General features: G+C 35.6%; 3 protein-coding genes across 3 annotated transcripts in view; 2 read left to right on the plus strand and 1 right to left on the minus strand.

Moving 5' to 3' along the window:
* LOC149423179 (RWD domain-containing protein 1) overlaps positions 1–4,318 on the minus strand; it is a 10,137-nt gene extending 5,819 nt beyond the window's left edge. Inside the window, exons 1-3 of the mRNA XM_089632903.1 lie at positions 4,186–4,318; positions 3,683–3,885; positions 2,362–2,505 (exon numbers count right to left, since the gene is read on the minus strand). Coding sequence (XP_089489029.1) covers positions 2,362–2,505; positions 3,683–3,885; positions 4,186–4,255 — 417 coding nt within the window. The 5' untranslated portion in view covers positions 4,256–4,318. The remainder of the gene's footprint in view (positions 1–2,361; positions 2,506–3,682; positions 3,886–4,185) is intronic.
* Positions 4,319–4,910: 592 nt separating this feature from the next.
* Positions 4,911–6,175, plus strand: LOC149423180 (BRISC and BRCA1-A complex member 1-like). Its single transcript, XM_089632904.1, has 2 exons — positions 4,911–5,163; positions 5,278–6,175. The coding sequence occupies exons 1-2, from the start codon at positions 5,060–5,062 to the stop codon at positions 6,062–6,064; spliced, it is 891 nt and encodes a 296-aa protein (XP_089489030.1). The 5' UTR covers positions 4,911–5,059; the 3' UTR covers positions 6,065–6,175.
* An 18,746-nt stretch (positions 6,176–24,921) lies between these two features.
* On the plus strand, positions 24,922–52,827 carry LOC149423181 (uncharacterized). Its single transcript, XM_089633061.1, has 11 exons — positions 24,922–25,092; positions 25,203–25,358; positions 25,920–26,064; positions 30,081–30,334; positions 30,956–31,344; positions 33,954–34,242; positions 36,235–36,316; positions 38,193–39,280; positions 39,373–43,497; positions 45,043–45,203; positions 52,810–52,827. The coding sequence occupies exons 1-11, from the start codon at positions 25,050–25,052 to the stop codon at positions 52,825–52,827; spliced, it is 6,750 nt and encodes a 2,249-aa protein (XP_089489187.1). The 5' UTR covers positions 24,922–25,049.
* The last annotated feature ends 19,262 nt before the right edge of the window (positions 52,828–72,089 follow it).

The following is a 72,089-nucleotide window of genomic DNA, read 5'->3' on the forward strand; positions in this document are numbered from 1 at the left end:
TGTCTGTGGAGATGAAATTGCGAAGAAGCTGGAAATGGTGCCAATTTCAAACGATACTGTGAAAAAGAGAATAGATTTAATGTCATCAGATATTTTAGAACAATTAATAACGGATCTCAAAAAAGCCATCAAATTTTCAATTCAAATCGACGAATCAGTTGATATTGAAGATTTCCCACAGCTGTTGGTGTACGTAAGATACAGAACTCCACAAAATTTCAATGAAGAGTTCCTGCTTTGTGAAAAGCTCTCTGAAACTACAACTGGGGCTGATATATTTCTTTTAATAGACAAGTTCTTTGTGGAACACCAATTACTGTGGGACAATTGTCTCGCAGTCTGTACAGATGGAGCACCGGCAATGATAGGGAGTCGCATCGGGTTTTGTGCCAAAGTCAAGGAACGAAATCCAGAGGTTGTTTTAATACACTGCTTTTTACATCGAGAAAACTTGGCTACACGTGATATGCAGCCAGATCTACATCAGGTGTTACAGGACGTAATACAAATTATAAATTTCATAAAGGCACGCGCTATGAACTCTCGGATATTTCGACTGATGTGCGAAGAAATGGGTTCAGAACACCAGAATTTATTATACCATTCGGATATTCGCTGGCTATCCCGCGGAAAGATTCTAGCTAGAGTTCTTTCTCTTAAAACAGAAATAGAAATATTTTTGACAGATAAAAGACACGAATGTGCTGATCGCTTCAGTGACAACAAATGGATGGCTAAATTGGCATATTTGGGTGATATTTTCCACCACTTGAATCAGTTGAACACAGAAATGCAAGGTCAAAATCGCACTGTAGTAGACATTTATGAAAAAATTACTGTTTTTAAAAACAAAACAAAACTTTGGCAAAATAAAATTGCTCAATGTCAATTGGCAGCGTTTCCAACATTAAACTTGTTTTTGGAAGATCTTAATCTTAATGGCAACCGTATTTTCGTGGAGACCATGCCTATTTTTTTAGAACATTTGAGAAGACTTGAAAATGAAATGGAAAGATATATTCCACAAAATGTCCATATCGTGAAATACAGTTGGGTAAGAAATCCATTTGAAGTAGATGTAATGGGCGTTGAAAACGATTCAGCTGGATTACAAGAAGAATTGCTCGAAATGCAAGGTGATGCACTTTTAAAAGAGAGATTTGCCAGAACGAGTCTCACAAAATTTTGGGCACAATTATCTGGGAAGCCTGTTCTGAGCAATGAAGCTGAAAAAGCCCTGCTACCTTTCCCAACTACTTATTTATGTGAAGCAGGATTTTCATGCCTTGCTGTTATGAAGAATAAGTACAGGAATAGGTTGGATCCTCAGCATGACATGCGGTGTGCACTTTCTATAAACATAACTCCACGTATACATGATCTTTGTTCAAAAATACAACACCAGGGTAGTCACTGATTATTTTGCTGTAAATTTTTTAACTGTTTTAATGCTGGTCTGATTTTAATACAGAACATTTAAATAAATTTGTTTATTTCTAATTTTACCAATACATCGTATAAATTTTATAGTATAAAATTACATAACCTGTCAATGGAAAAAAAATAAAAAATTAGATTAGGGTCGCGTACTTCAAATATATTCGTACCTTGGGTCGCCAGCCAAAAAGGTTAAGAACCACTGCCTTAGAGTAATCAGTGTAGATTACATCTACTTTGTTTCTATTGTCCATATTGCATGTTAAATATTCCGTAAAATTTACCAAGTTTGTAAGTACTGATCTTTTTTGAAGAAATCCGTGTTGTTGGTTTTGTATATTACGAACAATTGTTGTGTAAATTTGATCGTAGACAATTCTCTCAAAAAGTTTACTAAATACCGTGAGTATTGAGATTGGGCGGTCATTTTCAATGTTAATTTTTTACCCTGTTTTATGAATAGGGATTATAATAGCTTCTTTAAACTTTGTGGGAAATTTACCTTCTTTTAGTGACATTATAAATATGTTAGTTAAAGGGTAAGAAAGATTTGTGGCACATTTTTTGATGAAATATGGCGAGATACCGTCACTACCAGCACCCTTACTAACATCTAAATTTTTCAGGTATTTATTAATCATTAGATTGTCAATATTTATGTAACCAATCGAAGAATCATTATTTACATAAGTAGAACTATCGATTGTGCTGATATTGTTCGTACCCATATCGCTTACGTAGGCGGACTGAAAGTGTTTAGAGAATAATTGACATACTTGATGAGCGCCGATGCCTGATTCGTCTTTAAGGTGCATGATTTGTGGGATGCCAGTTGTTTTACTTTTGTTTTTAGCGTAATTCGAGTAGTAATGACGAGCCACAAAGTTATTGCTTTTTACAAATACGTAAAAATTGAGTAGTTACCATTTCAGCTTCATCTTCTGCCTTCTTTTTCCTAAGATCACCTTCTTCCTTTTCTTTTTTGCGAAGATCGGATCTGATATTCAACCATTCCTGGCCAGCTGATACTAAAGTGAAGATCATCACCATTCCTAGATTCTCGTTAGCCTAAGGAAAAGAAACAATTAAAACTATTTGTGCATATTAACCTCTAAAGGTGCCGCGAGCCCAACTGCCCAGCTGAACCATGACTTATGGTTCATCAATGTTCGTCCCTTATTTCGTGGCTCGGCTCGTGCATTTTTTTGTATATATGAAGCATTAGAGAGTGAGTTTTTGAGAGAAAAAAGTATTCAAAAGAGTGAGATTTTTAACTCATAAATTTTTTAAATTGCACTTATAGTAAGTATTATAAAATTGCATTTATAGTAAATATTATAAAATTTCACTTATAGTAAGTATTATAAAATTACACTTATAGTAAGTATTGTAAAATTTCACTTATAGTAAGTATTCTAAAAATTTTACTTTGTTTAAAAAAATAACCTATATAATATCAAAATAACCGAATTAATCAGATGTAAATAACAAAAAATATATTTAATTTTATTAATAGGATTTCTACCAACACCGCTGTTCGGTGTAAGTCTATACTTCTTTACAGACGTATGCAATACGGCCATACTCTCCTAAAGGTTAAGGATGTCCAGCATATGTGGATATTTACACAGAAATTACCATATTAAACATATGTTTTGATATTGAATCATCTTTACTAGGTCAAATCGAGCTGTTTACTATGATCGTTCTTTTAGTGTAACAGGCCCTCTCATCTGGAATAGACTTCCCTCAGCTCTTACTAATCTCCAGAATTTGGCTGAATTTAAACGAGCTTTAAAAACAAAATTATTTAAAAAATCTTACCATTTATAAATTTTAACTTCTTTTCAATATTTTATAATAAGCCATATTCTAAAACTTCCGGTAATTGTTTGGTTTCGGTTGTCTCCTTATTGTACCTTTTTAAAGTGTCTGCTCAGAAAATTCTCATTTCTGAGCACAAACTGCCTCCTGTTTTATGTTATGTTTTAGTTTTAATATTCGTGTTTTGTCCTGTCCTACTGTTATTGTTATTCTAAGTTTTATCATCACTTTGTATAAACAGTGTATTTAGTGTTATAATATTAGATCTGTATTGGGTAAGGCACACTGTAGGAATAATTTTAAGAACCATTAATACTGAATTACCTTTTTTTAAAGTTTGTTATACGAGTAGTTAAGCGCACTTGAAGTGAAATGACACTAAACTGCGCTATATAAATTCCATGTTATTATTATTATTTACCTGTTCAATTACATGACTGATGAGGTCTTCCTTATTCGTGTCTTCCAAGTTCTCCTCATCTTCAACGTCAACTTCTGGAGGGTCATCGGGGTACTTTTTTGTGTAGGTGAAAATCAGAGAACAAGACATCCCATGTTCATTTTCCTGGTCAAAATCTTCAGACTTTATGGTGATTCGGAACTTGCAAGGACTGGTCTCCAATACTGAAAATATTAAATTAGTATAAATATGGTTTCACTGACCGACAGAAATAATGACTGCTTACATATGTGCAGTAAAAATATATATTACAAACTGTTAAAATATGCAAACAGATTTTATATTAACAAATACGATAAATATATCAATTCTATAGCAGATAAGTAAAACAAAATTGAATATTTATTGATTTTAGAGCCGGTTTTTTGTATGTCAAGTCAAAAGTGTGATAGGTTATGTCTCATACTCGTGAATTTTAATTATTGTGTTAGATTATATAGCCGCCAGTATGAATAATGATATACCTTCCATATCTTCTCCATAAATGGAGTCCAACGCCTCTAGTTCATTAGTTTGCTCTTCTTTATAATCCATGATTGTTTCAGTTAGTAACTCAATATAATCTTACTGAATCTTTCGAACACACAATCCACACAATCACCAAACGTCAAAATCGTGACATTTTGTTCATAGAAATTATGGAAACTAGAAACCATAAATAAACCACTCACCTAGAAACATTTGATAATCATAATGCAGCGAATCGAATGTAGCGATTGCGGTGTTGGTCCATGTTGGCCGTACGGCGCTTAATACTGACTAGAGATGGTTTTAAATTTAAAAATAATTTAAATTTAAAAATTGTTTATAACTATTATGTTCTGCTATACTATTTTTATAGCTTTATTGACCTTTGAAAATATTTTCAAAGAATCACAAGTAATTACAGCGGTTTATTTTTGGGGTATTATGCCGTGTTGCGCTACCTTCTTTATAAAACGTTTCGGACAGCATTACAGTGTCCAAAACGTTAACTAAACAAGGGGATAGCGCAACACGGCATAATACCCCAAAAATAAACTACTTTAATTCTTTTTGCTGTAAAAATCTCATATCAATCACAAATAAGTAAAATAATAAAAATCTCAGTCAAATTGGGTTTGTGCAATCTTGAGTTACTTTTTATTAAAAAAATAATAATGTGTAAAACATTTTTGTTCATAGCAATATTTACTTAAACTGTCAGCTTATTGCTTATTCTGTCAGCGTCAGAAAACTTGCTTGGCATTTGGCATGTAAGCAATTGAATGTTGAAATACCGTGGAAATTTTATAATAAATGTCTTCATGATTGCGCTAAACCGTCTCTCTGTTCGTTCGTTATATTTTATCAATCATCATGACAGCTGAGTATAGCCCGAGTCCAAGCACCGATGATGAATATTCCGAAGTCAAAGGGGAGGGAAGGCAACTTCAAATACATGAAATCAGCGACAGCGACCCGTAAGAACTTTTATTAGTTAATCTACATATTGTAAAACCGTCATATCTTATCATTATAATGTTAATCTACTTTCTTGTCTATCTTTGTAGGCTCATGTATGCATATTTTTACAGGGAAGATAGCGGCGGCAAACCGAACAAATCATCACTGAAGACTGAAAATGATATTGAGGTTTTAAACCACTTACCGAAAAGAACAGTACCAAATTCAAATGTACCTGAAAGAATAATTTTTTGCATTGACACATGCCAAGTCACAGATTCATCGCTATTTGTTTTAGATCACGGGACTTCATTTACACCTATAAATATGCTCAAGCGAATCACAGAGTTCTTTCTCTATTCCAAACAGAGTATTAATCACAACACTGAATTTGCTCTCGTTTTGCTAAAAGAATCTGAAGTTGTTTGGCAACATCACTTTACTAAGAATATTGTGGAGATCATCATGCACTTGGATAAATTTGAAGGCGAGGAGTGTAACGCGGAGCAGTTTGATCTCACAAAGCTGTTTGATTTGATCAATACAAAAGTAAGTTTACCAGAGATTTGTCTAGACTACAAGATTGTTCCCCCATCAAATGTTGTTCGCTTGATACTTCTCTACAACCGTTCAAATTGCCTTCCTAAACTGCTATCAGGAACACGTTCCTTCGATATGATGAAGGAACATCCTTATTTCACCATCGATATCCTTTACTCTCATGAAGATAAATGCTCTGGACACAAGTGCTTAGAAATCTATGATGCTCTTCAAAGCTTAGACAACGGATACTCGTACATCTTCGAAGTTGTCAAATGTGCAGCAAAGATGCACGAATGCGCGGCCAAACTACTCGCACACCCCCTGCAACGACCTCTCCAGAAAAATTCATCTTATTCATTTACAAGTGATAAGTAAACAAAATATTGTGTTCAAAAATCATTATACTGACTCGTTTCATATTAAAATTTGTTATTATGAGTTACATTAATTAAAACCTATTTTTAGATTAATATGTAAAATAAAAAATCATAAGAATAAAAATTGTTATAACAAATTTGTTTTTTTTTTTTTTTAATTATTTTGCAGTAGCTGTAAGTAGGTAATCTACTATGTTACTTAGTTCCGGCGCACATTAGCAACTTTAGTTACGGCGACTATTTCAAAATCCAAAAAGTCCTTCGTAGTGTCTCATGACCTCGTGTGTGCACCTCCATGTATCGCAATGGATTTTAATGCAGCAACGCAACTGTTGCCTATAACTAAATTTGCTTCCATGCACCTGGGCTGATCTATAATATTATACTATGTAATAGTCATTGTGAACGAGGGCCTCAATATTAATTTTGATTTATTCTAATAGCAGCAGAGTGAGTAGGTTCTTGAGTCAGGAAATCTTTAAAATAAAAGCCCTTTTAGGCGTATAGATAAATACCAATGTCATTACAATACAGTAAAAAATATATATATATTTGTATACTAAGTAATATCACGAGCTTACTGCAGAATTCATCAACCAAACTCGGTATATAGCTCGGTGGCTTGTGTGGCAAAGATATAAGTGTTTCGAACAAAATAACAATTCAAATTTATTTAGCAAATTTTCTCTCTTACTTTAAAAGCCTTTTAAAAATTTTTACCTGCAGGTTATTTTTATGTTTGAAAACAAAAAAAAAATGTCATGAATAACACAAGATGGACAATACAACACGTCTTTAAAAGGTGATATAAAGTCGTGGACCTAAAAACCCCTGGACTTGTATTTCCTTTTCCGTGTTCAAGAGGAGGCAGTACTAGTGTTTAGAAAGAGAATTAGCGTAACAAACCTGTGCGTGTTTCAAGGCAGTACTGATGTACTGCCTCCTATTGAACACGGAAAAGGAAATACGTGCCTTGGACAGAGCATTAGTGCGATTTTGTATGAATGGCATTGAAGCCAAACTAGGGTGAGAGAGGATTATCTGGCAGCCATCTTGTATGACAAACTTTTAAAATGATTTGTATGCAAAGTAGTATATGCATAACGAACTATTTTTATTTATTTTTGTATTGTTAATGCAATTATAACAGTTATGAATTTTATTCAGGTAGTTGATGAGAGCAACTTGACAGAAGTAAATATCTCTCATAGATAGGGACTGACGGATATATGGGGCCTATATCACTTATTAAAGGTGTGTTGAATTATCATAGAACTCAGGGTTTGCCTGAGCCAAACGGCGCTTGGCGCAAGTAAAATTTGGCGCCCTTTTCAAAAACAGCGCCTTGGTAAATGATCACTGTAATCAATCATATTCGGATGATTTGTATTTTTGTCCAGCTCCGGGGGATATGTTAGGACTGTTTAGCAGTTAGATATTATCAGCTCTTCAATTTAGCACCCGGATCCAGGGTCGTTCCTGATGGAACAACAAAAATACAGAGGAAATCATTCGGAAAACTCATTCACGATTTTTTAATTTATTTGGGTATGTTATAAATTTTAGGGATATTGTATTTTAAGGTTCTTTGACCATATGTATTTAGATATCTGGGAATTGCAAGTCCATCGTTTGCAGTAAGGTGCGTGTAACCGTATTTTGTTATATACAGATTGAGATGCATGCAATCTCCCAATTACGTAACGTTTGTTATAAGTTAGAATCTACGCATTCATAGATAGCTTAAAATAAATAATTTTATGAATATACACTTTTTGCATGTTTGTTCCACCGTTTTAGGGTCATATATGACCGGGCGTCCATATTTCACAAAACTATTTTTATCATGCGGTAATATTCATCATATTCATTCAATCATTTTTTGACGTTAGAAAAAGAAATAATAATTATTTCCAGTTTGCCTCAAATTTTTATACTGAATGCCATTATACAATTCTAAAAATAGCCCTAATTAATAATTCATATTTCGCGTCGCTATCGTAAAAATCGGTTTAACTTTAAAAATTATTTCTTATTTTTTATTGTATACACGAGATAAAAGTGAAGGCACAGTTTTTTCTTACTAATTTCCCAAAAAAACGAATGTGTTTTGGATAATAATAATAATAATATTTGGCTTATTTATATAGCGCCGTTTTCGTGAGAAATCCCCTCAAGGGCGCAGTACACATATATTTCTTGAATAGTTAACACTAGAACTACTGACAAAGCTAGTGACTTACGCCTGAAACTTATATCTAGAGACTTACGACTAAGGCCTATAACTACTATCTTAATAAAATATATATTTACATATTATGTAGAAACTTACAACTAAAATTAACATATCGAGTTCTCTCAATTTTTCTACGATTGGAATAAAAAAAAATTAAGTATGAATGTAGTTAGCGTTTTTGACAACATTTTTCACGTTTGATATTAAAATTTTACTATTTGGAAATAGTTTTGTTTATTTTAAATACGTATGCCGGAAAGATCATTTTATCTAGTTTCTAAACCAGTATTTGTTTTAACGGAAAATTAAAAAAAAATTATATGGCGCATTTGAAATACACAGAAAACATTGCAAACTGAACAAAAGTGTTGAAAGTACTGAAGTTTTACGTACGCACGTAATATGAATATGAATAAATAGTTTTGTCCAAATAAAAACCTAATTATTTCAAGAAAGGCATACAAAATCTAATATAGGATTGAATCACCTATACAATATTCTATTTGTATGCATTTCTTAAAAGAATTGCATTTTTATACAGATAAAACTATTTATTCTAATTCATATTACGTATGAACGCGCGCAAAAAATAATTCGTCTTAATATTTTAAAACATAACTTGCCAGAAATGTATTTTCATGTATTTTAATTCAATTAATTATGTTTACGCATACCACAATAAGGCACGAACAGCCGGTAATAAATTAATAAAAGTAACTAATAAGTAGTTAGGTATACGAAGAGTAGACCTAACATGTAATAAGTATGTTTCTATTTTTTCTCTTAATTAATCAAAACGTGAATTTCTCTGAAATCATAAAATTTGTAAGTAGGTACCATGATCCTAAAAAGCCCCAGGACAGAGAACTTGTGCGATTTTAAATGAATGACATGGGGAAATTGCCTGGCAGTCACCTTTTACGACAAACTTTTGAAATGATTTGTGTGCATAGTGATGCAAAAATTAACTATTTGTATTGTTAGTGCGTGTAATGGATTATGAAATAATTCTTTGGGTATTTTATGAGACAGGAAATGGGACATGTCATAATAAAAATTAAGAAGGTAATGACATTTTTTTCATACATCTTCCCCCTCACCCCGCCATTTCAAATTGTTCTAGAATAGATCAGGGCATAAATAAACCGATCAGGGCAGGACCTTTTAGGTTCATGACAGGTACCTAAATAAATACCTACTTTATAAAACACAAATATTTTACGCAACATTTTTTTAAATTTCAAATGACATTAGGGGAGAGTGGATTATTTTTGCAGTAGGCCCAAACAGAGTGGTTTATTTATGCCCAAACACAAATACACGCGCCGCCAAAGTTAGTATATATAACAGTCCTGTCAGTAGGGGTTTATGGTGATTGGTTTATTTATGAGTTTATGCCTTGCAAAAGGTGGTCTCCATAAATATACCACTCTCGTGGTCTCAAAGATATTTTGATTTTATATTGAAGGTTATTAGGTTATTATTAAGGTTACCTTGAAAAAAAATTAATTTTTCGACCTTGGGTGACCTCCGCTAAGGTTGCCATTTTAACCCTTTTTATAAGTGAAAATATTTGTAAATGTTTTCTGCTGTTTAAGTTAATTCGTGAGAAATAGTTTGGATGCAGGTGAATTCTCTAGTTGATGTTTCGTATATATTTTTGTCAATTGATATCTGTATCTGTTTTTTCTCCTTAATAAAAAATAAATGAAAGGTGTCAAAAATTGTATTTTTCAAATTAATTCCACTAAGGTTGATGTAAAAACAAAGTTGTCAAACAAAAAATAAAAGAAGATAAATTTTCTCATATTTTAGAACTAATATTTTCTAAGTATAATACATAATGAGTTACAGTGGCGGAAAGAAAACTTTTTTCAAAATATCGTGAAAATCCCCATTTTTGTAATCTTATTTTGTTATTTCTGGCTATTCATTCTATAATTTTGATTATTTTGTGAACTCATTTCCACACCAACATGAGATAGAATAAAAACCGTGTTTTTTTTTAAACTGTGATTTTCATAGTAGATCTAATCCACATAATATGTTTTAGTATCGCAAACAGGCCAGAGACACGCGGAGGGTGTTAGGCTGTGTCCAGTAATATATGTACAAGTTCATTTATTAATTTCAGCAATATTGTATAAATTATTATAATATTGTATAAATTAGTATAATATTGTATAAATTATTATAATATTGCATAAATTATTATAATTTTGTATAGATTATTCATATCACTTTGCAAAAAGCAGATTATCCACTGATAATAAAATACTTAGAAAGTGCAGAATGGTATTTTTTAGACAATAACACAAATGTCAATCATAATCTAGATTCTTTTTACTCCATCATCAAAAAACACGTACCCTCAACTCAAATCAAGACATCAAAATTTCCTAAATGGTTTAATAATGACTTAAAACCATTGATGTATTTTCTATGCTTAAAACACTTAAAAAAAAAAACAAAAAAATCTGGCACAAAAATTTCAAAGAGAGCAACTCAATCTTTGACTACAAAATATTTCATAAATACAGAACTGACTGTAAAATACTCGCCAGTAAATTATATCAAACATACATTCTTAATACAGAAAAGTCTATTCCTGCAGATACCAAAAAAAAAATTAAACACCTAAACTCACCAAGAAAAAACAAACCCAGCCTACCCACTTACGTGTATTTCGAGAGGAAAAGTAGTAGTGATACTTTTTTAAATATATTTTTTTTATATTAACTCCACACAGAAGGCCCTAAAGAAAATAATTTCCCTCAGGGCCTATTTCATCTTTGGGGATGCTGTGTGGAGGGTCGTTTTGTGGAGAGGAAGGAGTGAACATGGGTCTTGAAGAGTCCCATGTTGTAGGAGGGAGGAAACACAGAGGCCGGCAGTTCGTTCCACAGCCGAGCTGTTGAACTTAAGAACGAATCGTAGAAACGACCCGTTCTCATGTGACAAATGTCAACCGTGTACAAATGATGGGCGCGCGTTTGGCGTGTATCCCGACTACGCACCGGTGCCGAAGGGATCAATGACGCTAGTTCCTCAGAGCATCTTCCATTGTAATACCGATAGAACAAGGACAGCATACCTACCTGACGCCTGTGCTCTAAAGATTGCAGTCCGTTTGTTAAGATTGGGGAATCTATCAAACGGACCGCCCGTTTTTGCACAGAGTCAAGGGTTTTTTCAGGTATTTAGGGGCTCCGGACCAGAGATGGCTGCCAAATTCGACAGTAGGGCGCACTTACGATTTGTACAGGGTCAGCAGTCGTGTACTATTAAAGTATCTGCGGGCCCTGTACAGTACGCCCAGCTTCTGAGAGGCCAACTTTACTCTAGCTTCGATGGAGCCCCCGTACCTGAGCTGGTCACTTATAGTTACACCAAGCATATCAATGGAAGGCCTGTTCGGAAGATTGCTTCCGTTGAAGGAGACTAGATTATCATTTGGATCCCTTTTAGACGTAATCAGACAGGATTGGGTCTTTGAAACATTAAATTCGACGAGATTATTTTTACCCCAGGAGGAAATACTCTCGAGATAACCGTCCATTCTCTGCTTCAAAGCCCTCCGAGCCGTTGGAGTTTGTGTGCCCTTTGGGGGCTTGTCAAACAAAAAGCTATCATGAACTGTACTGTCATCCGCGTAGCAATGAATCGGTGCACATGTCAAAAGGTCATTGATGTGCAACAAAAACAAAGTCGGAGAAAGAACTGATCCCTGTGGGACGCCAGCATTTATAGAGTGCGGGGAAGAGGTGAAACCGTCAGCAACCGCCTGAATCGACCTATCCTAAAAAGTCAGCAATCCACGTACACAGGGATGCAGGAAGTCCGTAAAGAGGCAATTTGTTGACAAGTCCTCGGTCCCAGACCCGGTAAAAGGCCTTGGATATGTCTAATGCAACCGTTTGGGTGACGTGACGTGACGTTCCAGGCACCACCCCCAAACATGCGTCACGCATACGCGAGAAGATCACCGCACGAGCGGTTCCGCAAACAAAGACATTGTTAATTTATTTGCCGATTTCTTTAAGTGTATACGATACAGACATCCCAAATGATCAAATTCCACCCTTTCATCCAAATGTATCGATCCACATTCCCGCTTTAGATATTAATGTTCCTGATATTATACACAAAATAAAATCATTCGATATAAAGAAAAAAGGGTCTAATTAACTGTGTATCAATACTTGCCAAGCCACTATGTCAATTATTTAACCAATCACTAAACTTTGGCTGCTTCCCTGATCTATGGAAAAAAAATTACCTAACACCTGAATTCAAAAAAGGAGATACCTATTCATGATGTCACAAACTATCGACCTATTTGCATGCTCTCAACTATCCCCAAATTATTTAAAAAACTTATCCTTGATAAAATCTCCGTACATATCAATAAAATCATAGTACCAAATCAACATGGCTTCATGCCGGGCAGATCCACTATATCAAATATCTCTTTGTATGAACAATTTATAGCTAGTTCGCTTGTAAATAAAACCCAAGTCGAATATATGCAGACTTCGTAAAAGCTTTTGACAAAGTTAAGCAAAAAATTCTCCTCAATAAACTTAGAAAAATTGGAATAGAGGATAAACTATTGTAATGGATAAAGAACTACTTAACTAATAGAATTTTACAAGTAAAAAAAACTCTAACTTATCACAGAAATTCATGGCTACTAGCGGTGTACCCCAAGGGTCGCATTTAGGCCCAATACTGTTTTTTTTTTACTTTTTACAAACGATATTGTCACTGTTTTCGATAATCATGTTAGAGTGTTGTTTTTCTTCGATGATTTAAAATTATTTTAAAATATAAAAACAATAAGTGACTGTATTCACATTTAAATAATTTTAAACACATAACAAGATTGATGCAAACTTAATAAACTTTTTCTTAACATTAATAAATGCGACATAATAAGATTTTTTAGAAAAAAACAACCTTTTTACTACCAATATAAAATCAATAATGTTCCCCTCACCTCTGTCAGTGAAATTAATGATCTTGGCATGATTTTTGATTCAAAATTTAACTTTCTTTCTCACATAAATTCAGTTACCAACAAAGGATTAAAAATACTTGGTTTCATTCTTCGAAATGGCAGAGACTTCGTAATATTTCAACATTAAAAATCTTATATATTCTTCTTTAATTCGTAGTCAAGTGGAATATAATTCTTCTATCTGGTCCCCTCACTTCAAAATCCAGTGTGACTGCATTGAAAAAATTCAGCATAAATTTGTTAGATTCATTAACTATAAACTCGGTCTACCAATTAAAACAGTAAACTACAATTACTTGATGAAAGAACTAAACTTATTAAAACTCTCAGATAGAAGACTTGTTTCCGAATTGATTTTTATTTATAAAATTGTTAATGGTATTATAGACAGCCCTGTACCTTCCATATACCTATAAGAACTAGACGATCCAAAACTCTTTTTAATTGCAATACAAATATCAGGACTGAGTCATTTAGATACTCGCTTTTACCTAGATTGCATACAGTTGGCAATGTTTTATCAGAAATTTTAGATGTTTTCAACTGCACGGAATATAGTTACAAGAAGGCCATAATAACATACCTCAGTAATAATAACAATTAACTTTAGCAGAATACCATTCTTCTCTGGGTTCTGTGTAATATAATATATAGATTAGGTACTGAATTGTTATGTTCATATTATCAAATGTTTGTAAAAGCTCTTATGGGCGTAAAATAAAAAAAAAAAAAAAAAATTATATTGAAGACAACCCTGAGGCAGTAGCGATTATTCGAGCGAAAAAATGCCTTTCTTCTCAATAACACTGTAAAATTATTCAATGAGATCATGAGTTCACCGCAAATATTAGTTAGCCGAACGATATATTCGTAAACTACAAACCTTTACCTAAATTATAGATTTTTTTCATTCAGGTAGCTGATAGGCAGCGGCGTAGCTACCTAGGGGCTACGCGGGGCAGTGCCCCGGGGTCCTTAAGCTCAGGGGGCCCTCGAATCCTTACCAGAAATCTCGATCGAACTGAACTTTTGGAAATTTCTCCCATTTTCAAAATAAATATGACAGGTTGCAACTTGCAACCCCACTTTAATCATGACAACTCTGTTGAGAGAAATTCAGAAGTTATGCATAGGGAATTCCCCTAAATTCAGGAAAAAGCATCAAACGTTGATCAATCCGACTAGATACTAGATGGTCCAGTAGCATCCAGTAGGGTCAATACGATATCTGCTATAAAACTTCGTTATTTTGATATTATCAAAGCATTATCAGAAGTAGTTCTAAAGAGTCCTAATAAAGATGAGCGTAGTGAAGCAGAGAGTATTAAAACAAAAATGCTAAATTTCGAGTTCATCTTGCTTTGCGAATTCATGTACCCGTCGCGTGTTCTTTAACGCCGTGTTGTCCGCGCCCTCTACGCGAGGGCGGGCCTCTGTCGTTCGGAGGATTAAAAACCCTCCGACGGTGGTGCAGCTCCCTGGTTGATCCTGCCAGTAATGTACAGTGTATTGAACGACATCAATTATGCATCCAAAACTTTACAAAATGCGAGATCAATTTGGGCGAGGCGAGTAAAGTAGCAAGTAAAGTGAGCAGAGACCAAAGCAAAGTTGCAAATTTATAGAAATGATTTCGAATTATTCAAGCGCAAAGCCAGTGAAACTGCAAGAAAATATGGTATTGATACCCATTTTCAAGAAAAAAGGCAACGAAAAGTTAAAAAAACATTTTGATGAATTAGCTGCTGATCACCGATTTCCAAACCGAGAAAAAATATTTAAAATTGAGATTTTCAATAATGTACTAGAGACAGTAATATCTCAATTAGAAACACGTTTTATTGGTATGAGTTCAGTCTGTCATATATTCGATTTTCTAACACCAACATTTTTATTACATGTTGATGAAGCAACTTTATTACAAAAGTGTGACGAATTCATATTCAGATATAATAGGCCCTAGTTTTTCAATTCAATTTATTAATATTTACCATCAAGTTTTACCTCAACTAACTCAAGCATGGACTGTTCACAAATTATGTAAGGAAATAATGAGCAAATATGGAGTGCTAGAATGCGACCTAACGGAAGTATTTACAGCAATGTTATTATTCTTTACAATTCCTGTCACTTCTGCAGCAGCTGAAAGGTCATTTAGCAAATTAAAAATAATAAAAAATTATTTAAGAAATAAGATGGGCCAAACTCGACTCCGACATTTATACAAATAATAGCAATTGAAAACAAAACCGCATCAAGCCTGGATTTAAACGAAGTCATTGATACTTTTGCGAAAACTAAAGCTACGAAAAAATTGTAAATATAATTGTTATTTAGTCAGTTGGTAGGCCCGACCTTTATATAATAAACCCTTGAATCTTCTCTATTTCGTTTTATTAGCCAAACCTACACCAAGTATTGATTGTAATTTATGTTGTTACTGTTTAATATTTTTATTACCTGCCCTGCAGTCTGCAGTGCACAAAAAAGAGCTTAAGTAGCTTAGCATTTTTAAAGTGTTTGTATATTTCATATTTTTATTTGATAAAACCTTATCAGTTTACATAGCAGTGGGGCCCCATTTTTTTAATTTGCCCCAGGGCCCTTGGTTACCTAGCTACGCCACTGCTGATAGGATGATGCCAGGTGATCTTTTAGATCCGCCACGCACTTGTTACTTCCAATAATAAAATATCTCATCCGCCACTCGAATGAAATCGATTCCCAAATGTAGGTATGAGTTCCCTCTTTACGAATATATCGTTCTACAGACATAATACTGAAGAGAACCCTGTGGCAGACAAAGAAAAATGCCTCTATTCTGACCGTTAATTTTGAATATACCCAAATATTAGGTCGTCCGAACGATATATTCGAAAAGAGGGAACCTTTTAATAATTTTTTGTTACAGGTTCGAGCGTATTTTTCTTACACCGATATAAGAGGAGTAACAAAACCACGCCAATGCCAACTCTATGAACACATATCTGCCATTTTGTTGATTAATCTCGTGCGGTCTTTTGTATAGGTGTATTTTTTTTGGGTGATTTGTTTTTTCAATGATAGATACCCGGATGATTTTTATTGTTAGTGTTTATGACCAATGTTGTTTGTTAGGTTTTTTGTAAATAACTAAAAAATATATCTAATATTGAGATGAAACATGTGGCAGACGCGATTATTCGAGCAAAAAATACATTTCTTCTAGTGACAAAGCCTATAAGTATCGAGAAAATAATTCAATGTGCCATCATCCGCCACCTGAATGAAACATGTGCCCGAATTCAGATAATGGTTCCCTCTTTACGAATATATGGTTCTGCCCACGTAATATTGTGGTAAACAAGGTTGCAGACGTGATTATTCAAGCAAAAATACGTTTCTTTTGTTGCCACTGTTAAATTATCTATTAATATGTCGATTAAAGTGACAATTTTTTAAACATACAGTGTTTATATTTATCACTTAATGATTATTTTTTTTTCAATAAAATTTTAAAAAATGTTATTTTAGCACCGATCACATTTAGGAACCGTACTAAACTTACGAAAATATATTTTTGACACATAAATAAATGTTGAAATATTTTTTCAGTTATTTAGAAGTCAAAATCTTTTGCTTGGAAATACTCATTTCCCACTGTAAATTGTCTCTTTTGCGCTCTCCGAGCTCACCGACTCGCTCTGTCGAGCCAATACAGTCCCTCAAATACTGTACAGTCCAACCATCCTGGCGACACACACCACTGACCACCTGCGCTCCCTGACCACGTTCTCCATCCTACTCTGCCCTACGACCTACCCGTGCCCCGCCCTAACCTGCCGAAACCTTCCTGACCTGCATCACTACCCACTGACATCGACATGGAAACATACCTCCTGGAACTGGAGAAGCTGGATCCTCCAATTGAGGCTCTCTAGACATTCATCAATAACATGTCAAGAACGGTCACAAAAACCCCCCAACGAAAGGTGACCTTCTACCCAGATGGGGTAAACCCCTCGGCCACCACCTACCTCTCAGGCACCCCACGAAAAACCCCGCCCATCGCCACCCAACCACCCACCACCTCAGCCTCCACCTCCACCGCCTCCACCTCCGCCGACCACAGCCTGGCAAGCCGCACTGCATTACCTTCATCACCATCCAAGGACTTCCCGCCCCTTTGGACCACACCGAATAATCCAATTAAAACAAAACCGCCCACGCCTCCTCAGACCCTCGCTACCACCAACCGCTTCCAGACCCTGGCCCCGCCCTCCTCCGATGACACCAACTCTGACACAATCACCACTGACGGAGCAGACACAGACCTAACAACCACCACCACCACCCCGACTCCCGCCCGACGCCCTATTAAAATCCCGCCCATCATCATAAAGTCAGATTCAAACTGGAACACACTGAGAAAGAAGCTGGAGAACGCCGGTGTGCGTATATCCCACGCCAAAGCTATCCCGACGGGCGTGGTGGTCCACACCGCCGACTCCTCCAGCTTCAGACTATCCACAAAAATACTAGACGAAACAAAAACTGACTTCCACACCTTCGAGCTGCACGAGGACAAGACCACTAAGGCAGTTCTGAGGGGAATCCCTACCCAGATCTCAGAGGAGGAGATTCTCCTCGAACTCCAGGACCTTGGTCTCCCGGCCATCACCGTCTCCAGGATGAGGTCGGGACCCGACCGCACTAACGTCCCGATGGTCCTCGTGCAGCTGACTCACGGCGAAGAGGGCAAGAAAATCTTCAATCTCACACACATCTTTCATCTACGCATAAAATGTGAATTCCTCGACCACAAAACAGCCCCTACTCAATGCCATCGCTGTCAACTGTTCGGCCACTCCGCCAAAGGCTGCCATCTCCCCCCCCGCTGCGTCAAATGCGCGGGGCCACACTTCACCGCCACCTGTGCCAAGCAGAGAACCGACGGCCCGGCCACCTGTGCAAACTGCGCCGGCCCCCACCCGGCCAACTACAAAGAATGCCCCAAACGCCCAGCACCCTCCATAGCCACGCCCCGTCAAACTGAGGTACCTCCCCAAGTCACATTCACCTCCCACCCAGTCCAACCATCCACCTCCTATGCCCAGGCATTAAACCCCCCCCCCAATTCACCATCCCTTCCCCCTCCCGCTCTCCCCTTCCCCCCACCATCCCCACCCCCTCTCCGTCAAACTCTCCCCCCACCCCCCAGCCCTCAGCTACCCCCTTTAATTTCTCAGATCTTTTCAAAAATAACTTCTTTTCAAAGATCGGCGAACTTATCGCTGATCTAGTCCCAAAATTCCAATCTGCCACCTCGCCTGCAGACTACCTCTCGATTCTTTTCACAGCAGCCCCTCAAATCATTTCTCTCTTTACCAATTAAATGGCTAATTCTACCAAGCCCTCCGCGCTACGTTTGGCATTCTGGAATGCCAATGGTCTTGACAAAAACATGCACGAACTACGAATTTTCACCAACACACATAATTTAGACATAGTACTCATAAATGAAACACACCTAAATCCTTCACACACACCAAAAATCGCTAACTACACACTGTACCGAAACGACCGTTTACACTCACGGGGTGGTGGCACAGCCATCTTCGTGAAAACTAAAATCGCCCACCAACATAACATCACCCCCCCCCCCCTGACTACCATTGAAAGCACCTCCATTACCATATTCACAAAACACTCAGGTCCATTGAGAATTAATTCAATGTACAACCCACATGTTCAGACTTTACAAAAGTCGGATCTTGAATTACTTCTCGATGGACAAACGCCTACTATTCAAGCGGGGGATTTTAACTCAAAACACCCCGATTGGAATAGTAGGCTCACCAACAAAAACGGACGTATCTTACATGACTGCCAATTCTCGCCCCGACATAAACATTGCAGGACCCATAGAGCCAACATTTTTCTCTAACATCGGACACAGACCTGACGTACTAGACATCGCCATTTTTCACAAATCATCCTGGGCATACAGTATCGAAACCATCTGCGACCTTTCCTCCGACCATAACCCCGTGTTGCTAACTCTCAACGAATTTTCTTACCCCCCCCCCCCTGCAAAAATTAACAAAAAAACTGATTGGACCTACTTTTCGCACAGAGTCGGGGAAAAATTATCCATAAATCCCCACATTAAAAATCCCTCAGATTTAGATACAGCGGTTGACGACTTCGCGAAGACAATAATGTCCGCAATAGATGAGGCTTCAAAACCTCTCCCCTCACCCTCCCCAATAAATTTCAAGGAAAACCTCCCAAATTCAGTAAAAAACCTAATTAAAACAAAAAAATATCTTACGCCGCCACTGGCAAAAATATCAAAATCCCACCTTGAAAACTTCTATAAATCGAATCCAAGCCCTCATCAGAAAAAAACTTCAAGAGCACGTAAATTTCACCTGGAATTTGAAAATTCAAGAGATAAATCCACAGGACGGCTCTCTGTGGAAATTATCCAAAACTCTCAAAGCCACCCCCACCCTAACCACCCCATTCACGCCGAAAACGGTCTCGTCTTCGACGATCAAGACAAAGCGGAGGCGTTCGCTGACAGTCTTGAAAATCAATTCAGCCCCAGCTTCAAACACGCCGATCTAGATCACATTGCAAATGTCAACCGCAAAATCAATAATGTTTTAAATAATCTCCCCAATACAAACATTCATTTTACTACCCCGGCCGAGGTTATCCGCGCTATAAAAAGCCGGAAAAATAAAAAAGCCCCCGGTCCCGACGGCGTCACAAATTTCGCTCTTAAAGCCCTCCCCCAAAAAGGAATACTAGCGATAGTAAATCTCATTAACACTGCCCTCAGACTGCGCTATTTCCCGAAAAACTGGAAACACGCGCACGTCATTCTCATCCCAAAACCGGGAAAAGACCCCCTCTTCTGCGAAAATCACCGTCCAATCAGCCTTCTTTCAAATATTGGTAAAATCTACGAACAGATCCTTTTGACACGGCTCCTCAAGCACATTGACGAGGTTTCAACATTACCTGAAGAGCAACACGGCTTTAGATCAAATCACTCCACCCTCCATCAACTCCTCAGAGTCTCCGAAATCATTATCGGAGGCTTCAATACCAAGCGATCAACTGGCGCCATTTTCCTGGACATAGCCAAAGCTTTCGATAAAGTATGGATAAACGGCCTGCTTCTCAAACTCCACGAAACAGGCATCGATCCCCAACTACTCGGTGCCTTCAAATCATTTCTACGCCAACGTACTTTTCAAGTAAAATACGGTGGCGCTCTTTCAATAAAACGTTTCATGACAGCAGGGGTCCCGCAGGGCTCTCTGCTTTCTCCAATCCTCTTCAATGTCTACACTCACGACATTCCCCTCTCTGAAAATTCAAATTCTCACAAAGCTCTGTACGCAGATGATACCACAGTTATGGTTAGATACTGTTCACCCAGAATGATTACATACCGACTCCAAAAAAACATAGACTCACTCCAAGATTGGTACGATAAATGGCGTATAGACGTGAATACCTCAAAGAGCGTGGCCGTCTTTTTCTCTCGTAGAAAGGGCGGCCGGGCTCCGCGAGAGGAAATAACGATGTACGGCCAAACTATACCATGGCAAAAATCGGCCAAATATCTTGGAGTTACACTTGAGAGACGACTCACATGGACAAAACACATAAATAACACTCTCACAAAAGCTAAAAAAACATCCAACGCCCTTTACCCGTTGCTTCACTCAAACTCAAAAACTTCCATACAAAACAAACTACTCATCTACAAAACACAAATACGCCCTATCATGTCATACGCCTCACCCATTTGGGGCACTGGAAACACAAAACGTCTTGCCTCATTCCAGAATGTCACACTTAGAAGATATACCAAAAGCCCTTGGTTTGTCCGAAATAGCATTATTAATTCAGGCACGAAAATCCCCCCATTTAAAACACATGAGTGGTAGAATTAGCCAAATCATTCTATGCGAAACTTCCTATGCACACGAACCCAAGCATAGCATGTCTCGGGCGCTCAAGTCCCGACGACAAACCCACCTATCCATTCCCAGTCTCTATTACCTTCCCCCCTTGATGAGTGGACTCAAATAAAAAATTAAATTGCAACCAGATATACAAAAAATATAGTATAAATTTTACAAACACATTAATTTAAAATAATATATAAAAATAATAATAAAAAAATCTTTTACAAAAAAAATATAAATAAAATAAAAAAATTAAAAATACCTACAGACAAAAAAAAATAAAAATACAAAAAAAAATAGTATTACAGTCCTATAAGTTGCTATAGGCAGCCCACTCATCGGGTAGAAAAAAACCATCCCTCAGGTACTTTACACCCTCAGTTCACGAGACATGGAGAAAATATTCCCCGAACCTCGAAAATGCACAATAGATACCAAAAAGTTATTTAGATTGGTAAAAACACTAACAATAAAATCATCCGGTTATGGTTGTATTTCTTAAATCTGTCATTGAAAAAAAAACAAATCACACAAACGTAATATATACCTATACACCTTTACAAAAGACACCACGAGAATAATCAACAAAATGACTGATGCGTGTGTTAAGTGGAAGCTACAAGCCAAAAATGTGTATATTCTTGGTATACCTTATATCGTAGGTAATAAGCATTAAAATCACTTGACAAACGGAGTCTAGAAACGTTCGATTTCAAGCAAAAACTGGTTTTTTATTTATTTTGTAAATAATTTTATAAGAAAGCAAAAAAGTTGATCAAGTGAAACTGTCACAGATAATCTAAGCTATAATAATGTATTTTTTAAAGTTGTTTCCTTTATGTGTTTATACATTTCTATTGAAAAAATTTTTTTTTTGTAGTTTGCATTTATATTTTTTTTTGAATAATTTATATATTTATTTGTATTCTACTCAAGCGAAGCGATAGGAAAACCTTCAATTTATCTAAAGCATATTTTTTTGTATTCATAATGTACACCAATTCGTTATAAAGATTAATCAAAATAGTGATTTGGCATTAAGCTTCGCCTTAACCTTTATAGAGTTGATTTGGTGACTTCTCTTACAAAGGTGTATAAAAAATAAGCTCGGACGTGTAAAAAAAAGATTTTTGCTTAGGTTTGATTGCTTTTTACGTTCTCGTACCACTCGTGTTGATGCATAAATACATCTACATTACGGATTTTATGAATTTAAGATTCAAATTTCATATGATTCATTACCTATTCAACAGGTAATTTATCAGTGTCAGTGAGAAGAAAGCCATCTTTTAGCTCGAATAATCGCGTCCGCCACAGATATATTCCGCACACTCGAATATTGTGTGAGCGGAACGATTCGTAAAGAGAGAACTCATACCTAAATTCTGGCATCGGCTTCATTCGGGTGGCGGATGAGATATTTTACTGTCTCTGGAGGTAACAAGTACCTGGCAGATGACATAAAAGATCACCTGGTAATGCGATATCTCATCCGCTACCTTAATGAAACTAATTTCTAAATTTAGGTAAAGGTTCCTTTTTGACGAATCGTTCCGCACACATAATATTGAGAAAAACCCTGTACCGTTCTGATGACCTAATATTTGCGGTGAACCCGATAATTCTTTGGTTAATTTAACAGTATTAGTGAGAAGAAAGGCATTGTTTCGCTCGAATAATCGTGTATGCCACAGGGTTTTAGTCAATATTTTGTTGGCAGAACGATATATTCATAAAGAGGGAACTAATACCTAAATACCGGCATCAGTTTGATTCGAGTGTCCGATTATATATTTTACTTCATCTGGAGGTTACTACTCAGGTGCTTCTCCTCATACAAATATTGGCTGTACGCATTTTTTTACATAATGAGCGGTCAAATTTTGCCACTAGTTGCACGTCGGATATTTTCCCCCAAAAATTACACCGGAGGTGGTCCCTTTTCATGACTCCCCGAGTAGAAATCTGGCTGAATGCGTTTTTTTTAATGATCTTATTTGGAGTTAACGCCCAGCACTCATTTGGTTGAAGTGGCTATCGGATATAATCTTTAAGGTCATCGCTTGGACTACATACCTACTCGTATATTCTCTCACCTTTCTTAGAAGGAGCAATGCGCAAATGCACGGAATCATCGTCGTGTGTTATTTTCGAACAACTTCCAGAAGGAATGAACCTTGGTGATAAGAATATTAATGTTGTGGATGGGGGATATCTTTTGCACAAATTGGTATGGCATCGAAAGGATCACTGTTGGTTATTTCTGGTAATTTGCGAAAAGTATGTTCAATAATAAATAAAGCCGATGTAACGAAGAAAGGGGTGTAAGGAGAATGCATGTCGTAGAAGTGAATGGTAGAAGACGTAGAGGATGCCCGAAGAAGAATAGCGTGAACAAGTGACACAAATACTTAAAAAATATTCAAATCTAGAGAGTAATACTATATATATTTCTACCATATAAACTACATCCAGTTTTCAGGTACGCAAGAATTCAAAACATCAAAATTTTAAATTATTATAACCAATAATTACTTGCCTGAAATATCCATACAAATTGAAAATATCTCCCGAGTAAAAATAAATTCCGCTGACCGGAATTTAACCCCCACCTTCTGATGTCTGGTCAGGTGTTCTGGATTACTGAGCAACGTCGGCTTATTTCCAACCCGCCAAATAATTCAATATGTGCTAGTACTTCAATCAACAATTACTGCTTATTATATTTATTCACCCGTAAACAGCCATCTTTATTGATTATTAATTAATAAAGCAATGCGTAATTATTGCTTAAAATAAATTGTTATCATTTCTTCTATAAACATTAGTTTATCATTAAAAAAAACTCAAAAAAGTCAACGGATGCTGTCCATGTTCTACTGGTATTTCAATGGAAGGTGATCCGAGGAACTAGTGTCATTTATCCCTTCGGTACCGGAGCATAGTCGGGAAACATAATAAACGCGCACTTAACATTTAAGCTTTGTCAACATTATTTATCTTATGAGAACGGGTCGTTTCTACGACTCGTTCTTGAGTTCAACAGTTAGGCTGTGGAAAGATTTTCATTTTTCCTCCCTCCGACAACACCGGTATATTCAAGACCGATGTTCACAACCTCATCTTCTTAAAAAGACCCTTCACACAGCATCGCCAAAGATGACCTAGGCCATAAGGAATTTATTTTCAACGGGGCCTTCTGTGTAGAGTTGATGTTTAAAAAAATGCTTGTTGAAATCCATGTTTAAATTTGGCTTTTTTCAGTATAATTATGCTGTATTGTAAATAAATTGAATTATTCACTAATAATACTAATTAAAACACTGCAAAAATTCCTGGAATTGTTACCTTTTATACAGAACAGTAGTTTTAATATAATGATTAGTATTATATTACTAACGCATTATAAATCATTGCAAATGCATTCTGAGTCGCATGACGCCACTTGTATTGCAGTAAATTCGAACTCCCCGTGGAAAATGGGCTTCTTACTACGTCACGACTCTCTAAACAATCGCCGCCCTACCCCCTGGATGAGTCTACGAATCTTGACGTATAATCTGTGCGTCTATTATCTTTATGTGGATATCTAAGGTTTTTTGTCTATGGTTCAAAAAGTATGTGTTGAGTTGAGTGGTTTATTTATGTATGTGTACCTCAAAATGTTGGTGTTGTGGTTTTTAGAATTAATGATTAAAACATTATATTGTTATCTCCATTGATGGACACATAACCATTTTCGTGTGATATAGTGAAAATGGGTGCCTTTTTACCTTCAGAAGTTGCGAGATTGGTTTTAGGTGAGACCGTTAACTTGGATTAGGCGTCATTAGTTTTTGTTTGGCGGGAAAGTCTTTCTTTGTTTTTATGCCCCTTTCTCAACGATTTTTTCAATTTTTATGATTTTCAGGTTATTTAGAGGAACAAGGATGTATGAGAGCTTATGATGAATTCCTAAATGGATGTCGCCACTTGGAAGAATGTAGAGGAAGAGGTTTCTTTACTAGGATAATGGGGTTGTCTTTGCTCGACATTCTGGATGAATATTGTGCCATTCACTCTCACAGTAAGTTCTCAGTATTTCTTACTACTTATTATTTCTTACGAACCTTATGAACCCAACCATCACCCCACACGCCATACTAAACAAACTGTTTTTCGTTGAAAACTATGAAAACATCCCACCCATGCTTATATGTGAATCTTTTTTTGCTAAATATTATTGGTTTCTTGCTGCTGCAATAATATACTCCCCTTACAATATACTTGGTATGGAATGGAATCTATCTCTTGAACTCAGCAGATCTATTTGAAAGACAATTCCAATGTTTTGATGTCTATAATTTTCTGCGTCCAATGTCATCAAAATGTTTCTTGATGTTTTCCAATGGTATTTGTAGGAATTAACTTGATCGCTTTATAATAAATACGATTCAGTTCAGTTAATTTTTGTCTGATTAGTGTTATTTTACTGCATGACCTATATTTATCATTATGTCACTTAACTGTTTTAAACCCACAATACACACACACACATTTTTTATAATGTTCTTTCGTTTATTACGATTTATATGCAATCATTTAATGATTCTTACTTATTATTTTATTCAACTTTGTCCATACAAAGTAAATTTTTCAGTTCTCAATTGCGATGAGGATTTTAAGAAGAAAGTATTAAGATGTCAAAGTCTTTTGGAGAAGGTCAAATTGTTTGTCGATGACAATGGAAATGATGGCAATTCCAAAATTAAGACTGAAAAACTGTCTCAAAGGTTTGTAGTTTTTACCTTAATTATTTTGTTAATGGTTATTTTTCAACCAGTATTATTAAATCTATAATTTTATTTTGGCATGGTTTTTATCATTTTGTTGTTAGTTTAACTATCCTGTAAAAAGATATTTATGCATTCTTTTGAAACTAAAAAAATGCACCCTAGTGTGGGCTACATTATTAACAAACCATATATCAATGAGTCACTATTGGTTTAATGTTACAATTTATAATATTATGAATATAGAAAATGTTTATAACCTCAATTATTTTGTCCATTTGATTTTGTTTACATATTGATCATTATTTCAATCAATTTAGTGTTAATTAAATGCATATTGTTGTATTGGTTATTACCAGAGATGTTCAAAATGGGTACCCAAAACCATTTGAAATGCCAAATGGAAATGGGTCAAAACTTTTCCATTTGAAAATGCAAAATGCAAAATGGTTTTTAGAAAAGCATTTCAAATGCAAAATACCTATTTAAAAAAGAATTGAAAATGCAAAATGGTTTCTGAGGTCAAACAATTAAAATAATTATAGAATTTTTAAACAATTTTGTCATTTAATGATGGACATCAATGTAGAACAAACATATTACATGATGGTAAATCCAAAAACACCACGACTACAGATTATGAGACAACAAAAAATTTGCGCCGGACTAATGCTGCCAACGTAAAAACATAGAAACTTAGCAGTTAATATTATAGCGTCATGGCCCCATGTTCAGTATTTGAATCAGTATTTTTTGTAATGGTATCACTCAATTTCCAGGGCTCCTACCAGGGAGCAACTTGACAAATGTAAATTATCTCTCATAGCGAGGTTGAGGACCGACTGATATTTGGGGCTTATGAAAAAAAGATGAGTGGAGATAGTACGAAGAATGTTGCAAAAAAGCATTTAAAATGGAAAATGTATTGAGAAAAGCATTTAAAATGCAAAATGGAAAATACCCATTTTGCATTTTGCATTTCCATTTGAAATGGATTTATTTGAAATAAAGCACATCTCTGGTTATTACATAATCTCATTTTTATTCATACACCATATTTGAAGTTTTGTTGTGACTAAGCTATTGAGTGATCTATCATTCATTTGTGTGTAATCTAGATAAGAAATGGTTTAATAATACGTCAATTGTTGTATTTAGTCATTTCAATCTTAATAAGTATTTTCAAAACTGAACTGTACTTTCAAATTTATTTTCCTTGTAGGTATTTGGACGATGCAATGTTTTCTATTAATGGTGATAATTATTTTAGATAAAATAGTACACTTATTTTTATAAACAATAATTATTAGCCTGAAACACTCATCCACATTGAAAAATCTCCTGATAAAAGATACATGACGCCAACGGGCCAACGTGTTGTTTCAGGTGAAAAAATGTAACAAGCAGTAATTGTTGAATGAAACGCTAGTATATAGGGTGTATCAGCACGTACCCGACAAACTTTAACCAGCTATTCCTTAGCACATTTGGAGTAAAAAATGTTATGGGCACTTTGTGTCCGGTAACATTTTTTTTAATAAAAAATTTACTATTCATATTTTCACCACATGTCACCAATGTTTTATCCTTTGTCAAAGTTTGAAAACCCATCTGGCAATATTTTGTTCGAGTTTCGTTGAATAATATCCGTACGTACCTACGTTGGCGCGCTTTTACAATCACAACGAAATGGCACGGCACCATTCGCGTCATTTTTAACTATTATTATTTAGTGTGTACGAAAGAGCGAGGACACTTTTTGACACACTTGCCAATAACCACTGAAACACGAGAAACGATGCAAATGACAGTGACCAGAGGCGGATTTGCAGTCTTGGCCGCCCTAGGCCATGTAGCCGCCCCTTTCTCAGTACCCATCATATTGACCAGGAGTATCCAAACTTTTCAGTAAGTTCCTAGGGTCAAAACCGTTTTAATTTTCCTGCCATTATCATTCATGGTTCATGGGGTGAGATTTGTCCAGGTCTTGGCGGCGGATACGTCTACCCACCTGCTGCGTGGCGGGCCGGATCGAGAGAGACTGGGTGAGGGAGGCCTTTTGACCGCTCTTGCATATCGCTATTTCGTACGTAGAATATTTAGGTACTTAGGAAGTAATTTCTTGTTATCATCTGTGACTTTTTTGTCATGATTGGCCGCCCCTAATATCTGGCCGCCCTAGGCTCGGGCCTACATAGGCCTAAGGGCAAATCCGCCTCTGACAGTGACGGAGTGTGGATTTTTTATTTATTTTTGTTTTTAATTGGAAAAAAAATGTTACCGGACAGCAAAGCGCCCATAACATTTTTTACTCCAAATGTGCTGAGGAATAGCTGGTTAAAGTTTGTTGGGTACTTGCCGATACACCCTGTATATAAATAAGAAATATGAGAGTTTTAATCAACATCTCCACATCAACAACTGAACACTGATTTACGGATTAGGAAGTACTGTAAATCGGGAGGTTATATTCCAACCTCTCTGATGACAATAAACCTTTCTACATTGGTGACCCCGACATGATTCTGACAATGAATTTTTTGCGAGAATAATGTTTTACAGAGAATTCGTACGGAGCCTACTGTGTAACGACGGGGGCAGTAGTCAACCGCAGGGTTAAGACGCTAGATGCAGAATTAATTATGCTAGTCACGGTTGTCTGCTACTGGTCTAGCAGTGATACCAGTGGGATAAAATATTGTCAAATTAAAGCAGTCCTTCTACAATGCTGACCATGTTTTGCTTTGACTCAAACGTCATCACAAATATTTGTAATAATGATGCCAGACATAATAATGTATAATAAAACATACAAGGCAAATGTATATAGTGTTATTGGTCTCCTGTGTGTAGTTGATGTACAACGATGTGTGTACAACCCTATTGCAAATAAAGAGTGCCAGGCTGATGTGAGCATGATTTTTTTTTAATTATTTTTTTGTTTAAAATAATTTTATATTTTTTATATGACATCTCACAAAAGCGCCCATGTCTGTACAGTGTAAGGGGAACTATGTTGCCACCTGGTTGGCCAGCTTTGTTGTGAGACTAGGGCTGTAGGAAGGGATTTATTAATGTGGGTTTTGAAGAGGCCCGGATTATATGAAGGAGGAAAAATAGAAAATTGTAGTTTGGTCTACATTCGAGCTGGTTTACACGAAAGTGAATCGAAGAAACAACCCGTTGAAGCCAACATCAACTGTGAATGGTTGTTTCACTCGTGTCAATGGGATGCTGCTAGCTCCGTTGAGCAGGCTCCGTTAAAATACCTGTAGAATGGACTTAGCATACCTACATTGCGTCTGTGCATTAGAGATGACAATCGGTCTGTTAATAACGGATTGTCAATCAGATGGACCGCTCTCCTTTGCACAGAATCCAGTATGTTTATCAAGTGTTGTGGGGCTCTAGCCTAGAGGTGGCTCCCAAATTCAATTGTTAGCAGCTGGTCACTGTTGAAGGATCTACTAGCTCTATACAAGACGCACAGTTTCTAGGAAGCTCTGTACTTGAGCCGGTCTAATACAGCCGGCTCTCGAGGTCGCACAGCCTACTCCAAACTCTGGATTCTGGGTCCTACCAGTCACAAACAGGCACAGAATCAGCGGCAGGGCATCCCTGCCACCATCCAAGTCACCAAACGTTGTGAACCACTTCAGGCGACCTGTGGCAGTGGTGTTGGTAACCCAGAGTATGGTTCCTGGGACGGCAGTACCCAAATTCCTCCATATTACCTCCCAAATTATTAATCAATTAATGAACAAGATTAAGATGGAAGCTTACATAGTTTGGACAAGTGAGCGTGCAAACGGAATAAAACACTCCAAAGTCACAACATCAAGAGTGAAAATAACCAAGTTCATGTTTGAAATGATGTATGGAAGTGAATAAAGCAAGGGGTGTCTGTCCCTTAATAGCTCGGAACTTGAAATAATATTGATCTTTTTTTATTTCCATAGTGCCAGGTAAATTGAGGAAGAATTAAAATTAATGATTTTTGATGTTGTACTTTACAGTCTCCACTCTGTTCGAGATACACCAGCCAGGGGGTACAAGTCAAGGCATGTCCGCAGCAACAGTTGTGACAGTGTCATCACTATCAAGACAGAGAAGTCTTTTAGCACTATTTACCGAGCCGCTTCAAATGAGCGAATTCACGTGGAACCACAGCGCCGTGGAAATCAGGGACGATGCCACATCCATCACATTACCAGGTCCAATGAGAGCCTGGCTGAAGCTACAAATTCGGCAGATTTGCCAGGGAATAAGAGTGAGTTAACAGTAATGATAATAATAATAATTTATATTGGTCCGATTCATTCTAAAACTTTCCACTTGACAGATCTCGATTAATGGGCTGAATTTATTAAGTTGGCTGTTACCTAGTTTCCTTGGTTGTACACGGTATAGATGGGGAAGCTTTTGTGAGGTGTTGCATAAAAATAAAACAGTGTGAACATTAACCTACATGCAACTAAATGCAGCGTTAGCCATAATTATTATAGTCTCTTCAAATAGTAATTCTTCATAGATCCCTTAATCACATACAAATTTTCGTGCACGGACAAAAATATTTTTTTTTTTTGGCAAAAATTTTGAATAACACGTTTTGAATCTTCTGGTGTGGATAAAACCTTAAATTTTAGTCAAAACTATGTAAATTTTTGCAGTTTCTAACATAAAATTTTGAAAGATATTCCCTATCACATAAAATGTATCAAAGAAAAATGTAAAAACTGCTCTGGAAAACCTAGAATTATCAGGCAATTTTGAGCCCCAGGATTATCAAGGATGTTCCTTGTGTCAACAATATACCCAGGGTATATCAGCATTCTTCCTCTAATTAAAATATAATAAATGTCAAATAAATATAAGATATTTTTGTTTGCAGGATTTTCAAGATGCAACTGCGACCCTGTCGGAATATCATCAGCTCCCAGAGGCGGGTGGAACCCTCCATCCACTTCCACTTCCTACCGAAACAGTTTGGCAAACTCTAAACCCTCATGTAGCAAAACCCACCACAACGTCACACAGACTTACAAGGAGAACCCCAACAAGACCCTGGAGAGTAGTAAATCTAGGAATAAGTACAAATCGATGGATCATGAAGAATTAGAGTTCAGGAAGGCACTAGGACTTGTAAAAATGCCCGATGGTTCTGATAAAAATCTCTACAAAACCCCTGCTAAAAAGATTGTCTCCAAGATAAAAGATTGCTCTACCATCAAAAAGGCAAACATGACAGATTGTTTTCCTAGCGATTCTTTTAATGTCACTGTAAGTATTCATTTATTTTTCAATTAATTATTTTATTTTCTTGTTAATATCTTGGCAATATTTTGAGGGAATAAGAAATTCCACTATCGATTCCTAATATGCATATATTTTGACTCTCAGAATTATTAAAAATGATTTAAAAGCTATACTGTTTAAACACTACATGGTTGGTGAAACGAAATCTGATGTCAAATGTACTCAGTTTTGAGTTATGTAGTAATGTAATTACTAAACATCTTTGTGCATCCTTTTCTCTTTTTTTTTTTTTTTTAATTGCCGGCAACCCGGGCGTTTAGTGAAATGATATTATCATATACAAACAAGTAAGTAACCCGCCTCACTAGAAGATTACTGTTCTGAGGCGGGTACATATATATGCTTACACATTCACATACATACGCATATATTTATGTATCCGTAAATATACCTTGCATGCATACTTTGCGAGTAAGAGGGAGAGGTAGCCATACAGTTTTGTGTTTTGCAGTTTTGTACGGTGATCTGAGGTTCTGAGATGATTTCTGGTTGTCTTTTTAGTTTTATTGAATGTTACTTAAATTAGGTGACTGTGATCTTAACATTTCTCTTCATTAGCACACAAAACTATTTTAAACAATGTGAATATTATATCATGTTCATATATGTCAGAAAAAGGATTGCTTATCGCATCAACATCGCACCTTCCATTTTTTACATAAAAATGTCTCAGAACTGCGATAAATATTGCTTTGTAACACTTCTATTTTTTCCACATCTGTATGATACAATAATAATTTGCATTATCTCCTGACATTTTAAAAGGTTTTGTGTTTTGGGAATTCAAAGCGGTAAAATATAAGCCAATAAGAGCTAATGCAACTAAAATTACAGGACACCAAGCTCGACCGCGACCTGAATTTCTTAGATCTGAAATGTTTTCGTAAAAATGAATAAGTAGGAACTCATTTCAAATTTATGTTAACACATTGTAATCGGATCACGTATTAATACGTTTTTAGCAAATTAATGCTAGAGAGCGGATCACGTATTTATACGTTTTTGATAGATTGTTAGTGGAGCGCGGGTCACGTTAAAATACGGGTTCCAATATACTTGAGTTTTCGCTATATAGCGTCTGTAGGGTTGTAGCCATGCGATAATAATTTTTATTTTACATTTAGAAATAATTTTTGTGTATAATTTGTAAAATAAAGGATGTTATGTAAAAAAAATATTATTTTTTTCAAAACTTTCCTACTTTATGTGAAATTCTGCACTAGTTAAACGATGAAGAATACATTTCTAAATATAATAAGATAAAATGAAATAAAATAAATAATTTGCAAAAAGAATTATTGAAATCAAACAAATATTTTTGAAGTTATATCAATTTTTCTAGAGGTCTACGTTAGCGCGAAATTACGCGAAAAATCACCCGTTACCAGCACTAGTACGCGGCCGAAAACTGCCCGATCAAAATGTGTTAATATTTATTTAACCCCGCTTTCGAGTACAATCAGTATATACCGTGTAGGGGACTTAACGGGATAAACAAATTCTAATTAATTATAATCTAAATAAATTTATTTATAAAAATACAAAAATCAGTATTTTAAATACATGTAGGATTACGAAAGATTTTTTTAAATATTTATATTTAGGGATCAGTAGGATTTATAGGTCCAATTAGAAGTTCTACCGGGCCGAGCCCTCTGATTTCAAAATATCTGGAGTCAGTGAATTATTTTCCCATTTGATCTATGGTGATTTGACGTGTTGTTCTTGTATTATTTTGTATTTATTATGCTTATATAATGCACTTGCATAATGTGGATTGACTAGATGATCATTTGTGGAAAAGTGTGTGAAAGGGTTTAGTTTTTCCTGTGGGGAAGATTTAACCCGGACATAAAGTCGGAAAGTAATAAAAAAAAATAATCTAAATAATTCCATGAAATCTTGGTATTGTTAAAAAAAATCTCCTTAATTTTATCATTGATAAAAATATGTATTGGAATTTCTTATTGAAGAATAAAAAAATTCTCCATTCCAAATGCCCTACTGACTAGCGAACGATATCATTCATATATGATTTAAGATTTTCACGGCCAAAAGTATTTTTGTTATTTGTTTTTGGGGTATTATGCCGTGTTGCGCTAACTCCTTCTTTAGCCAACGTTTCGGACAGCATTGCAGTGTCCATCATCAGGGCAGATGTCTTATTTGGATCATAATAAGACATCTGCCCTGATGATGGACACTGCAATGCTGTCCGAAACGTTGGCTAAAGAAGGAGTTAGCGCAACACGGCATAATACCCCAAAAACAAATAACAAAAAAGATATCATTCATAGTTCAGATGATGGCCATGCGCCCCCGGCCTCTTTCAGCTCAGATTACAGTCATTTTGGCAGGTTTTAAAAAATTCAAACTTTGAGAATTAATTTAACTATGAAAACGAACTTAAAAAAGTAAGATATTTAAGTTCGGTGTGAATATTATTAGTATTGAATATTGATTAAAAAATGGACTCAAATACCTTATTGTAGAGTTTCAGACGATATCTGTTTGTATAAGTACGGAATGATGATTGAGTATATTTTATTTTAATTTTGCTTGTCTCATTTCAGACCATAACCAATGCGCTTCTAGACTGCACAGAACTCCATGAGAAGTTAGCTGAAAACATAAACAAGTTATACAATTCTAACACAAGTAAAATGGTTGATGACTCCACCATTGTCAACACAACCCAATATGAGAGAGATCAATCTCTGGTGCGAGATGTGAATAAGGACCCCAATAACCATGTGATAACCATTGAAGACGATATTCCACAATTCGATACGGTTATAAAGTCCATTGTAGACAAAACTGAGGAGGACCCAATATTTGATCAACTTCTGAATGAGGTTTTAGGTTAGTACCATTTTTCAAAAACATATCTATGAACAGCTCTGCAGAGTTAATAATAATATTTGGCTGATTTGTGTAGCGCATTTTTTGTAAAAATTACCTCAAGGGCGCTGTACAAATAAATATATAATAAAATGAATAACAAATTATTATAAGCAATAATATCCATACAAATTGAAAATATCTCCTGAGTAAAAATAAATGCTGCCGACGGAAAATGAACCCGAAACCTTCTGATGTCCGGTCAGTGCTCGGGACCACATTTCCAGGAGGAGGTAGGAGAAAACGTTTCCAGGAGGTAGGAGAAAAAAATATAATGAGCAGTAATTGTTGATTGAAGTACTAATACATATTGAATTATTTGGCGTGTTGGAAATAAGCCGATGTAGTTCAGTGGTCCAGAGGACCTGGACCTGTATAATAGTCTCAATAATACATACTAGAGGACCTTGATCTAATGGTAAGTACATGAAATTGAATCAACATTAATATATCAGGGCTATCCAACTGATAATATATAATTTTGTATAAAAATATAGGATCAAAAATTTTTCTTCTATCACTTAGCAATTTCGATGAATGTAATAAAAAAATCATAATCTATTGTTTCTAAAGGAATTCCAAGCCTAAAATTAATACACCTCAAAAATTTGCGTTGGACTCTTTCAATGCTATTAATGTGGTTATTAAAGACAGGTGACCAAATTGTACAGTTGTATTCTAGAATACTTCTAACGAGAGATGTGAACAGAATTTTTAATGTGTTGATATTTTTAAAATCCTTGGAAATTCTTACATATAAAACCTAACATTTTCATAGCCCTGTTAGCTATAGAAGTTATATGAGATACAAAACATAGTTTCTGATCAAACATGCCTAGGTCAAGTATTTAGATTACAGAGATTAAGTCAACATTACACAATGAATAATTATACATTATTGGGTGTTTGATTTTGTGGAACCTCTTAACTTGGCATTTGTTAATATTTAGTTGCAGTTTATTACTAGAACACCATTTGAAAGTTGTTAAGGTTAAACGCAACGCTCATTGTATTCTACGTGTTCACAGATGGCGTTAATTAATTAATTTTGTTTAAATACGCTTTTGCAAGGTATTGCTTTACAATATTAAGACAAATCATTTGTTTGCGCCCGTATATACGCAATATGAATATGAATCAATAGTTTTGTTCGTTTAAAGAATTAATTCTTTCGAGAAAGGCACACAAATACAATATTTTACAGATGATTCAATCCAATATTGTATTTGTATGCCTTTCTCGATAGAATTGAGTTTTTATATGGACAAAACTATTTATTCATATTCATATTGCTTATATGAGGGCGCAAACAAATAATTTGTCTTAATACTGTAAAGCAATACCTTGCAAAAGCGTATTTAAACAAAATTAATTAATTAACGCCATCTGTGAACACGTAGAATACAACGAGCGTTGCGTTTAACCTTAAGGTTCTCTTGCAAGATTATGCAGTCGTAAGCATCATTAATGACCTAAAACAACTTCATATCGTCGGCAAAAAGTAAATCTTTGATATTGTAGAAAATGCTGGTAACGTCATTGATGAATAGGATAAATAATAAAGGTCCCAGGTGTGAACCTTGTGGGACTCCGCTGGTAGCAATAAATTCATAGGATAGACAGTCATTAATCTTAACAAAAAGTGATCTATCACATAAGTAACTGATCAACCATGCCAATAAATTGCCCCTTATCCCCAATTTTACAAATTTATTAATTAGTATTTTGTGGCAGACCTTATGGAATGCCTTGGAAAAATCAGTATACAGGGTGTATCGGCACGTACCCGACAAACTTTAACAAGCTATTCCTTAGCACATTTGGAGTAAAAAATGTTATGGGCGCTTTGCTGTCCGGTAACATTTTTTTTCCATTAAAAACAAAAAATAAATAAAAAATCCACACTCCCATTGCCATTCTCAGTGAGTTAACATTTTTGATTTATGTTTTCAGCCGCTTCCGTTGAGAGTTCTTCAGATTCAGATGTACTCAGTCGGCCCGGTACCAGCACTCCTGAAAAATCTTGCCATTCTCAGTGAGTTAACATTTTTGATTTATTTTATTATGGTGCATTCACACAAACTCCTACAAAATGCTTCCCAGCTTTGAATCCAGATTGAATCTTTTCTTTCCTTAACCTTTTGAACGCGTTAATTTGCTCCGTTTTATCTATACCCGTACGCGGTACATATTTTCAAATACCTATGCACGCAATTAAATGTCAAATTATAGCATTCTGGCATTATTTATTGGACTATATAGACAGAACAGATTATTCTCCACAATATGAAAACAAATCCTCGTGTGTCAACACTCTTAGATGTTTATAAAAACAAAAACATAAAATTTCATACAAAGACGTACCGTATCTTTTGAATGTGGTCCCGCCATTCACTCGCCGTGTGTGTAATTAGGCCACTGCGTTGATAGACATAAGTGGGACACCATGATCACTTATCATTTTTAGTTCTGAAAACTTTTTCTCAAACTCTTTTCTAAACTCAACACTTAAAAATAACACATAAATTTTATATCACTTAATAAATATTGTTTTTTAAGCACTTTAGAGGAATCTCTGTCTGTCACATTTTTTTGGAACTATGGTAAACTTTAAAACAGGGTTCGATACATAAAGACACACCACATTCTTTACATACGTATCTCGTTAACTGCATTTTTTTATTTTTCAATCGGCATACACGACATCGTCTACGCGGTTTTTTTATTTTGCCAGTTGATGGAATCAATTCGGCCATATACTTAGCGGCATATTTAGGCAAAACCCGAAACGGGTTGAGGTGGGCTGATGTATTAGGCTCTGGTATTTGAGAAATCTCTTGTTTATATTTCTCAACTAGTTGCATAATAACCGCCATTGTTGAATTTTCTTTAAGTTGTACAGAAACGCCGGATTGAAAATCATCAAATTCGTGTACTATTGGAATATGAGGTCCAGACACCCAGGAGTGTAGCACTTCTTCACTTACAGACTCATTCGCTTGAGTTTCTGTATCTGAAAGTTCCGAAGGTTCAAATTCATCTTCGGACATTTCATAATCAGAATCCAAAACGTTCAATATATTTTCAATTTCATCATCTTCCAAACTATGGGCCATTTTTTATCCGAAAAATCAAATGAATTAAAAAAACTAAAAACTTGTGAACGTTTCCTAATAAATTTTGAAATAGTATATAAAACACGAAAATAACACGCACTTTAGTAATATATAACTAATATATATATATAACAAAATATATTTAAATTAATAAAGTATATAGTAAAGTCAATAACTCAGTTTTGTAACACAGTAAAATGTTAAAAAATACGCGCAATCGGCACAATATGGTCACTCGTGGATACAGTAAAATTGAATTTGCTAGACGAAACACAAGAAATCAAAAAAAAAATTGATTTCTGAAGTGAACAAATTAATTTGAATTTTTCGTAATAATTCAATATTACAGCAGAACACAGAATGTTATCGGCGCAGATTCCACAAATCAACTCGGCGCGCGCAAGCGCAGATAACATACTAGTACTAACGCCATCCGGTGACAAAATTGTGAACTAAAGCACTCAAAGGCGCGAAGAGGCGCACTTGATTATGGATCTTTTTTTATGAAATACAATTTTATTTTTGAGAAATACTTGTAGATGTCAGCATCGTGATAGTTCTACGAATGTCCAAGCGAGCAAGAAATACATTTATGACGAAAGAGCGCTGGAATATCGGCCGTCAAAGTTTCCGTATCAACTGTTGATACGGCCGCGTGTGAGTATAGACTTTTTGCCGTAACAACAGTTGATACGGCCGCGTGCAAAAGATTAAAGTGACCCCTTCACAGAGCATTCCCAAAGATGGGGGTGGTCAAGACGTCCCGAGGTTAGTAATATTTTGAACTTTTTTCAGATTAAATGAGTCATCTGCACAGTCTTGGACTTCTGACAAAAACAAAACAACTTTAGAGGATAAGCTCGCTAAGCAGAGGATCAACGCACTGAAGGCACAACCAAAGTCCATCAACATGTTGAATGTCTCTCCGCATAAATCCTTCAGCAGGAATCGGAGGTACCCGAGAGGGGGGAAAAGGATGGATGTCTTGAGGGAGAATTACAGAAGCAACATGGAATATGAAAACAAAGAAGAAAATTCCAGCATCACCTCGTCTAAGAGTAATTCTCCAACCATAGAAGTCCACAGGGATCCTATACTAAAATCAAACCAAAATGTTATTATTTTATCCAATGAAGTTATACAAACACACTTGATGCCTAACAATGGACCTCCGGTCACTCAGAAGTCTGAGGAGTGCAGTCTACCACAAACGAATCAAACAGGCAAATCTGTAGAAGTTCTTCAGTCACACCCGGATAAAGCGCAGAACAATGGCAGTATCCCACCCGGCCAAGAGTTCCATCCCGGTACAAGTCAATCAACTAGCCAACACTCAACTGCCTCGGTAGGATCTTCAGGGTCACAACAACCCGCCTCTCCAGGTTTGGCTAATCAGCCACCTGTCAGACCTCAAAGAGATGTCCAGTCTCATAGCAAAACTAACGTAATTCCTTTTGACCAAGGGCAAATAGGAAAAAATAACTTGCTTTCCACACATGGTAAAGTTCCGTTTGTTCCGGGAATGGTGCGTTATTTGAGTTACCTTCCCATTGCTCCGAAACCACATCCACCTTCAACTGAAATGCTTCCTCCTGTTTCCAGTACTAAAACCTATTCTGAAGTCACATTCAGCTCATCGACAAGTCATCAACAAGTGTCCAATACGGATATGGGCCGTAGTGGTGGCTCCTCACTTCGCAACTTTAGGAGAAACATAGTGACTGGTAAACCCCCCGACATTGTCATTAGTAACAGCAAAGTTTCTGGCACATCTTCCTGTGCACAGAATAATACCTTGATAACCAACTGTTATTCTGAAGAGGAAATTATGAAAATGCCAACTATCATCGTACTGCCTGATGGTCACCCTGAAAATAAATCGGGTAATTTTTATGCACAGCTATTTAATGTTATCTTGATGTGTAATTTTGTAATTAAAGGTTTTCAAGTTTTTAACATACATGTTTTCTTTCAGATTGTGAAAATATAAGACCAGACACTATCTCTGCGGATCTGAAGATGCCACCTGGAAACACGGCTCAATTGCTGCCTAAAACCCTTCCTGCCACAATTCCTCGCGCTGATGCTAATAAGTCTGAGAAGAAACAGAAGAGCACACCTGGAGTTAAGGATACAGCAGATTACATACAGCCATTTAACATTATATGGGCCACAAATGCATCTTCAATTAGCACACCCACTCCTGCTGAGGTGTCATCATTGGGCATCAGTAAATCAGAAAAGATTAATGTTGGTGTCGGTTCTCACCTTTTAAGTCAACCCAAAACTTGTCCAATGAATAGTTCAATGCCTGTTGCTACCGCTTCCGCTTCCAACTTACCTGCAAATTACTTGCAAGGAATGTTCAAGCCTAGAGATATTTCCAGTATTCAAAGTAACGCATCTTCAGAAGATGACCGTTTCATCATAGATGAAGGACACAAAAGTATTGAAGTTCAAACAGCTCCCGTTTTTAAAAAGGAATTTTTAACTGAAAACAGTAAACAACAACAAGAATCAAACACACTAACGACCAACTCTGTGGGAAGTCAAGAAACCAAAGTATTGGATCAATTGGAATCCAAAAGACCCAGTACTCCGGATTTGATAATAGGCAAACGAACTAGTGCTTCTACCCCGAGACGGAGCTTCACACATGTTAGAGTTTTGGATTTCAACACGCCTCCTCGAAATTCTGAAGATGGATCTAGACAAACTCAGAGTTCTCCGAAGCAATCTCTACGAACCCATGGTACTACAAAAAAAGTTCATAATCTCAGACCAAAGGCTCACAATGTTAAATCTCAACTATTCCCAACTATCGCTGAGCTCCCGGCCCAAGGTAAAGTGGAGAAACCACAACGCTCACGCACTAAAAGTAAGGAAAATGTAGTCTTACCAGAACCGGTGCAGTCTACTCAATGCAAAGTGATGAAGCCCAGGAGATCACGCACCAAAAGTAAGGAGAATGCAGTCTTACCATTACCGGAGAAGTCTACTCAATGCAAAGTGATGAAGCCCAGGAGATCAAGCACCAAGAATAAGGAAATTCCAGCCACAGAAGAATCGGTCAGTAAAGTATGGGATGATGTTCAAGGAATGGGGCAGATTCTCAAAGATGATTCTTCTGGTTTTAAGAAATCAAAAAAAAAAAAACCGAAATTGAAAAAAAAGGATATTGTTTCCGAAAGCAGTGGAAGTGATTTTGAAGAAGATGAAGACGGCAAATTAGTTGAAGCAGATTCTAAGGTTGTGGAAGATCCGGAGACAGAGAAAAAAAGGATAGCTGAAGAAGCTGCTGTAGAATGGGCCCGCATCCGTAATATTGATAAGAAATGTTGGGATCAAGAAATGAGATCTTTAGTATCAATTTCATTCAATCATCCAAAGGAAGAAAAACCAAAGACTGTGAAGAAAGTAAGAAGAAAAATCACCAAAACTACCATTCCTACTTCTAAAGTAGTTAATGAACTTTTGAATGATGAACTTTCCAAGAGCACTGAAGACGAGGGGAAGTTACTGGAACATGCTCTTAATAAAACTCAGGACTCGGAATATGCTGAAACACCCTTAAAGGATACTTCAGCCACTGTTGTTATTCCCAATGTCCTACCCCCAACTGAATTGAAATGTGAAACCTATGCTGTTGATGTTGGCAATGAAGAAGAAAATACTGGTGTAAGTGACAGTAAAAATCCCAACACCATCATATTTGAAGGCGGTAGCTTGCCGGTGATGGAAGACGGTAACAACCTCCCGGAAAGTGATAACATGAGCAATACAGATTATCTTCTACATATCAAACTGTTAAGGGAATCGATGGCTAAAAATGGAACTAAAGTTGAAACCGACCGAAATGGTAAAAAATCTATACCTGATACTATAACCAGACCAATATCGCCTAAGAAAAGTAAATCTACTATTAAAGTAAAAGTGAACTGTAAAAATAGTTCAGATGACCGATCTAAAAAGGAACCAAATATCGAAGCCATCAATAAAAAGGGTAAAACCAAACAGAAAGGAAAAGAGTCTTCCAAGGATATCCAACCGGAGTACCTTGTTATTAAAGCCGAAGGAGAACATCCTGCCATGGAAGCTCCTACTACTGTCGAGGTAAATCAGACGATAGACCAAAAACCCAAACTAGCAAAGAACTTGGAACCACCCATTCCACAAGTTAAAATTACACCAGATATGCCTAGAGAGTTGGACCCTTATTCTATCAATGCCAAATATAATCTAGCTTCTTTATTAGAGACCCCTTTAAAATGTGGAATTCTGGACTTGCACTTGGAAACACCGAAATTCAAAATCAGTCCAGGTTTCTTTAATGAAATTGGGCTATCATCTGCTTTGAAATTATTGGATATGCCTACACCTAATTTTCCTACTCCTTTGCTAGCCGGTTTGACACCCCGAACTACTGCTAAGGATTGTACTCCCGGTTCTTATTCTTCCCGTCCAACGGATTATTCTGGTAGCAGTTCATATTATAAACCGGATGAAATAGAATTTGATCCGGAACATGCGGCACTTGTTATCAAGACAGCTGCTATGGCAAAAACTACATCAAATCAACTAGAATCTGGAGAAGCAGAGAAAATTGAAAAAAAAGAAAATTCTCCTACTATTCCTCAAAGAGTGCTTAGGCCGAGACACACACCCAAAGTGTATTATCCACCGCAGATCATTTCAGCCACACCCAGAAACAAAAGTTTATCTAGAAATACCTCCTCTGATAAACCTGGAACTGGTGAAGTGATATGTAAGAAAAAGACACCTGCTAAAGTCGATCTTTCTCTGGAAATGTATGTCTCGTCAGAAAGTAGTTCCTCCTGCTCAACGTGTTCTTCTTCAGATGATGAACCAATTATTAAGATTCCACCAACAGAAATCAAAACGGGGAAATATTCAACCTCCACACCTATTTCAAGAACTGATAAAATCAAACAGAATAGTAGACAGCAATTGAACAACAGTCCTTCCAAAGTATTGAAGACGCTACAACAAATGGAAGAGAAGCGTAAGAGAGTTATAGGAAAGCTAAATTCTTTTAAAGGGGAATCATCTAAAAAAGAAATCAAAACCCATTTGCCCAAAAAACCTGTGCAAAATTCACAACTCTCTTTGAAGAAGACTACAAAACCAAATATTATTCAGACAAATGTAGTTAAAATTCCTTCCACAGTTGTTGAACAAAAAGGAACTACAACTCAGCCTACGCCTTCTGCACACAAGTCATGCGAAGAATTAATCGATCTTGTTAATTGTCCCTCCAATGTGCTAGCCAATAAATCCAGAAGGAAGTCTACTGCTCCAACTACAACTCAGTCTACGCCTTCTGCAGATAAGTCATGTGAAGAATTAATAAATCTTGCTAATTGTCCCTCCGCCGTCCTAGCCAGTAAATCCAGAAGGAAGTCTACAACTACAACCCAACCTACGCTTTCTGCAGATAAGTCATGTGAAGAATTAATAAATCTTGTTAATTGTCCCTCTGCCGTCCTAGCCAATAAATCCAGAAGGAAGTCTACAACTACAACTCAGCCTACGCCTTCTGCAGATAAGTCACGTGAAGAATTAATCAATCTTGTTAATTGCCCCTCTAATGTGCTAGCCAATAAATCCAGAAGAAAGTCTACCACTCCACGTAAATTATCTACAGATAAAGAAAGTTCTTCAAATTCGAACTTTATGACAGCTGAAGTTCAAGTTATAAAAGGAATTGTCTCAGCTCAGGCCATAAATACAACTGTCAAAGGATCCAAAAACACAGATGATTCCAAAGAGAAAATTCTAAATACACAAGATCATAAGCAAGATGTCATACAAGAAAAAGAAGCTTTGTTAGAGGATAAAAGTTCTTGTGATTTGAAATTGCACGCACCTAGTGTGGCTGGTGATCATGCTGCTGGTGATCATGCTGCTGGTGATAAGATAATTCTTGTAGAGAATCCCACAGCTTTAACCGTTCCAAGTATTTTATTACATTCACCCAAAACTTCTGAAGGGGTTACTACTGAGGAAGATTTAGATTTGATGACATTACACCTAAGCTCAGATGATGCTGATCTAGAATCTATTGATGCCAAGTCCCAAAGTAACCTGGGTGATATTACTCAAATAAAAAATTTTATAGCGAATTCTAGCAGTGACAGTTGTAAAACTCCCTTTCAAAAAAATTTGGAGAAGGAAGGATTTGATGAGATTAGTGCTAAAAAGATTGAGAAAGATCTCACTGATTCTGTTGAGTTTGATGAAGTATTTACAGGAAATTGTTCCAATAAATTAGTCATATCAACCAACCAATCTTATAACAATGACGGCAACATTTCCAAAACCAATGGCAAAGCATCCACTCAAGATGAGAAAAGTGTCCACGACTCAAATAGTTCATCAAAACTGGATGAAAAATCAACTTTGAGAATTTCTAAACCTAAAAACCTAGAGGAAAAAGTAAAGGGAAAAGATCTTAAACATAAAGAAATACATAAAGCAATTGCACAAGATGGAAAATGTTCTGAAATATATACCTGCGAGACGAGTAGGGATCTCATTGATAATGAGGCAGAGAAACAGGAGAATAATGTTTTATATGCCTTAGAGATCTGTAAAAAATATAACAGTCAATGCACTGTTACAAGTGAGGTCATAGAATCAACAGAATGTGCTGCATCAGAAATCAAACATCACAATTATACTAATAAACCATGTTTCAGTAACGCTAGTAATAAAGATAGGTCTGAAATTTCAACAAAATCCTGTTCCACTAAAAGTCATCACAAACCTAAGGAACAAAGTAGTTCCCTAAATAAAAGTTTACAAAAAATCAGGAATTCCGGTATAGAAAAAAATAAATACAAAAGTACAAATAAAACATCTAAATCTAAAAGCCGAGATAATGCAGAGAATTTAATAATGTCTAGTAAAACGTGTAGTAAGAATACCTCAACAAACAGTGAATCTTCGGCACAATTGTTGCCAGAAGCAACCAATCAAATTAATTATGATGAGAATGAATTACTTTCAGAGTCTGCAAAATCTACACCTACTGCAATGAAACCAACTATACCACTTGAAAATCCTGCCACAATCCTGCCAAATCTTCCGGAAAACCCCGATGTAGATGCTCCACACACCGTTACTTGGGAAAGATATAATTGTAATTCAACCTCTAAAAACTTTCTACAGATTGTTTGTCAAGAATCGACTTTAAAAAAGAAAAATAAAAAGTTGCCGACTATTGATTCCAGGTGTATTGATACCTATACAGTAAGTGCGGAAATTTACAATTCCGCAATTGACACAGAACAAGTGCGAGTGTTCAAGATTGGAGAGTTTAAGCAGGTGTTATCTATGCAACCAGACCTCGCAGCAAAAAGACGTGTGATACGGCGAGAATCCGTAGCTTTGAGAAAACAAAAATTCAATTCAAAGGGTAGTGCCATGAGGCAACCATCGAAAATTGAAAAAATGTCTAAATCTACACATGATTCACAGACCAATAGTAATCCAAACATTTCTGAAAAATATGAAAATATACTCAAAGAGAGCGAACATGATGTTTCATTTGAAACTGAAACAGCAAACGCCATTAATTCTATTTTGTTTGAACCTGACATTAATGTTTTTGTTTATACTCCAGTCAAATTCCCCCATTGTATAGATAATGTTGAAGCTACTTGTGAAACTTTAACAAAGGCTATTATCGAGGATGACTTTGTTGAGCAATCCTATGAGGATAAAACATCAGAACAAGAGATGGAAAGTCCGCAAAAGAGTGATGAGGAGGACTTGCAAAACACTGTTAGATCGGAACGTAGTTCTACAAACACCATATTTGAAGAGACAAGTAAAAAGAGAAAAGAGGAGTCTGAGAAATTTAATGAGGCTATATGTATGAGGACACAGGAATATACTGAGACATGCCAAATGAGAAAATCCGAAGATTCTGTGGAAACAAAACACATGTTTGAGAATTTAAATCAGCACAGTGAAACAAGAAAAAAAGAATGTAATGACTTATATAGTGAACCAAGTCAAAAGATTGACACATATTTTGATCAGTCAAAAGAAACGACAAATAAAAAAGAATTTTCTGTTAAATCTGGCGAGCCAAGTGAATATAGGAACACTCATTTTGAAGAGAAAGCTGATGAGTTAAGGGAAACAGATTGCGAATTTACTGAGAAATCTGGTGAGTCGAGCGAAAAAAGGTATCCAATTATAATTATTGTCGGAGAGAAAGATGATGGTTTAAATAAGGAATTTGCTGAAAAATCTGGTGAACCCAGTGAAAACACAAACGAAAATGTAAAAGGGAATGAGTGGAAGGAAAAAATAAATGAAAAAAGAAAAAGACAAGGTTCTGCCAGTGAAACAGATGAAGAAAATGCCAAAAAAATCAAAATAGATGCCAAACAACTCTTCAAACAATTAGATATAGAATCAATACTAGAGAAATTGCATGGCCATTCCTAGCGATATAAAATAATAAATATCAGTGAGAACTCCCTTATTACACAGAAGTATATTATTTTTAGGATGTATTTTGACATTTTTAACTGTCTATGTTTATTTATTTATGACATTCTGTCGAGTGCCGCATTAGATCATAATCCATCTTATGATACTATTGAGTTTTGTTATTTTTATTTCTTTAAAAAACTTTATATTAATAATGAATATCATTGTGAATAGACCAAAAACAAAAATATGTCGAAATTAATACTTCGGATATTTTTTTTATGGTACATAATTTAGCGAGCGGTGGTAATTTTGTAAGAGTTTATTGTAAATATAATTTTTGTAACTGTTTAAATTATTGTACATATTGTTGTTAAGACTATGCTATTGAACTAGTGATGTTGATTTATTTTGTCTTTAGGTTACACAGGTTTTTGATAAACTCTAATAAACAATAATATAGTGTTATGAGAATTATTTGATTACATATCTACTCATTTTAAATACCCTTTATCACTACACTTTCCCCCCCAGGGCCTAGTGTCATCTTTGGGGATGCTGTGTGGAGTTTTTTTTTTTGAGGAGAGAAAGGAGTGAACACAGGTTGGCAAATCTTTCCACAGCTGAGCTGTTGAACTAAAGAATGAGTCGTAGAGATGACCCATTCTCAAGTGGTAAATGTCAACTGTGTACAAATGTTGGTCTCGCGTTTGACGTGTCTCCTGACTACACACCGGTGCCGAAGAGATCAATGACGCTAGTCCCTCAGAGCATCTTAAGATAGGGGAATCTATCAAACAGACCGCCTGTTTCTGCAGAGTCGAGGGTTTTCAAGTATTTTGGGGCTCCAGACCAACAAATTATTGATGCCAAATTCAACAGAGGGGAGCGCTTGTGATTTGTACAGGGTCAGCAGTTGTGAACTATTAAAGTATCTGTGGACCCTGAACAGTACGCCCAGCTTCTGATAGTCTAACTTGACTCGGGCTTCGATGGAGCCGAATTTGAGGTGGTCAGTGCAGAAGTGGCATGACAAAAATGTCGAGCCGAGATAAATGCGTTTAAAGTTTTAAAATGGTCGTTCAAGAAAACGTTGCAACAGAAAATGTGGAATTTTGGTTGATCTATCCACTTCCATTTGATGAAACAAATCATTTAAAGTCCTTTCCGATTATTAACTTAATTTTGGAATTTTTGTGGGTTATGTCACTTCTGTGCTGACTACCTCATACCATTGGCACAAGGATCTCGATGGAAAATTAGTTTAATTAGTCCCTACATAGAAGGCGGTCTGTGGCAGGACAACGTCTTATAAAATGCATTCCAAATGGTTGAGTTAAATTCTAACTGGTTTCTAATCTTCTCTAAATAATATAAAATAAAGTTGCTATCTGCTGACTAAACGTTATGAGGTACAAAAAAATAATTTACTACAAAATTGTATGTCTTAAAAAGGCCACAGTAGTGAATGGTGGAAGAAGTTAGAGGCGCCCGAGAAAGACATTAGCAATAGCAAAGCATGTCTTATAAATGAAAATTATACGTATAGCAATAACGAATCATTTCTTATAAATTAATGTTATACCTCACATGATTCCCGTCCGTCCGGAGCCAGTGAAACTATACCATACCTATTTTAGAGAAATGTGAGGCTGAAAGAATTAAGTAGCGGAAGGGGTCGTGGAAGAAAAAAGGTTTGAACGCAGCTATTCAGGGTTCTTCAGATCTGCTCAAATAATAAAATAGATAAGATAATAACTCATGCCTGGCAGAAGCTTTATCTATCTATCTCCAATACCTTTATCTGCTGTGTAATCACACCTGCCGATTTTACACGAAAGAAAGTTTTTCACGCAAGAGTTTGAACGCTAGTTACAAGTGATTCTTGTATCCATTTTTTGATTCGATTTTTGAGCTTCTGTGCATGATCCATTACAATCCATCATTTTGAAAATGTCAAGTGATAGTGATTAAAGTATAATATACGCCCTTAATCTTTAACCCTTCGGGTTTAAAAATATTTTTACCTAAAAGTCCCAACGATACGGTGAAATTTTTGGAATTTCGGAAGGCTCCCGAGGTATATAAAATGTGCTACATATTACTTATTTTTGAAGTTGTGTAAAAAGAAATACAATTTTAGAAACTAGTTAAATATTTGAAATGATTGTATTTGAAAAAACATTGATATTTATAAAATATATTTTTTTAATATCAAACATGAGAATGTTAACAAAAAAACTTACCGGTACATTTTGACCCGAAACGACCATAATTTTGAAAGAATAGTGAGGAAACTGACACTTCACCTTTTATGCCGTTTGTACAATAAAATAATTTAAATTTTTTTTAACATTCAACTGTCAATGAAAAAATCAATGGTGTTTGTGGCTAGTAAAATGTCCTTTCGAGGCTTAACGGGTTAATTTTATACCCTCCGGTGAACTCTTTTTTTTGTATTGGCGAATTTTTTGAAGTGAAACTTCTTTACGCGCGTCATGTAATTTCGAGGACAGGAGTAAAACCGACTCATGACCGTCACGAAAAACCGTGATCATTTCGCTATAGGAGCCTAGCTAATATTATATACTTAGTTTAGGTCACTCTCCAAACTCAGCTTCGCGGTCTAGAGGCAGAGCGCCCGACTGTCGTCGTGAAGAACCGAGGTTCGATCCCCGCTTTAACTATTTTTTTTTTCTTTTTGTGATTTTTTTAATACGAGGAAAAGTGATAAAATGCTCTCGTGCTGCGACTTTTAGATATTTTGACTATATGATATTTTGGTCGAATACGTAATAACCACGGTCTAGAGGCAGAGCGTTCGACACTCGTTATGCAGGACCCGGGTTCGAATCCCATATTTTTATAACTTTTAATTTTTTTTTATCAACGATTTGTAATAATGTACCTAGTAAAAAAATACATAAATTTGTTAATTTACCTTTACTTTACTTTACGGTACCTATATGATATTTTGGTCGAAATATAGCTTACAAATCGAGCCGGTAGAGTCGCTCGGTATTTTGATTAATTATTTTTATTTATCAACGATTTGTTATAATGTAGTAAAAAATTACATAAATTTGTTAATTTACCTTTACTTTAATTTACGGTACCTATATGATATTTTGGTCGAAATATAGCTTACAAATCGAGCCGGTAGAGTCGCTCGGTATTTTGATAAATTATTTTTATTTTGAATCATTAAAATTACTAATCAAGGCCGATAACGCCGCGTCGCGCGAGATACCTCTCCTCGCGGTCTAGAGGCAGAGCGTTCGACACTCGTCATGCAGGACCCGGGTTCGAATCCCATATTTTTATAACTTTTATTTTTTTTATCAACGATTTGTAATAATGTAGTAAAAAATTACATAAATTTGTTAATTTTAACCGAGAGTCTCCCGAAATGTCTAAATCCATTTAGTGAGACTCTAGACCGGCAGGTGTTCACTCGAGTAATTGGCTAGAAGTAACGGTCGGTACCTATATGATATTTTGGTCGAAATATAGCTTACAAATCGAGCCGGTAGAATCGCTCGGTATTTTGATTAATTATTTTTATTTTACATGCTACTTATAAATATGTCAATAGACAGAAAAAAAGAGAGAATGAAATGAAAACAGAGAGAGAAGAATACTAAAAGTTTCACTTCCGTCGTGCGTAGGCTTGCCACACACTGTATTTTTTTTTGATACATGAATGTATATATAACTCTTCAAATATATTCTCCATAAAAATACAATTTTACTAACTGAGTAAATTGTAAAAATAGCCATAAAAAGCCCATCTATCATTGCTTAAATTTATGAATCCTCGAAATATTCTAACTTTCAGTGAGTGATGAATGTTCAGGTGATGATTATGATATTTTGAAAAATAATATTAAATTTAAGTGGTAGAACAAACCTCGTTCAATTACAGCTATTGAATCATTCCTGTTCGACTTTTACATACTTACAGCCTTACTAAAAAACCTTATGTAAATATAATCCGGCGCGTAAAGTCAGAACAGTGAAAACTTGACTAATTACCATGGCGTTTGTTTGGTTAAAATGTCTTAAACTAGGCTCAAGGTCGGCTTTACCACGCCAACGTTGAACGGGTGTGTAAGAATTTAAGAATCTATTTATAGTAAGACGGTTACTATTTAAATAAACCCATTATTTTTAGTAAAATTAATTCATCTCATTTAAAAAAAATTGTAAAGTTTACGAAGTAATGCAAAAATCGTGGGTTTTTTGTTTGAAAATTTGATCGCTTAGAAATATTTAGATGATTTAATTAAATACTGTGATTAGAACACATCTTGGTATTATACACATTGTTGGAGTCTTTATAAGGCTAGGAAAAAATAAAGTATCAGGCCTATAAAAACTGCTTTAAAGCTAAAAAATCTCCTACTTACGGACCTTTTTAATGTGAATTTATAATGAGACAAACTAAGTGTCTTCCAAAAATTAAAACCTTTAAACATTCGTGCCTGAACTATGCAAAATAAAATAAAGCACTTTTTAATCATGTTTTTTTCTTCCATAAATCAAAATAGGCGGCTGGTATCAAGTAGGAATTTAAACCTTATCTCAATCTATGTAAGGAGTGTTATTGTTTGACACGGTGCACCGCCTTAATAATTATTTTTCCTAAACCAATTTACTTTATATTCAACTAGCTGAAGTCCCGGCGTTGCCCGGGTTTTACGCACAGTTTTTGAAATCAGATGTAACCTTTCTCTAATTATTATTCTAATGAATAAAGCTGTAGATTTGGATACAAATCAAATCCACGAAGCCCGCCCGCTGTCCGCCGCCCGCCCGGCACACACACGCAGACACTCTCCTTTGTGTAAATAGACTAGCTGAAGTCCCCAGCGTTGCCAGGACGCAGAGTTTTTAAAAAATCAGATGTAGACAGTGACCTTCCTCTTGTTTTGAAAGTCGAGTATGCAAAATTTCATCAGTCGGAATAAAACTATAGATTTGTATATACATTGAGTCCGCCACGCGGCCGCCCGCCACAGGTAAAATACACTGTTCTTTATATAAATAGAAAGAGACTAGCTGTCCCCCCAAAATTTTCCCAGAGTTTTCGCAGATCCCAGGGAATAAAACTCGATTTGCATGGAAGAAAAGCCGGGCCACATACACTATTCACATATATAGAAAAATTCTTTACTCTTTACATTTGTTAAAAGTCGTAAAAAAAACATATCCTAAAAAACGGTATTTTGTACTTTTCATGCCTACATCCTTTCGGAGGAAATTCTCTAAATAATAGTGAAAACCCTATCAAAATCCGTTGCGTAGTTTAGATGAACTGTTCACAGAAACAGACGGACACTAATAGCGACATTGTTTCATACTATTTAGAGATCTGAAGAACCTAAACACAACACCAAGGATTTATGATTGAAAATTTCGCATTACTTTTCGGCGAAATTCACGTAATTTTTGAAATTCTTGTTATTATTTATTTGTGCAACAAGAGTTATGTTGTGTCATAAAATAAATTAAAGGTGCCCCGGGGTAAAGTGCACTATCCTCGAAGGTGATTCTAAACAATATAATTAAAAAATATACATATTCATATCTTTTCAAAGTTTTATGGTAGTTTTCAAGTAAAAAGTTGAATCTTCTGTGGAAAAAAAATTGTGTGCGAAAAAAACAATGGACTTTTCAAAAAAATTATTTACCGTTATAGTTGACAAGAGCAGGTAGGTTTTTACTTTTACGTTTACAAAAACTAAAATGATAGTGAACGGCGGTTTGGATGTGAAATTTAATTTAATGGCTTCCCATTCCGTCTCATCAAATAGCAAAAAAATCAAAAGCCGTCATAATTGCATTAACAATACAAACATAAAATTGTTCATTATATACCACTTTGCATACAAATTACTTCAAAAGTTTGTCATATAAGATGACTGCTAGGCAATTTCCCCTCACCTTTAGCTTCAATGCTGCTCAAACAAAATTGCACCGATGCTCTGTCCAGGGCTTTTTAGGTTCATGCTTCAAGCTTGTCAAAATCATAGACAAAGAAATATTTTGTGAGTATAATAAGTTTTTTTTTTTAAATATCACGTGGAAATATTATAATTCGCGTTATATACTCGAATATTGCAAATGAGAAATAACGAACGAACGAAAATGAGCAATTCGCGTACAAATCACATTATCGCAAATGTGGATTTTTCAGGTATCTAGTCATTGCTAAAAGCTTGATCGCCCGTCCTCTCCCCCTTTGCTTTGTCCCGATTCGATTGATGTGGCACTGAGTGACACCTCATTGAGCGCTCACACCTTATTAAACTCGGATTTCACAACCACGAGGGCTTCGTGTATCCAGATGTATTATGATGTAGTGCAGCTTGAGGCCTTTGGGAATGCTTTGTAACGAAGTATTAGGCCTTTGGTGGCGGTTTTAAAATTTATACAGGCATTGAATCGTCGCGGTTGGTCGACAGGGTGATTTTCCGAATTTGGTGTTGGATAGATTTTGAAAAGCCGTCGCGTGACGGATATACGGGTATAAATAGCATATCGTAAGTTTTTCGAACAAGTTTGGAGTTTCACCAGAGAATATTTATTTCAATGAATTGGAAAATAGTTTTGGAAGGAAAATGTATGGAACACTATATTTGTATTAAACCACGATGAAACAAATTTTCTATACGACCCGAGAAAAAGCAAACTTATTCAAAACAACTATTTTTTAAGCTTTAATTTTTTAATATCTGTCCCTAGTCCCTGGCATTGATCGGGCTTTACGCAGAGGTTTTCGGAATGTCACGTAGACAGTGATCTCCCTCATGTTTTGTGTGCAAAATTTCATCAATCTCTGATCGCAACAGATACTACTATTTTTATAAATAGATTTTTAATTTTGGTCCTATCCTTTCTTTGTACAAAATATAAATTTTTATTTTTGTTATTCTCCCAATAGCCGTTCGGATTCACCTAGCTTCAAGTGGGGAATAGGGACAATTCGAAAATTTAAAAGTACAAAAACAGGTACCATACTTTGTTATATATATGATAATGGGTATTTCACAAGGTTAAATTATATAAATATTTTTTTTCAAATTTTTTTATGGACCCTGAACCACGGAAGCTTAAAAAAATAAAAGAAAAATGTCCGGCTTCACCCCGTTCGACGGAATGCGTCCAATAGAAAGTCCACAAACAGAAAATATGTAGGTAGTTCCATTAAACAACTTAAAATTAAAAATAGAATTTACTTTTGACGACCTCCGTGGTAGAGGGGTTCTAATCCCGGCGTGAGCGAGTAAATTTTTTTTTCATTAATAAGTGCTTTAATTTATTTAACACGACACAATTAGTGTAAAAAATTATTTCAATAAAAATAATATTAGCGGCACGTTCCAGATTGGCAGATACGCTTAGTATAGCAGAACCTCCTAGATCACAAGGCCGGTACACTGAATCAAATCAGCCTCCTAAATTGTATGCGAACATGCAAATAATGTATTTATATTAAAATCCTATACAAGTTAGGAGGCTGCTTTGAATGAGTGTCCTGGCCTTGGGATCTAGGAGGTTATGGTGAAAAATCATAATTCAGAATTGAAACGTTACTTGGAATGGCATTTGACGTGTTTGGTGACCAGTTTTGAATAGTTCTTACCCATCTCCTATCCCCATAACCATAAACCTCACAATACAGGTAACCCAAATGCCTCACTGGCTTCAATGCAGCGATTGGGACTCGTGTGCGGTAATCACATAAAAATAACTTGTTAAAACCTAACAACTATACGAAAGAGAAATAAAATGTAAATAGGTAATTAATACGAACAAATTGTATCTTGCCCCTGCGTTGAGTATTTAACGTTTAGCTTGTAGGACATTTTTGATGATGATCTGTTGATAAATATTTGAAAGTTAAAAAAACATATTTTACTAGTACTTAATTGTTACAGGATATGAATCTCTTAATCGAGTGAAGCCTTAGACACATCATGCTATATTATGCGCTCATAATTTAAGCGCGGCATATAGGTATTATATGTTGGGGTGACACACTACGTTATAATCTTCCTCAGGAGATGGGGTCAGATCAATTTGGGGAACTGCCGCGGAATATCATTTCTTTGTATGGGATCTGTCATTTAGATAGATGACGGCGCGTAATTATGGCGTTTCGTAAATTGTTCGCATAATTTAAAATATCTCCTGGCTAGCAGATCACAGTGCATATCATCGCATAGCTAACACATAACACATCATATTTTTAGGTGTGACAGGTCCGTATGGGATTGTATGGCGAGTAATGTGGAATTATGTAAAACGCTTTGAAATTATGGCGTAATCTATGAGCCCCTTGACTGTGGCCAAATACCCAAGAATATTAATAATAACCCAGGCCTCCGGAGGCATTAGCGTAGCTTTGCTTAGTCATGCATAAAATCCATTAAAATATGTATGAAAGAAAACCAAGTTTTACAACTCGTGCCGCTACGCCGCGTTAGTGTAGCATACTGCCATCAGAATGTATGGGAAATGTCAATAGTTGGAGGTATTATTATAACGATTCTACAGTATTTGCTGTGTACAGTAGGAAGCAGGGTCTCGCGTCTCGCACAGGTCGGCGGTGTGATTTAGCCACTGGTGTTGTTTATTCGCAGCAGTGGGAATATTAATGCTTCCTTGTATCTGATTGGGCACATCACGTGTTCCCGTGGCAGCGACCGCTGTCCCTATTAATAGTTGAATGTACGAGTTTGTCCGGCAAAACGCGACATGACACCGCAGAGCGAAATATCTGTCATCTGGGAAGTGAATACTAAATTACGACAAAAATGGGCCGGCTCGGGGTTTTTGGGTATTTTGTTGTTGGAATAATTGGAAAGAATCAGTCACATACAGATATACTTGATTACGTAGCTGTTTTGATTTATAAAAAAAATAAGAAGGTATCCCAATGCAGGCCTTGACTAACATATATAAGCCTCATCCACTTATTTATTAATGTGTGTTTATTAAACGTTGCTAGTTGAAATGGCTTACGCCGTGTTTGGTGACCAGACCTGAATAGCCAGATTCTTCCCCAACTTCCTCTTTCTCATCTTCTTCCCCTCTTCATTACCTTCAGCCCCACAATATACCCCAATTGGGGATGCCATAGTCTCATTGGCTCCCGACGGTTGGGAGCAGTTGGGACTCTTTGGGAGGTATTCAAATAAAAATAATAACCTTATCAGACATGGCGAAGTGTCAAAATCCCGAAGAATCAGCCCCTACAGCCAGCCGTTCCAGTAAATAAGCATTATTATAACAAAATTGTAAAATTATAAACCTACAAGTACATACCCATTATTCCAGGATCGAGAATCGAGGAGTGCTGGAGAAATATGTTGGCCCCTCATAATTGAAACCCCCTCGAATCGCTCTAATAAAAACCAAGGTTTAAGGGAGAGGACAAACAACACCGAAAATGTCCTTATCATGGAATCCCGACAGAGTCCAGAGTCAAGCATCGCAGTGCCCTGGAGAATGTAGTTGGCCCCGTCAATCTTCTTGGTGTTGTTTTTATTATTGTATATTATTGTAATATTATTGTAAATATTTTATGGGATGTGTGGGATTGCATGATGGTATGTCAATTTTTTTACAAATTTTTAGTTACAGTAGTTTAAAATTTGTATGTATTTTGTACTGTCCTATTATAATATGTCTAAACCCACATACATTCATAATTATTACAATTTAAAAACCGAAACCTAAGAAACATTTCTCAAAACTGACTATTAGATCCTACTTTAGACGGCTAAAAAATTACGTATTTTTGGGAATTTTTTTTGTGGTTCTTATAAAAGATATTGATGTAAATCTTTTTGGGCTTCATAAAATATCACTTGAAATGTATGAATTTGTTTTGTTTATTTATTTTACATAATATCCCTGGTAGCAGCATCCACATGGCACCTCGAAAAAAAACGATATCAGCTTTGTTGATGTTATTTCTGAAAAGCAAAAAAAGATTTAAGTTCAGTATGGTTGTGGCTGCTGTCCAAACCGGAATTATGATTTTTTATGCAAAAATAACAAAATGGTGGCTGTTGGAAAAAAGTCACCGAAAATAAGCATATTTTGATTTTAAAAAGTACCTAAAATCAAAATTTTCAATTAATTATGTAAACTCCTCTTCCATCCACAAGCAAATGCTTTTAATGGAAGAGTAGTATAAATAGAAAACAGAAGATATGTAAAACCTAAATTGCAATATTATGTTCAAAAGTTTAATTTGAAAAAAAAATCTCTTCCAGCAGTAGCCATACATGTGGTGACTGTAAAACTGACTTAAAATAACAAATTGATCGGTTCAGTAGTTCCGGAGAAAAAATCAACGAAGAAAGATAACAAGTGTTTTAGAGAAAAAAGCATTTAGAGTTATTTTTGGGAAAAATACAGTTCCTCTAGATCTCGACGTCTACTTAAATCTTAACTCTAAGTTAAAAATAACTGCTTTTATGTAAAGTTAGTAAAGCAGCATCAACTGTTTGTGTAATATAAAGCCGTAAGAAGGGGCAGAGCAGCTGGGCTAAAGTATACCTGCACGCCGGATAGCGCGTTCAAGTAAACACGAAAAAATAATAATTAGGACGCTTTGATCTTTGTGAAATTCATACACAATATTTTTTAAGTGGTGTTTAGTAGTATTTCTGAAATCTATAAAAAAAATTGAACTTTTTATATAGTGGGTTGATATCTTAGGCGAAGCGATGCAAAATCATGTGTTTTTGGTTTGAAAATTTGATCGCTTAGAAATATTTTAAATGATTTAATTAAATACTGCTAATAGAACACATATTGGCCTTTGAAATGATCGAGCATGTTTTTTAAACCCAGAAAAAAATTAAGTATCAGGCCTACAAAAACTGCTTTAAAGTTCAAAGTCTCCCACTTACGAACTCCTTTTCGGTTATTGTATAATGTGTTAACAAATTAAATTCTTTATCTAAAATGATGGTAAAACATTTAAATATTTGCCTGAACTTCGCAAAATAAAAGAGAGCACACTTTTTGGCGATGGTTTTTCTTGGCGGGAATTTAAACTTTATCGCTATCTGCATAAGGAGTGTTATTATTAGCGACCCGATTGCAAATGTTACACGAATGGTGTATCGCATTAAACAATAACCGTCTTACTAATTAGATTCTTACACACCCGTTCAACGTTGGTGTGGTAAAGCCGACTTCAGAGCTGATTTAAGACCGTTGTAATCAAACAAACGCCATGGTAATAGGTCAAGCTTTTCACTGTTCTGACCTTACGCGCCGCGTAATATTTACACCACGTTTTTTTTAGCAATGTGCTTTATAATACCTTTGACGTGGCCCAATTTATTGGTGCTTTACATGCCAAATTTATTTAAAACAGTAATGGTGAAATCTGCAGCCGGCGCTATTTCACAAGCAAAAGCGTGACAAAGCTATACTTCTCGAGTTCGGTATGCAGAATGCAGGCAAGGCGCAATGGCGGGAATTCTCGAGATGTCACGTGAAGCGATGGCGATGGCTAGTTGTTGGTTGGTTAGTGGAGCGCTATATTACAAGTACCTACCACTTTCCTTGTTTGAGTGACCGCATCTTCTGCCATCAGTGTCACTCGGTGCGGCCTTACAAACTTACGCTTCTGAGGATTATACTGCCGCTGTAACTAAGAACACAGTGCATTCCTTGAGAGTCTCAAGAAAAACTGTGTTTTTACTTACCACGGCAGTATAAGCCACACGGATACAGTTAAAAAAGTTTTTTTTTGTAATTTCTCGTATTATTTTACATTTCAATTTTAAATAAACTTATTATGGCTTTAGCCGTTTTTGGTGGCTAGATCTCAATGGTCAGGTACTTAACAACGTTAATTTCCCTAATCTAATCCCTTACCCACCCCTTCAGATTAACAACATACTCCATAGTCCCACTGTTTTCGGGATATTTATTTAATAAATAATAAGCAAGAATATGAGATGAGACTTCATTGTTATGACCGATTTTAATTTGCACAAACAATATGACTAGTTATCGAAAATAATGATTGATGCCGTCACTGCATTTCACTAAGAAACGGCACCATTTTCCAACGTTTCATTGTAATATTCAAAAGAACATTGTATCAATTATTATTATTTTTTTTATTATATATTTTATTTATACTCCTAAATAGGTATTAAACATGCATTACTTATGTGGTTTTGTGCATTATAAAAACGTGGCAAAATATCTGGTTTTACCTTTAAAAGCAACGATATTTACCTTAAGCAGATTTAACCAAAAAACGTTAACAAATAATAAATTATTATTTTTAATGATAAAATGTTTAAGAGGCCAGGCTTTTTATGCACACCACAAAGGGTAACGTTTTATTTTAAAGCAATAATTATTAGCCTGCATCTAATAAATTGAAAAAAATCTTCCGAGAAAAAAAACATGCCGCCGACGGGAATTTTGGTAGTGGAATACTGGCTCTGACGAAAATCACATTTATTATTGTCAAATGGTCGCTCTAGTTCGTTTTTGTCAAACAGAACAAAGACCCAGAAAAAAAGGTAATGGTCTCATCTGGAAATCGAACCCAGGATATCTGTTTTAATGGGACAACTCATCTAACCACAATATTCTTCGTGAAAATATATTATTGAGATGCTGAAACAAAAAAGGAACTTATTTGCAGAATTTTACGGATGATGCTTCGAATAAAAAATATTTTTTTTTTTATCTTTGGAATCAATATTATTAATTATCACTTTTTTGCGTTTACGAATTCGAACTTGATACATTATTAAAACAAATTATGTGTGTAGGGTGTATACTAATAATAATAGCGTTGTTGCTTTAAGTGGGTACCTACCTACCAGTAACTTTGTCCATTTATATAGTGTAAAGTGGAGTATTTTTGAACCCTTGTTCTGAAGTGTATTATTCCTAGAATTTAGAATAAGAATGAAAGGTTACCATGGGGCAGTCAAAATCAGATCCAAGTCAGAACATGCTGCGTACGTCACTGATTGCAAACGCAAACACCAACAAGCCATACCTCTCCGGGAGCGTCGGGCACTGTATAATTAAAGGTTGCTTCAAGGGAATCTGTATCATCATAAGGTACGCAACACTAGAATGAACATGGGGTACAAGGGGTCAATTTCCCATTCATATATTAATTTATTTAATAAAAAATTTATTTGGTTGTCGTCGTTTTATTACAAAAATATCCATGTTTTTTTATGCTCTAAACTGTATCCTGGTCTCCTTTAGGAAACGCCTCAATTCCTGCCAGCATAACTGATGAAGATCGCAGTGTTATTCCTTCTTTATGAAGGCTATTATAGAGATAAAGAATCCCCTTTGTTTGGCTTCATCTCGCTGGTATTGCTTTATTTATTTATTATTGCATAATTTGTATAGCGCCGCTTTTGTGAGATATCACCTCAGGGCCTCTTTACAGTTGATGCAGGTATTACAGAAAATATAAATATTACAAAAATAGAGTGAAGTTAAGTTAAGTAAAATGAAGTAAAGGAACAGGTGACACGAAGATAGAAGATGGAGACTCTGCAGCCAGAATCCTAGGTGGTGAAGAAACTGGGCCAGCTGCTGCAGCGAAAGAGTCCACCGCGTCCACCAACAGTGCCAGCACGAGGTTCGTCATCCGTCCAGGTATGTGTCTGCTGCTAATAAAGCGCTGACACACTATCCTCTCACAGATACTAGACCTTGGCAGCACCGCTGTGACGTTCTACGAAGATAGAAGATGGAGACTCTGCAGCAAGAATCCTAAGTGGTGAAGGAACTGGACCAGCTGCTGCAGTAAGAGAGTCCACCGCGTCCAACAACAGCGTCCAGGTATGTATCTGCTGCTAATAAAGCGCTGACACCTCACATAGATAAGAGACCCTGGCAGCACCGCTGTGATGTTCGGCAAGTCCATCATTTATCTCCATGTAATCCTGTTCCTGGTGATTGTTAAAGTGGTGCATTCTGTCCGCAATAAAAAGCGACGGTTGGGGTAATAAATTACCCTGGGATTAGTAAAAAACTTGTCAGTGTCCAAGCTTGCCCAGTTTCCGAGAATTATGTTGAAAACATCTGGAGTGCATTTACCGATCGCCGTTCGTTTCGAATGTCCAATATTTTTGAGCAAATTTCTGAATATTCACTTTTAAAACACTGCACTCAAATCACATATTTTAAAGTTCTAATAATTATTAAGTTTATTTTTATTTAAGTTTAAATGTTGATTGATTAATTTTAAAAATAATTTCAAAGGGATGTTGGCTCATTTCCCTTGAAAATACAAAAAAAAACACAAAGCGGTTGGAGGAAGCGTTAGGACGCGTCCTGCTGCCACGAAGGGCGCTATTGGTAATGATCTTCAATTCAATTCAATTCATTCTGTTTATTTCAAAAACATTACAAAATTGTTAATTTCAATGCGTTTTTAAAATATTTTTAAAATATTTTTGTAATAGGATTTCTTACATTAATATTAACAGAGTGTATATCAACTATACCAGTAATAACAGAGCTTGCCTTTTAAAGGAAGCTTCATTAATGCTAAAAATATCGATATCCGAATTGATTCTGTTAAACAGCAAGATTGCTCTCCCCACAGGCATGACCATTGGCAAGTTAGTTCTGCAGGCCGGGAGATAAAATAGTCTATGTTGTCTGTGACAATAGTCTATGTTGTCTTTCATCTTTGTTATATGCCCTGCCCAGCACAGCCGAAACAGTTGCATAAAATGTTGTATCAATGGTTCTTCAAACAGTTGGTAAAGATCATGGCTGTATCCTTTCCAGCAGGCATAATTTTCTTGTCATTCAATTTCGAATTGTTTCGATTATGCCCATCATTTTTTAAATTCTTTAGGCATCTATAATCTACACAGATTTTTCTCTTTGGCAGTTTCAGTTTTTGCTCTTTATCTTAATAAGACCCCTCTCTGCTCCGAGACGGTTGCGTGAATTTGTTTTGGGTCATTAAGGTCCGCTCGGAGGTTCGTGATGCGTAGGGCGTGAGGTCGACCTGGCATGGGCAGCGCGATGGCATCCTCGATAGCGGGCAGCGGGCAGCGAGCTGCGAGCAGCGAGCACCGACCATCGGGTCGATACCGGGAACAGGCTACGGCATACTTGAGCCTCGATCGATGCGAGAGATTCCTTGCAGCGAGCAGACGGCTCTCTACATCGTTCACTGTGCACTGTCTCACTGTCACAGATACTCGGTCAGTTCTGCTCTGGAAGGCCGCTGAATGATCATTAGAGATCAGCTTTCGTTGTTGTTTTCCATGTAATACTTACTTACCTAATCGTTTCCCGCATAAATTATCAAAAGAAATAAATTAACAAAATTTTATCTTTTGTTATGTTAAAGGGTTCTTTTGTGTTAGGGATGTGTCATCACGTGTGTACGTCATGCCAATATCATCACAATAGACACATATTTTTATCATTGTCGCCAACTATAAACTATCAGTCAGAACCTGAAAAAATATATAAATGATAAACTAAATATATTATTGTAATGTACGTAGGTCGGAGACTAAGAAATAACAGAGAATGCATGTGTCTACTTGTCGTCTCGGAGTTATTAAATACTGAACGTTTCACTGAATAAAACAAAGACATTATAATTTTGTAGAAACATACATTTATTACAAAAATAAATTAAAACGCGTGCCATTTAAAAATTAGACGTAAATATAATCGTATGGAAATGCTGTGTGAAATCAGGAAACACTGGTTCCCTTCATGTTGTGCATGTGAATTGGTACTGGAATACAGTTCTGACGGAAATCACATTTATTACTGTCAAATATCATTTAGGTAGAAAGAAATCAAAACCTAAAAAATTAATAAAATTTTGCGAAGAAGATGGCCTGGTTATTAAATTGTTCTTATATGTACATATTTTTTATTTATTTATTTATTTATTGGATGATTTATATAGCGCCGCTTTTGTGAGATATCACCTCAGGGGCGCTTTACAGTTAATGCAGATATTACAAAAAAATATAAATATTACAAATTGAAATTGAAATTAAGTTAAATAAAATGAAGTACAGAAACAGGTGACACGAAGATGGAGAATCTGCTGCAAGAATCCTATGTGGTGAGGAAACTGGACCAGCTGCTGTAGTAAGAAAGTGCACCGCGTCCACCAACAGTGCCAGCACGAGGTTCGTCATCTGTCCAGGTATGTGTCTGCTGCTAATAGAGCGCTGACACAATGTCCTCTCATGGATTCCAGACCTTGGCAGCACCGCTGTGACATTCGACGAAGGTAGAGGATGGAGACTCTGCAGCAAGAATCCTAAGTGGTGAGGAAACTGGACCAGCTGCTGCAGCGAAAGAGTGCATCGTGCCCACCAACAGTGCCAGCACGAGGTTCGTCATCCGTCCAGGTATGTGTCTGCTGCTAATAGAGCGCTGACACAATATCCTCACATAGATAACAAACCTTGGCCGCACAGCTGTGACGTTCGGCAAGTCCATCTCCTTGTACACTTGTTCCTGGTGATTATGTTAGTGGTGCATTGTCATAATAAATTACCCTGGGCACTTGTTAGGGCTTCCAAGAATTCCATTGAAAACATCTGGCGTACCTACAGTTACCGATTCTCGTCCCAAGTTCAACTTCATCGAATTTAGAATATTTTTTAGCACAATTTTCGATTATTCATTTTTAACACACTGCACTCTAATCACATTACTATAAAGTTCTGATTACTAATTGGTAAGTTAATTTAAAATGTTGATTGACTGATTTTTAAAATAATTTCAAAGGGATGTTGCCTCGTTTCCCTTGAAAATACTAAAAAAAAACACAAAGGGGTTGGATGTGGCATGACGCGTCCAGCTGCCACAAAGGGAATTATATTAAAGGAAAGGTGTTAAAATTAAATTGAACCACTAATTAGCAATAATTTTCGACCAATCTTTGAGAGTTGTCATAGAATTTCCTCAGATGTATGTTGGGACTTTGTGATTCCACATTTTTCGAACCTTATACATAAGTGTTATAAATGGTTTTTTTAATAAAAAACATGTAAAATAATAAAATAAATTTAATTTTTTGGAATAAATTAACGAGACGATCATACATAAAGATAGCAGCCAATAAAAATGTGCGGAAAGAAAAATGAAAGCAATATCGGTAGTTCTTATTCGAAGTATGATACAGTTAAGGCGATGCACTAGGTCGTGTAATATTTTAAATTGAGCCGCTATCAATAACAACCCTTACATAGATGACGATAAGGTTTAAATTCCCGCTTAACACCATCCGCCTGTTTTGATTTATGCAAGAAAAAAACATGGCCAAAAAGTGCCTTTTATTTTATTTTGTGGATGTTCAATGTTCATGCATAAATATTGAATTTTTTTTCGATCATTTTATAAATAACTTAATTTTCCACATTATACAATAAAATCATAACCGAAAACGGGTTTGTAAGCAGGAGATTTTGAACTTTAAAGCAGTTTTCATAGGACGTATACATTATTTCTTTCTGGGCTTATAAAAAGATTTATCTAAAAAATACTCGATTATTTCAAAGGCCAAGATGTATTCTACTCGCAGTATTTAAATACAGCATCTAAAACATTTCTAGGCGAACAAATTTTCAAACCAAAAACACATGATTTTGCATTACTACGTATGGCATCGCCTTAAATATGTCCGAAGGAGATAGGGTCCTATTAACTCAGTTGGTAGAGCGGTGCCCCTGCAAGGCAAGGGTCCTGGCTTCGAGTCCTAGATGTGACCGTATATTTTCTGAATTTTCTGTTTCAAATATTCGTTTAGTAATTGCTAATGTCTTCAAAAAGAAAATAATAAAGGTCGTATTAGTGTTCATTTTGAAAAAAAAACTTTTTTTTTTTGTATTAGGCAATTCACCCTAAAAAGAGTGCTATGTGAAAAAAAAAATCTTACCTATGATAACAGTGTTTATCACCGAAAATATCAAAACTAACTAACTAACCATCACGCCGTTGCCATCACTAACCATTCCCCGCAGGGGGAGGCAGAGAGGACGGACCGCCAAACAACTCGGTATAGCCACACTCTCCTTGCATCATTCACATTCATAAATCGTCTCATACATACTCTTATATTATTCTGACTCTTGACATAGCCCGACTTAAGTATCTGATTCACTTGGTCGTGCCACGTCTTCACATTTGCATCATATATTCTCCTTACACTCCTTTCTTCACTCATTCGCTCTACATGCCCAAACTATCTAAGCGTCCCTTTCTTGATCAAAAAATATCAATTTATTTGTTTGTGAATATGCGTCGATATCTGATGTAGGTACTGCGTTCATTCGTATTGAATTGTATAAAAAGGACAATTTTCGTCATCAGACGAAACAATTGTGAAGATTTCTGAAGGATAGCTCGATACTTTCACGTTCTGTGTAGAAGCCCCTAATAGAGGCTTTAATAAAGTAATACATAAATAAATGAAGGGCGGGTGTCAAAATAAACTGTTCAATTTCCTGGCAACGGGTAATGCCGTCATGCGGGGAAGAGTCTTCTCATATTATAGGCTCTGTTCCAAGCTTACTCGGGGTTTGTTTGTTTAATAATAATAACACGGAATGAAGACACCTTCCTTCGCAAGAATTAAAATTAACTACTTTGCGGATATAAAACAAAATATCTTAGTTTACTGATTTATTAGTAGGTAAGCAACAATGTATATTTCCCGGTATCACCTTTTAACGACAAGCAAGTTCATGCGGACCTTTGACCTTTTTAAATTACAGGACTTGTGAAGCTGAAGTATTTATAAAAAAATAATCTTTTCCTTTCGAATTGTTTCGAATAAACTTGAAACATCTCAACTTAGGAATTGTTATTACGCAGGAATATTTCACACCACTTCACGCATGCATCCATGGACCGACAACCGAAATTAGAATGTTAATTGTATTTTACAACCCAAATATTTTAAATATGCCACTTCTGTAAATTGTGTTATTGTTCGCTCAATTAAGGTTAATGGAAGCTAACCGATTTATGTAGTCTGTAAATTGTGTTACTGTTCGCTCAGTTTAGGTTAACGGAAGTTAGCCGATTTCTGTACATTTGTAAATTGTGTTACTGTTCGCTCAGTTTAGGTTAACGGAAGTTAGCCGATTTCTGTACATTTGTAAATTGTGTTACTGTTCGCTCAGTTTAGATTTATGTACCTCTGTAAATGAATTCTACTAAACGACAAAACTGAAACTTTTATAAAATCTAAATATTATTTATTATCTAATTACTTTCCGAATGTTAGAATCGCTTTGCTAATATTTCACAAAAAATGGGGAACATCAATTTAATAAACCTGCTCATATATAAACCTTATATCTAGAGATGGCAAAATTTCGTTTTAACTAAAAACGCGAAAAAATATTTATGGTTCGAAAATAGGGCATTTATAAGTTTTCTTTCCGTTTCAAGGCATTTGAAAGTGTTTCCAGTGATTTCTATTTTGCGAATTAACGCGAAAAACGTGATTTTGGCCGTATTTCAGCTAAATTATTCTATTTAGCGAAATAGACGCGAATTTCCCGAAAATACCGGGTATTAAAATAATATGTGAGAATTTCTAAAAATCGATATTTACATTACGATTTTTTATAATTTTGTTACTATTTTATGTGTAAATATTTAATATTTTTGTACTGTAGGCTAAAATTGCTTTTTGACATAACATAAATTGTGCGAAATAAATGACGCCTATTGATGTTACAAAATAAATAATAAACTCATACATACAAATACAGAACTCATTAAAACGTCCCAAGTACACACACACTTTACACGGCAACACGATAAAATACATTTAAACACCATACATACTCATTATGGCAAGCAATCCATTGGTTACGAGGGAAGCAACATATACAATTGCCTCCCAGACGATATTTAAAAATGAAAAAAGTATAGGTACATTTAAAAAAAAATTGTTCAGTTTTATGCTCAATCAACAAAACAATGAAAGTGAATAATATCGGTGTGTAATATATTTATGTGTAATATATATGTTATTTCTAGTTAAATAAGTGAAAAATGTAATTTTCTTTTATCTAGAATAAAAAAATAAAAAATCGCAATCTGCATTTGTTGTGTTTGTGTTCGACCCGTACTTAGAGTTTCCTTCCTTATTCATTTAATATTAAAATGAATTATTTATAATCTTTCACATGGAAATACTTGCAAATGAAGGTTAAACATATATTTTACCAAAAATACTTAAAATATGCGCTAAAAACATTCAGGAAATACATTTTTTTCTATTTTGCTACAAAACGCTAAATTATGCCTCAAAATGCTATAAAACGCTAAATTTCCAATTGTTAATGCTAAAATATCTGAAAATTAATGCTAAATTTTGCCATCTCTACTTATATCATATCACTTAAATTATTTTTAAATACTACCACATAGATTGTAATGTTAAATTTCGTTTGCCGTAAAAAATGATTATTTTTCTAATCATTATTTTTCTTGGACGATTTTCCAAACTGTCAATAACCAAAGTCGGTCCTGTGCCGGCGCGATTGGAGCAGTCCGCTCTGGGCGCCGACTTGCCAAAGCGCCAAGGAGCGCTGATAATAACTTGATGCCTAACACAACGCCCGGGAGATATTCACTATGTAATGTTTTAAATAGTACGAACAATGAATATATATGTTTTATAGTACACAAAATGTAGAATCAGAAAATTACCTTGATTTTTAAACAAAATAATTAACTATTACCCCAAACTGTAGAGTAAATTTTCTAAACCAGGATTCTAGGTTAGGATCTACCTGGGCGTCGATTCTCAACGAAGTCATTCCACTCGAACAACGAGTAGTTCGGCCCACTCGTTGCTCGAGTGGAATGTCTTTTGGAGTATGTAAGTATATACCTTCGACGAGACTCACGAATAAGAAAGTCAACCAATGTATGAACTTTCGACGGCGATTACGAGCGGCCTGGATTGGAGAATCGACACCCCGGTGCCTATAACATATTATGTATGAAATTTAATTTACTTTTTTAATTTTATCATGACATGCTTCATTGCCTGTCTAAAAATATACACCAAAAATATTCACAAGCCGTTATAATGCATTCAATATAAAATAAATTAGTTTATTTTATACCAATTTGCATATAAATCATCTAAAAACATTGTCATACTAGGTGGCTGCTAGGCAATTTTCCTTCAACCTAGATTTTGCTTCAATGTCATTCATAGAAAATCGCATTATGGCTCTGTCGAAGGCTTTTTAGGTTCATGCATAACTTCGTGCAAAACGCGAAGGGCAAAGTATTCTTTAGTTTGTGGTTCTATCCCACCCTGTTTCCCGCATCGGGAAATCTCCTTGTTTAGTGTCCGGCGGAAGCTCCAATATACGTGCAACTACCTGGTCCCAGGTGCCGGTGCATTAGGCCTTAATGAGGCTAAAATGATTAGAAGGATTGCCGGAGACCAGGGAAACTTCAAGCAAGTTAAATAATTGCCTGGCGCATCCCGGCACTTAACGTACCACGGTTTATTATGCAAATCATTAAAGTCTGTACGTGTAAACATGCACTGGTGTAATTGGCTACTTGCGTGTTATTTAGAAAAAAACACAACTAACGTACAATGTGTTGTCTTTAAACTTTGCACATACAATTTTAATAATGGTTTACTTATCTCCTGTCTGCATTTGAAGATGTCTTCATACTTGTATCGAAACCTCGTATGCACAAATAAATGTTATTTAATCATTGAAGAAGAATATAACACTAATTGATCCAAATCTAACATGACAAGAACAAGAAACAGAAAATAGTGACGGTTGCAACTGAGAATCGTACCCAGATCTCTGTCTTACCGGGACAACGTCTCAAAGTGAAATGATTTTTTAATGTCATTTTTGTCAATCTATGGTAAATTTATATGAGGTTATTATTTCACATATTAAAAGAAATACAAAATACTGTGTTAGTTGTTTCACAGAATTTGAACAATTCATATTTTTTTTAGAGTAAATTTTCAAGTTCTGTGAAAGTTCCATTCAAGTTCTGTTATCATATCATAATGGGCCAGTTGCTTTATAGAACTGTAGTAATAACAGAACTTGAATAGAACTTTCCCAGAACTTGAAAATGAACTTTATGATTTACCGGTCCTTAATGTTTTGGTATATTTGCAGTACGTTTCGGAGTGGTAGATACTGATAGAAAAGTGTTTATTCGCCGGTGAAATGTTGCTTGAAATGGCATCAGCCGTATTTTGTGACGAGATCTTAATAGCCAGGTACGTACTTTCCAACCTTCCACACCCCATCTCCTTGCTTCGTCACTCCTTTCAACCGCAAACACACCCCAACGGTTATGACACAGTCCCGGTATCGATAAAATGGTCGGTATCGGAATATTTTTGTTTCACTTCTAGTGGTTCACCTCATCGGTAGCATCGCATATGATTATCATTCGCTACACTACCTGCAATCATAATAAATTTAATAATAATTGTTCAGTGAGCAATATTACCCCCGCTACCCAATATGTTATTTCAGATGATCTGTTCTCCTGTGACCAACGCAGCTGTCCAGTTTCAATGCAGATTACTTTAGTGCACTCGATAGGGGATGCTCTGATGTTTAATATGTTTGCAGTTTGCCGTTTTTACAAAGTATACCTGACACACACACCATTATTTCTGTTTGTTTTATTTATGAGAAAAATGAGTATTGCAACCGCCACGTTTACATACAGGCTGTGGTGTAGAAAATGAGCTGACAGTTTAAGAGACCTATTTTCGGACTTTTGCACTGGGATAGTGTAGATATTTAGTATAGGTTAGGAGCAGGGATTAGTACCAAACCCAAAACCCAAGTGCAAAATTTAGAAAACATATCTATTTAACTATCAGTTCATTTTCTACGCACAGCCTGTATTAGTAAAGATGGCGGAGGTATTGCTGATTTCTTAAAATTCTGTTAAAAATATGTTTCCTTATTAACTATTAGTACTTTCATAATATATCGGAATACGTGTTCTGCAGCTGCGTTTATGCTGTTATTATATAATGACAAAATGCTAAAATATAAGAATTTTTAAGTACCTACACGTGTTCCCACATCACCATGACACATTTGTGTTTTACTAATAGTTTATTACGAAATTTGTCAATTCATTCGTTAAAGGCCTGCTGTCCCGTTTTTAACAGAGATATGAATAATTTAAAGAGAGATTTTTAATAAATTAGCAATATTTTATATCAGTAAGTTTTACTAGTAGTACCTACTAGTTAAATTTCTACTAGTAGTACCAGTTAAATTTCCATTAGTAGTACTAGTTAAATTTCTACTAGTAGTATTAGTTAAATTTCTACTCATAGTACTAGTTAAATGTGATGTAATTTAATTCGGTATTGGGATAACTTTTCACTTGAGAGCAAAAACAACGTTTTTAAATCGTTTTGGAAATAGAAGTATAACGTAACCTCATTTTTTAGTCTCGCAATTATGAAGAGGTTTTATAATTTATTTATTTATTCAAAATTGGTATATTAAAACAAAATCATAAGCCGCTCATCTTACTGGGGAATTCTTGTGTTGAGATTGCAGCCTCACAGTTATACTAAATATCAACAACAAAAAATACAAAATGTGTACTCAATATAATATTGAGTATACAAACCTACGAAATTATAACAAAAATAAATACAACAGTTATTAAAGTAAAATTACAGCTTTAAAATTACGTTGGCAATAATATCATTCTACTGACAAAATAAATTATTGTATGTAAAATCTAAATTTACGAGTTACGTTTACGATGTAAAATTATTGTAAAATTGCAAGCAAGTGTTTAATGCCAGGGTTGCAAATGTCAAAAATATTATTGGTGTGATAAGGTAGAAGGAAGTATTTTACAGCTAAGCAATTTCATCAATTTATGACCAATTTATGTTTGCAAAAAGCTAAATTTGCACTTGAGTTGTATAATGGACCGTTACATAACTCACATTGTATTTGTCAGGAATCATCATAAATACTAATTTCGGTTGTGTGTCTGTCGGAAATTTTGGTTCAATGAACTCTAGAACTGTAATTGGAACTATTTGTAATAAAGTGATAAGTCGATAAAGTAGGTACCTACCCAAAACATACTTCTTTTATCAGATATCTTTTTAAAAATTTATTTACTACTTTTAATAATTGGTAGGTATCAATAAAACTGAAATATTTTTTAACAGAAAATTATTTTGAAAATGTTTGTTTGAAACGTGTATTTCTTTTATTTAAATTTCTTAAAGTTAATCTTGACAATTAAAGTCAGATTTCGTGATTTTTTAAGGGTCTGCGTCAATACTACAATTATAATATCCCATGATTTTTCACGGGTCTGCGCAAGCACCGTTCTAATTCTTGTGAAAAAAATTACGGGACGATCAAGTGAATCAGATACTCGAGTCAGGCCAAGTCAAGGGGCAGAATAATAGAAGAGTATGTATTTATTTATTTTTTATAATATTCATTACATTATATGGAAGGAAGCTTTTGACTATCCAACTAGGAAGGTTTCCCGTTTTAGGACAGTCAAATTAACAGGTTTCAAATTATCCTAGAGGAATACAGGATTTAAGAATAGAGAAAATGAGTAAAAGTGAAGATACATAAAAGGCGTTCGTGATAAATAATTATCAGATTACATTTTAAAGTAATACTTCGGAATCAATCCTGCCTAGATTTAATAACCATTTTGTTCTTTTTGGACCGAAGGATGTCAATTCACACAGTTTCAGCTGTGAGGGGATTTTGTTATAGATTTTAGGACTGAGATATGAAAATAGTTTTTGATAAATAATAATTGTATGAGACGATATATTTATTTATTTATTTAAAAGCCATAAAAAAGCTTTTACAATAGGATGATACATCGGATTATAAGCATACAGTGGTACACAGGAGAATATTAGTAATAAATTACAGAACAAGCAATGTGTACACAAAAATATTATTGCAAGTGAGACAGTTGTTAATAGAAGTGCGGTGAGACAATACATAATTAAAAGAAATATCTACTAGTTTAATAATAGTTGAATGAATACTAGGTTTATATAAAACCAGATATAAATCGAGGTATGAGGTGTTTATGATAATAGATATTAATTAATATAAAATAAATTCTATTAAGGTATAGAATGTTATAATAACAGAGAATATTTTATTTGAATATAATATTAATAATGTATAAAAAAGTGAATTGTTAAGATGTAAAATCTAGCAAAATATTAGAGTAATTAGTAGTGAGTTTATTGTTACCTTCAAACGGTAACGCAATTTGGCTTTAATAATTCAGGGCTGTCAGCGATTTAATGATACTTTTGGAAAAGAAATAATAATTTTTAATATTAATGTGAATAAGGAGTGTGTGCCAAGACCGAGTTGTTTGGCGGTCCATCTATCTGCCTACCCCTGCAGGGAATCGGCGTGATGTTAGTTAGTTATTAGATAGTTTACACTAACTAACTATGTAACATATTTCAACACATTCCGGAGCAACTCCACAGTTTTCATATCACCGGACATCGGTGGACAGGAACGTCGGTGATGATGAAGTATGAAAAGGGTGCCCTTGTAATGAAAGTTCATATACTCGTAGCTTTTGTGGGAACCTAGATAATTTGGTGTGAATAAGAAATAAATTCTGCATGTTATAATGAATTAATTCATGATAAGGCCGTAAGAACGCAAGGCAAGACTAATTCCCCAGCGATTTCTCCGCAGCATAGCCCACGTACACGTAGCTACACGAATCACCATCGGCCAATTTTCCGGCAGAAACGTGGCGTCGAATCACCATACTAATTAGAGCTAATTACCTGGAATATTGAAGACTTACTTATGAATTTCAGTTAGATTTGGTTTATTCCCTCGCGATAAGCATCTTCCCTCTTCTCCGTGGCGTGTCATGGAGGTATTCAGATGTTGCCATGGTAATTCGATCATGACCGAAATGCACGAAATTATAATTTCATGTGCATACGAAATTGTCTCATTATCTCGCGAAATTCAACGCGATGACAGGGAAACAATGATCTAACTCAAAAAGCGTAAACATAAATAAAAGATATAGCATCCGCAAATATGATGTAAACCCTGAGGGGATGTTGAAAAACTAAATTAATTAGGACTCAGTATATTGACGCAGTTC

This window comes from Hesperophylax consimilis, chromosome 6 (genome assembly GCF_061612785.1).
Source record: "Hesperophylax consimilis isolate HC1 chromosome 6, BYU_Hcon_1.0, whole genome shotgun sequence".
NCBI lineage: Eukaryota > Metazoa > Arthropoda > Insecta > Trichoptera > Limnephilidae > Hesperophylax > Hesperophylax consimilis.

What these genes read in the sequence shown, in the direction of transcription:
- LOC149423180 (XM_089632904.1), top strand. Translation starts at nt 5,060, where the DNA reads ATGACAGCTGAGTATAGCCCGAGTCCAAGCACCGATGATGAATATTCC. An exon ending in GAAATCAGCGACAGCGACCC is followed by an intron (nt 5,164 to 5,277) that starts GTAAGAACTTTT and finishes ATATTTTTACAG; the next exon opens with GGAAGATAGCGGCGGCAAAC.
- LOC149423181 (XM_089633061.1), top strand. Translation starts at nt 25,050, where the DNA reads ATGGGTGCCTTTTTACCTTCAGAAGTTGCGAGATTGGTTTTAG. An exon ending in AGTTGCGAGATTGGTTTTAG is followed by an intron (nt 25,093 to 25,202) that starts GTGAGACCGTTA and finishes TATGATTTTCAG; the next exon opens with GTTATTTAGAGGAACAAGGA. An exon ending in ACTTCTGAATGAGGTTTTAG is followed by an intron (nt 34,243 to 36,234) that starts GTTAGTACCATT and finishes TTATGTTTTCAG; the next exon opens with CCGCTTCCGTTGAGAGTTCT.